General features: G+C 39.1%; 2 protein-coding genes across 4 annotated transcripts in view; one reads left to right on the top strand and one right to left on the bottom strand.

Annotated features, from left to right (window-relative positions):
• The window catches only part of LOC111559502 (serine/arginine repetitive matrix protein 1-like), an 11656-nt gene extending 1075 nt beyond the window's left edge, over window positions 1-10581 (top strand). The window contains exons 4-6 of the mRNA XM_045043128.1: window positions 121-226; window positions 1581-1670; window positions 9366-10581. Of these exons, the coding sequence (XP_044899063.1) occupies window positions 121-226; window positions 1581-1670; window positions 9366-9439 (270 nt within the window). The 3' untranslated portion in view covers window positions 9440-10581. The remainder of the gene's footprint in view (window positions 1-120; window positions 227-1580; window positions 1671-9365) is intronic.
• Window positions 10582-14574: 3993 nt separating this feature from the next.
• Window positions 14575-63971, bottom strand: NUP58 (nucleoporin 58). 3 transcript variants are annotated; one of them, XM_023250028.2, is made up of 15 exons: window positions 63672-63971; window positions 58833-58975; window positions 55044-55193; window positions 54221-54358; window positions 50572-50682; window positions 45199-45223; window positions 44035-44100; window positions 43543-43717; window positions 40380-40459; window positions 38223-38341; window positions 37726-37808; window positions 34701-34902; window positions 29211-29306; window positions 27527-27622; window positions 14575-14979 (listed from the first exon to the last, which is right to left on the bottom strand). In XM_023250028.2, the coding sequence occupies exons 1-15, from the start codon at window positions 63776-63778 to the stop codon at window positions 14897-14899; spliced, it is 1674 nt and encodes a 557-aa protein (XP_023105796.1). In that variant the 5' UTR covers window positions 63779-63971; the 3' UTR covers window positions 14575-14896. The 3 variants fall into 3 exon arrangements, with proteins under 3 accessions (XP_023105796.1, XP_023105795.1, XP_044898994.1); XM_023250027.2 differs by lacking the exon at window positions 14575-14979 and adding an exon at window positions 24132-26286 and having other exon boundaries at window positions 63672-63970; XM_045043059.1 differs by lacking the exons at window positions 14575-14979; window positions 29211-29306 and adding an exon at window positions 24132-26286.
• Between the last annotated feature and the right edge of the window lie 8118 nt (window positions 63972-72089).

The following is a 72089-nucleotide window of genomic DNA, read 5'->3' as shown; positions in this document are numbered from 1 at the left end:
GGGAACCAGGGGGAGGAAGGGGGGGAGAGGTCTGGGGCGGGGGTCGCGGCTGGCTGAGAGCCCAGAGCAGAAGCGCAGGGATCCTCAGGCCAACCTGGCCCCATGGCGTTCCCAACTCAGGCCAGCTCTCCTCGGTGCAGCGGGTGCAGCTTGGACGCAAGGGGCAAGCCTGCCGCCAGCCGGTCAATAGACAAGGCATTGGGAAACAGAACCAAACGTCCAGAAGGTAAGGAAATCGAGATTTGCAGTTTAGAAAAGATTACCTTGAGGGGCACCTGGCTGGCTCAGGTGATAGAGCATCGGCTCTTGATCTCAGGGTCGTGAGTTCAAGCCCCACGCTGGGTGTGGAGCCTACTTGAAAGAAAGAAACTTGAAAGAAAAATCAACTGTGCCTTGGAAAATACAGCCTGTGGCTTACTCTGCCACCAGGAAAGCCTAATAGATGTTTTAAATACTTGATTTTTTTTTAAAGTCTGCATACCTTTGCTCATTAGAAAGACTAACCATTGTCTCAGGTATTTATTGGTAGTGTTTTCATTTTGTGAATTGGCCCTTAATGTTCTTTATTTATTTATTCTTACTGTAAATATTTTCCCACTTTGTTACTTTTGTTTCAACTGGTTTAGAATGCTTTATGGGAGGAGTGGGGAGGAGCAAGGCAGGGATGCTCCCCCAACCCCCACCCCATCCAGCTCTCCATTTGCCAGAGTTGTCTGAGAGTAAGTCATAAACATTGGCTCTGGCTAACTTAAACAGAAATACAATGTTTTTAATGTTTATTTACTTATTTTGAAAGAGAGAAAGAGCGGGGGGAGGGGCAGAGAGAGAGGAGAGAAAGAATCCCAAGCAGGCTGCGCACTGCCAGGGTGGAGCCCAACTCGGGGCTAGAACCCGTGAACCGTGAGGTCATCACCTGAGGTGAGATCAAGAGTCGGTCGCTTAATGGACTGAGCAACCCAGGCGCCCCAAATAGGTACAGAATTCATGAAAGGACATGGGCCCTCACATAACCGCAGGCAACTGGGAGCATCAGAGCCTTGGGAAGGGCTCCGCTTTTGACCCCGTGGACCCCGGCTCCAGATTCACACTTCTCAGACAGAGTCTGAGTGGCCAAGGTGTGGTCAGCAGCCCAGCCTGCAGGGACTCTCCGTGAAAGGAGTGTGGATTGAAGCGGCTAGCCCGTGCAGGACAGTCGCAGGACCACTAGCATTCAAGGAGGGAAAGAATCATGGGGAGCGAGGTCAGCCAGCCCCGAGAAACGTAATGTCCAGGAAGGCAGCTTGCTTATCAGTTTTGCCCTTCAGCTTTCTGGATTTCGTGACATTTTTCAAAGGCATTCTTTATCTCCAGGTGACACTTTTTTTTAATGATCCATTCTGGTATTTTTTGTGTGTTCCCTTTTTCATATTTGACTCTTCATCCCATCTGGGGTTTATGTTGTTTTCCGGAACAAGGCAGGGGGTCCCGCTTTGTTGTCTTCTAAATGGCGAACAGGAATGCCCACACCATTTCTTCAATTAGCCATTTTTTTCACACTCATTGGAAATGCCACCTATGGTGTGGATCTTTATTCTATCTAGATTCCCGTAGAGAACTTACGTCTGTTTCTGAACGTTATCTTTTACACCCTGGACAAGGCTCTGCAGGCTGGAAGAAGCGACAGCCTCCAGGTGAGCATAGAATGGGACAGAGTCAAAGACAGAGCCTGTCTCCCCCACCCCCCCCAGTACCCGGGAAAGGTTCAGATCTCAGAGCCATGAGCATGAGGGAGGGCAGGTCGAAAGAACGCCTGCAAACAAACTTTGTGACGCCCCAAATAGTCTACACAAACATGCACACGCACAAAAATGTGTGCACACACACTCCCATGCGTGGGACACGTCCATACAAGGACACGTGCATACATGTACGTACACTCACAAGCACAGATACAAACTGTGACACAGACCCGAACACACACACAGACACATCTGCATATTTGGTGCACACAACACCCGGCAGCCAGGCATTTAGAGAAATAAGAGAGAAAGGATAGCTAATTAGAAAACTAATCTGATTAATAGAGGTTCCAGAAAAAGAACGCTGAGAAAATGAATAGATGGAAAATAGTTTTTAAATATTTTTAAAGAAATATTTCTAGAGCTACGTTCAACTGTTTTCTCGTTTAAAAGACCTGTAAAGGACTTCTGAGAAAGATGTCAGAGTAGGAGGACCCTAAGCTCACCTTGTCCCGTAGATACAACTAGATAATATCCCCATCGGTGTAAATAATCCAGAATATGACCCGAAGACTGGTAGAACAGACCCTCTACAGCTAAATTTAGACAAGAGGCCACATGGAAGAGGGTCGAAAGGGAAGAGACATGGTCCAGAGCTAAATGGACCCATGTGACCATCCCTGAGAGCAAGTGATGCCGGAGGCCTGGAGGGAGGAAAGGAACAGACCTTCAAACTAGGCACCCCGGGTGCAAGGAACCTGCATGGGGAAGACAAATCCTGAAAACCAGAGACATAATTTTTTGAGTTCTTACAACCAGCGGGGCTTAATACGTGGAATGTTAAAAATCAGTGGGCTTGGCTCTGGGGTTGCTGGGAGGACGAGGGGAAACTGAGTCCCCACCCTTAAAGAGACAACAGGGGCGCCTGGGTGGCTCAGTTGGTTGAGCGTCCGACTTCAGCTCAGGTCATGATCTCGCGGTCTGTGGGTTCGAGCCCCGCGTCGGGCTCTGTGCCCACAGCTCGGAGCCCTGAGCCTGCTTCGGAGTCTGTGTCTCCCTCTCTCTCTGCCCCTGCCCCGCTCATGCTCTGTCTCTCTCTCTCCTTCAAAAAAAAAAAAAAATTAAAAAAAAGAGAGAGACAACACAACAAACAGCCTCATGGAGATATAACACAGAAGCAGGATTTTGAAAAACACCCCGGGGGATATGGAAGGGACGTTCGTTTACTAATCTCAGGGTGCGTACTGGGGGCACGGGGATCATTGGCCCGCTTCTCCAAGAACAAAATTGCTGGCAGCTGCCATTTCCCTTCGCTGCCCCTCAGTCTAGGCACAGGGACACCTTCAGAAACTAGGACAGCACCCACACCCACCGCTTAACTTGCTGACGGTGTGCTCCACCCCCATGACCTTCAGACACCCCCCCCCCCCAGCCAGGCCTTGCCTCGAGGCCCTCTGCCACAGCAGACCTATCCAAACCTGGCTAGCGCCATTTTCTCTGCCCTTGCGTTCTCCTGTGGACTCACTACCTCCAGTCCTGCAGCTACAGCTTTAGGAAGTCTTCCCCAAGCTCCGCATCCTCTCCCACAGCAGACCTGCACAAACTTTGCTAACACCACTACCCACCCGCACCTTCTGCAGACCTGCCCCCTCCAGAAAGCCCTCGGCAAGAGCCCATCCAAAGCAATGCCGTAAGCCTGGCAGGCAGCCCCCGCAGTCACCAACACAACCTCAAAGTGACTCCTACCCGGGGAGAGGAAAAGATAACCACACGGGTCAGTCTGACAGCAGCCCCAGCAGGGGGTAGGGGCCATTCATCTGGTCTGAATGCAGGCCCAGCCCACCGACAAAAGCTTCCCAACACAGGGAAAGGGCTCTGCAGTTCAGTGCTGCCTTATCTCTAGCAAACGCCTGCTCTGACTCAACTCAAGCCCAGGATGGCCCCAGACTAGCCAACTCACAACACAGGGGCCAAACCCTGCCCGTACCAGACAAAGAGATCCATCGCACATGACTGGACTGAAGGCGAATGCAACTCGGTCACGACAGTAGGAGGAATGCAACACATAGAGAGGACACCCTCGAAACGGGAGGTTCTGGTGAGCAGGGAACATTGCACTGCAGGGCACTACAGGACCTTTTCATAAGGCCACTACTTTTAAGAACAAGAGACATAGCTGACTTTCCTAACACGTAGAAAGAGATACAGAGAGACAAAATGGGAGGCAAAGGCATACGTCCCAAATGAAAAAAACAGGACAAAATCACACAAGAGAGCTAACTAACAGAGCTAAGTAATATTCCTGATAGACACTTTAAGGCAATAGTCATAAAAATACAGGGGAAGACCTCAGTGAGACCCTTAACAAAGAGAAAACATAAGAAAGAACCAATCAGGGATGAAGAACTCAATAAAAAACATTTAAAATACACTAGATGGAATGAATAGTAGATTTGAGGAAGCAGAGGAATGGATCAGCACCTTGGAAAACAGAGTACTAGAAAGCAATCAGGCTGAACAGCAGCGAGAAGAAAACATTAAAAATGAAAATAGACTTAGGAAACACAGTAACACCAAAAAATGTACTAACATTAGCGTCATAGGGATCGCAGAAGGAGAAGAGAGAGAAAAGAGGGCAGAAAATTTATTTGAAGAAATAATCGCTAAGAACTTCCTGAATTTGGGGAAGGAAACAGAAAACCACACCCAGGAAGCACAGAGTGCCCGGAACCAAATCAACCCAAGGAGATCCAGACCGGCTGCCCTGATCGTGCACCTAGAGAGGAGGGGAGCCAGCCCCAGGCTCCATGGCTAGGTTTGGGGTGCGGTCCACAGTGGGAGAAAGTGATACCCTCCCTGGAGTGCTGTAAGAAGAGGGGTTCTATCTGCTCAAAAGACAAAGACTGCCTGCCAGCCAGAGACCATATATCGGGTGGCGTGGGGGCAGCACTCCCCCAGTACCAGGGCTCATGGAGCAGGAGTTTGAATCCCAGCCAAGCACCAGGGCATGGGAGTCGGGAGAGCAGGACAAATCACCTCACTTGTGCCCATGGCACAGTGAGGACGGCTTGAACAGAGTGATTTGGAACACCTGGTCCATAAAGGACAGACTGGGGGGTCGCCATTTTTCTGATCCCTCAATTACAGCAGCGCTTTCAACAATAGCCAAATTATGGAAAGAGCCTAAATGTCCATCAACTGATAAATAGATAAAGAAGATGGGGTTTATATATACAATGGAATACTACTTGGCAATAAGAAAGAATGAAATCATGCCATTTGCAGCAACGTGGATCAGAGAAGGACAGATATCATATGTTTTCACTCAAATGTGGATCTTGAGACCATGGGGGAAGGGAAGGGGGAGAAATACAAACAGAGATGGAGGGAGGCAAACCACAAGAGACTCTTAAATATAGAGAACAAACTAAGGATGGGGGGGGGGGGGCTGGGGGAGAGGGAAAATGAGTGATGGGCATTGAGGAGCACACTTGTTGGGATGAGCACTGGGTGTTGTATGGAAGCCAATTTGACAATAAATTGCATTTTAAAAAAGAAGAGGATGTGGTACTTATATACAGTGGAATATTCAACCATAAAAAAAGAATGAAATCTTGTGATTTGCAACAACATGGCTGGATCTACAGAGTATAATGATAAGCGAAATAAGTCAGAGAAAGACAAATACTATATGATTTCACTCATATGTGGAGTTTAAAAAACAAAAAAGACAAGCAAAGGAAAAAAAAAAAAAACAGGAGGAGAAAGTGGCAAATCAAGAAATAAGACTCTTGACTATAGAGTTCAGAGAGTTACCAGAGGGGAGGTCGGTGGGGGCATGGGAGAAACAGGGGATGGGAATTAAACGTACACTTATCAAGATTTAAAAAAAAAAAGTAACATAAACTTATCATGGTAAAAAAAATTAAGTAAAATAAAATTTAAAAAGAAAAGCAAATGGATGTGCCACTAAAAGGATATTTGTGTTATTTTTGGCTAGGCTACAAATGAAGCTGAAGGTTTAATTATGATTTTCCAATGAAACTGGGTGAGGTGACACTTTCCAAGTCCTGATGGGATTGATATATGAATTTTTTTGCCTCTGAAAATTTTACTGAATTTTTTTTGCCTCTGAAAGTTTTATGGAGAGATTTGATGAAACTTAACCAAATGTAGCATACCCAGTAAGTTAAAATCAGATAGGGGCTTGAGTGTGTGTGTCTGTGTGTTTCTTCCCCTTCAAAGAGTCCTGGCAGAACAAACATATTTTAAGAGGTCCTTCCAGTGAAAATTTAACAACTCTCAGTTTCGTGAAAGGGGAATTTTTTAATTACAAAATTCCTACAGAATAAAGATATTGAAAAGCACTAAGTATCTGAATCTATAAGATACACATATACCAATAAAAATGAAAATGAAAATTAATGATTAAGCTAACTGCTATTTATAAGAGACATGCCAAAAATATAAGGACACCAAAGGTTTGAAAGCAAAAGATGGAAAGGTTACATCATGCTGATATAGTCAGAAGGCAGGAGTGACCATGTTAATAAGAGACAAAACATAATAGTAATATTACTGGAGGTAAGAGGGTTCTGCCTAATGATAAAAGATTCAGTTTACCTAACATAATACCCCTAATGTGTATAATGAAAACTTGATAGAACTTCAGTGTGAAAATGACAGATACATCAGTAATATGGGATTTGAATACCAGAGTTATTGACACATAGTATAACAGTTAAGAGCATGCATTGTGCAACCAAAGTGTCAGGTATGATTCCTTATTCTGGTACTCATTAGCTGTGCGATCTTGGACAAATTACTTATTTACTTTCAATTTCCTCATAGGTAAAATGAAGGTAATGATAGTATTCACCTTAAAGGATGATTAAAATAATTCCCTAGGGGCGCCTGGGTGGCTCAGTCGGTTAAGCGTCTGACTTCAGCTCAGGTCACAATCTCGTGGTTCATGAGTTTGAGCCCCGCCTCGGGCTCTGGGCTGATGGCTCAGAGCCTGGAGCCTCCTTCCCATTCTGTGTCTCCCTCTCTCTCTGCCTCGCCCCCGTTCATGCTCTGTCTCTCTCTCTGTCTCAAAAATACATAAACGTTAAAAAATAATAATAATAAAATAAAATAAAATAATTCCCTAATAACTAATGCCAACAGCCCGAAACATCACCCAGTGTTTAGCAAGTGCTGTGTAACTGCTCATCATTTCATTGTCGATAGGTCAAGTGTACCGAAAGCAAACAAATAAATGTACAAAAACATAGAAGATATAAACGATGTAAATAAAACTTTTATTTTTAAATTTAAAAATTTGATTTTAATTTTAAAGAATAAATAACATTAATAATAATAAATAAATAAATAAATAAATAAATAATAAAATAAATAAAAATAAAATTTTCAAATTTTAGTTTTAAAGGATATGGTCGGAAATGTAGAGACAAAGAATGCATGCTGGACAAGAAATACTTAGGACTGAACATTAATAAAAATTATCAAAACTTGTGGGATAATCCCAAATTGACACAGGAAGAAAATTTAGAGACCTCATGTTTATGTTTAAAAAACAAGAAATGAAAAATAACCAAAAATGTAATTAGCTAAATGTCCATTTTTAGAAATTAGGAAAAGAGCAACAGAGTAAGCTCAAAGAAAAGAGAAGAGCCCAGAGATAAGAACAGAAATTAATGAAATAGGAAAAAAAAGACAGGATGCAAAGTATCAACAAAGTCAACAGTTTATGCCTTCAAAAGACTAATAAAATAGTGGGATGGGGAGAGTGGAGAGAAAGATACAGAGACAGACACACACATGTGCATGCACACACACGGAGGTACTTTATAAGAAAAGGTAATACACATTATGACCAAGTTTGGTTTATCCTGTGAACGCAAAGGTAGTTTAATAGAAAATAAATACATGAAATTTAGTGCATTAACATATTAAAGGAGAAAATCTTTCTCATCTCAATGGATGCGGAAAAAGGAAGAAATTCAATACCTATTGATTTTTTTTTTAATGTACACAAGGGAATTTGCTTACCTAGATAAAGAGAATCTTTAAAAAAAATCTTTGAATAATATCTTAAATAAAGATAAAGAGAATCTTAAAAAAAATAAAACTTTAATGGTGAAATACTGATCGGGAAAAAGACAAGAACACTATCATTCCCCCTCCTATTTAACATTATCCAGTGCACCCAGCCAGGAGGGTAAGAGAATAAAACCAGGTGAAAGATCAAAGGACTGCAGAGGAAGAAACAAAATGGATTATTTGCACAGGATATGACTGTCAAGGTAGAAATGTGTAACACATATACAATTAAATTATTAGAATAAGGGTTTAGCAAGTTTGCTGAATATAAATTCATTATACAAATAGAGAGAGTGCAAATCCTATTATGGGAAAAAGTTATAAAGCTTTATTAAAAGACATTAAAAAGTCCCCCAAAAATGGAACCTCATACCATGCTCATTGATGGAAAAATTCAGTGTTATATGATATAATTATGCATAAATTAATCCATAAAGTCAATGGAATTTAAAGCAAGTTTCCAACAGGAATTTCCATGAAACTTGAAAAGCAGATGTTCGTCTTCCTAGAAAAGGGCCAAGAATAAACAACATAGTCCAAAAGAAAGAACAAAATAGAATTAACCTACTAGATATATTATAAAGTTATAACAATTAAGTTTGTGATTTAGTTTCTATAACAAGTCAATACAGAATTGATACTGGGAGAGATAAATAGACCAGTGGAACAGAATAGTGAGAAAGAGGCACGCACGTATGTGAAACTTAACCTGTGCCGGGTTCCACTCTGGAAGCCTCTGGGAAAATAATAGATTATTCCATAAATGGTGCTGAATTTCCATATAAAAAAAATGAAATTGTTTCTCACACCACTCATGAGTCAGCTTCAGGTGGAAAGAACAAGTATTGTTATGACTTCTAAGTAGGGAAATTTTTTTTAAACACCCCCCCCAAAGATCCATAAAATCATAAAAGAAAATAATGAATACTTTTAACTACATTAAGAGTAAGAACTTCCACTCATCAAAAGACACTCTAGATGAAAAAGACAAGCCATGAACCGTAATTAAACATTTGTTACTTATTTAACCAACAAAGAATGAACAGTTAACAATTTATGAACTAATAAGAAAAAGGTAAACAACCCAATAGGAAAACAAATGGGCAAAAGATGTCACATATTTAACTGGAAAGAAAAATATGAATGGCCCATAAACATATGAAAATATTCTCAACCTTATTAGTCATTTAGTAAAGATTGAAACCATCACAGATACCGTTTAATACCAATTAGACCAGCAAAAATTAAGGAATCTCTCATTATCGTTTCTAGTGTGGATGCAGAAAAACAGAACCTCACAAACACTGACAGTAGGAAGGTAAATTTGGGAGCGCCTGGGTGGCTCCGTGGGTGAAGCGGTGAAGCGTCTGACTCTTGGTTTCGCTCAGGTCACCATCTCAAGGATCGTGGGATCCTGCCCCACATCGGGCTCTGCGCTGACAGCGTGGAGCCTACTTGGGATTCTCTCTCTCTCCCTCTCTTTCTGCCACTCCCCTGCCCACATGCTCTCACCAGGCTAACACACACACTCTCTCTTTCCAGTTCGTGGGCCTCCTTTACCTGAATCCTCTGGCCAGAAAGACTGGGACGTTTCTACTGGAGTTTTAGTCTCCTGAAATGCACTGAGAAGCTAGTAGAGCCTGCCCTGGGGGCAAAGCATTGAGAAAAAAGACGAAAATTAAAAGAAAAAGGAAACTGGCCCCTGTTCGACAGCTGCCTTCGGTTGCATATTTTTCAACATCCGCAAGTAGTGTTTTTGTGTTCTGTCCAGAGGTTATATTTGTACTAAGCAGGGAGGACGTGCTATCAGGGGAAGGCTGGGAATCTCCCCCCTCCCGGTGACCCCACTCCAGGCAGATCTTCCTCCCCGACGTTGCACCCAACCATGCTGCCAAAGGTGACTAGTGATTTCCTCTGCCTTCGATGTTACCTTCTTTCTCCTTCTAATTCACTGGACGGTTTTCCTAAGTCTCCTTGGCTGTCTCCTGCTCATCACTCTGACTTTTTTTTTGTTGGAAAGCCCCACGGCTTCTCCCTTTTCTAACTCCCTCTTTTGTTAATCACCTGGCCTAGTAAAACTCCAAAATTTAAATCTCCCCCTCAAGAATCTCTTTTCAGATGCCTCTTTTCATCTGCCTACTACGAGATGCCCACTGGTATGTCCGGAGGTGTCTCAAACTTACAATAGCTGACCGCACCTGTGATTCTGCCGCTCCTTCTCCCCCACCGGTCCCTCAACCTTGCCCTTCCAAGGAACGTCAACTCCGTTTTTCCCCAAATCCTTAAGTCACCTTTCATTCTTCTCTTAGTCTTCCCCTCATATTCCATCGGTCCACAAGTCCTGTCAACTCCAGCTTCAAAATATACACGGAATCATCAAGCTTCCTCATCACCCACAGTGCCCCAGCCTGATGCAAGTATCCCTCATTTCTTAGTCGGAGAGCAGGAATGGTGTCTCAGTTCACCTCCTGTGTCTTTGCACCAGTGTTTTCTAGCACAGCTTCTACTGACATATTGTATATTGGAAAATGTTGAGCATCCCTGGTCCCCAGTTATTGTGACAACTAATATCCCCTCACCCACGTGCATGCACACATAGGCATCTCTGAACATCTTGGCAAGAAGGAAGTCATAGAAAGATATAGCATGCTCATGAATTGGAAGAATTAATATTGTTAAAACGTCCGTATTTCCCAAAGCAATCTACAGATTCAGTGCAAGCTCTAGCAAAATCCCAATGGCATTTTTCACAGAAATAGGAAAAAACAATTCTAAAATTTGTATGGAACCACAGAGGACCCCAAATAGCCAAAGCTACCTTGAGAAACAAGAACAAAGCTGGAGGCATCATAATTCCTGATTTCAAACTGTATTACAAAGCCATAGTAATCAAAACAGTATAGCATTAGCATAAAACAGACACATAGTCCAACGGAACAGAAAAGAGAGCCCAGAAATAAACCTAGGCATACATGGTCAATTAATTTACGACAAAAAGAAAAAGCCAAAAATATATGATGGGGAAGGGGAAGTCTCTTCAATAAACGGTGTTGGGAAAACTGGACAACCACACACACAAAAAGTGGAACTGGACCACTATCTTATATCATACACAAAAAATTAAATCAAAGTGGATTACAGATCTGAATGTAAGACCTGAAACAATAAAACACCTAGAAGAAAACATAGGCAGTAGGCTCTTTGACATTGGTCTTGGTGATGAATTTTTTTGAATTTGACATTAAAAGCAAAGGCAACAAAAAGCAAAACAATAAACAGGTGAGACTACCTCAAACCAAAAAGCTTCTGCACAGCAAAGGAAACCATCAACAAAATGAAAAGGCAACCTATTGAATGAGAGAACATATTTGCAAATCATATATCTGATAAGGAATTCATATCTAAAACATATTTTAAAAAGCTCATACTACGGGGCACCTGTGTGGCTCAGTTGGTTAAGCGTCTGACTTTGGCTGGGTTATGATCTCACCATTCAGGTTCGTGAGTTCCAGCCCTGCTCTGCATTGACAGCACCTGCTTGGGATCCTCTGTCTCCCTCTTTCTTTATCCCTCCCCCACTCACATATGTGAAAGCACCCAAACAGGCGTGCATGCTCTCTCAAAAACAAACATTAAAAAAAAAAAAGCAACAAAAACCTCATTACTCAATAGCAAACAAAAAAATCAATTAGAAAATGGGCAGAGAATCTGAACAGACATTTTCAGTGAAGACATACACATGACCAAGAAGTACAAGAAAATGTGCTCAATGTCACTCAACATCAGGGAAATGAAAATCAAAACCACAAGGAGATATTGCCCTTATACCTGTTGGAACGGTATAACGAGAAAACAAAAACAAGAAACAACAAGTGTTGGTGAGGAGGTAGAGAAAAAGGAACTATTGTGCACTGTTGGTGGGAATGTGAATTAATGCAGCCACTGTGGAAAGCAGTATGCAGATTCCTCAAAAAATTAAAAACTCTCGTGAGTTCAAGCCCCGCGTCGGGCTCTGGGCTGATGGCTCAGAGCCTGGAGCCTGTTTCCGGTTCTGTGTTTCCCTCTCTCTCTGCCCCTCCCCCGTTCATGCTCTGTCTCTCTCTGTCCCAAAAATAAATAAACGTTGAAAAAAAAAATTAAAAATAGAACTACCAGATGCCCCAGAAATTCTACTTCTGGGTATTTGCCCAAAGGAAACAAAACGCTAATTTGAAAGGATATGTGGCAACCCCATGTTCATTGCAGCGTTATTTACAATAGCCAAGACATGAAAGAAACTTGTGTCCATCAGTGGATAAAGAAAACGTGATATATCTTTCTATATATATACATATATATATATATATATATATATATATATATATATACACATATTCCAAGCCTGGAATGTATATGTGCAGCATGGTGATTACAGTTCATTTGCAAGTTGCTAAGAGTAGCTCTTACAAGGTCTCATCACAAGAAAAAAGAATCGTAGCTATGTGTAGTGATGGATGCTAACCGGACTTACTGTGGTGATCAATTCACAACATATACCGATAGTGAATCATTATGTTGCACACCTGAAACTGACATGTCAATTATATCTCAATAAAAAACTATTGCTCCTTTAACTTACTAAAATTTTCTCATAAGTAAGGTCATAGCTCTCAGATCTATTTTCTTTCTGGAATTTGCTAAATGTTTTACATATTTCATGCTCTGTGATATGCAGCTATATCTCACGGCCAAACGTGATGCATTCCAAGCTTTATGTTCTTCATAAATATTTTAATTCAAATAAAATAAATTTCAGAGTGTCATATTTTCCCAAGGCCCAAAGTATAACTATGAGTCATTTGGTTTTATTAGTGTTCTCTAAATATTATAAAATTATTTAAAAAAAAAAGAGAGAGGTCAGATCGTGTTACTCCTTCATACAAATCCTCCAAAGACTTACTATCGCACCCAGACTGAAAGGCAAAGCCCACATAATGGCCTCCAAGGCCCTACACAATCCGATGGCTTTTTACCTCTGATCTTCCCATAGGTTCTTACTCTCCTCCCTCTCTTCATTCCTGCCATACATCTGATGCTCTTTGGGCCAATGAGTCCTCCTGCCTTGAGACGTTTGCACTGTTTCCACGGCCTGCTTTTGCCCATGACTCTGCTTGGCTCCCTGCATCATCACCTCTTACCTTTACTCAAATACCATCTTCTAGGGGAGGCGTCCTGTAGCTACTTCTTGTAGCACTGTAAGCCTCACCCCAGCAGTCTCTGTTCCTCTTTTCCACCTTGTTTCTTCCATACACTTATCGCCACCTAAAATTCTACGTATTGAATATATTACTTTTTATATAGCCCATGTCTTCCAATTAGAATATATGTGCCACGAGGGCTGGAATTTCTGTTTGATGTATTCACTTACCTATTCCAACACTTAGAAAGGTGTCTGGCCCATAATAGTTGCTCAGCAAACATTTGTTAATAGAATGAACACAGGAGCGGTATATGCTTCATAAGAATCAAGTGCATAATATCCAGATAGCCAATAAGCATAGAAAAGGACGGCCAACATTATCTGTCATTAGGGAAATTCAAACCACAATGAAATACTACTTCACGCCCACTAAGAGGGCTATAATTTTTTAAAAAGACAATAGCAAGATATGAAGAAATTGGAACCCTCACATATTGCTGGTAAGACTATGAAACGGTACAGCTACTCTGGAAAAATTCGACAGTTCCTCGAAATGTTAAATAGAGAGTCACCATGTGACCCAATAATTCCTTCCCTAGGTACACACCCATGAGAAGTGAAAACACGTGTCCACACGAAAACCTGTACATAAATGTTCATAGCAGCATTATGCATAATAACCAAAAAGCAGAAACACCCGAAATGTCCGTTGATGAGTGAATAAGCAAAACATGTTATATGCATGCAATAGAGTATTATTCAGCAATAAAAAGGAGTGAAGAACTGATACGTCCTGCACTATGGATGATCCTTGATAACATTATGCTAAAATGTTAAAGCTGCCAGTGACCCTTACATGAAATGTTCAAAACAGAAAGGAGATGAAAGTTTACCTAGGACTTGTGGTGGAAGTGCTGGTGAAGGGGATTGCTAATGTGTATGGAGTTTCCTTTCAAGGGGGAAAAATGTTCTCAAATTAGACTGTGAGGGGGTGGGGGGCGCCTGGGTGGCTCAGTCGGTTGAGCACCCACTTCAGCTCAGGTCGTGACCTGGCGGTCCGTGAGCTCGAGCCCTGCGTCGGGCTCTGTACTGACAGCTCAAAGCCTGGAGCCTGCTTCGGATTCTGTGTCTATTCTCTCTCTCTCTCTCTCTCTCTCTTAAAAAATAAACATTGGGGCGCCTGGGTGGCGCAGTCGGTTAAGCGTCTGACTTCAGCCAGGTCATGATCTCGCGGTCCGGGAGTGCGAGCCCCGCGTAGGGCTCTGGGCTGATGATGGCTCAGAGCCTGGAGCCTGTTTCCGATTCTGTGTCTCCCTCTCTCTCTGCCCCTCCCCCGTTCATGCTCTGTCTCTCTCTGTCCCAAAAATAAATAAACGTTGAAAAAAAATTTTTGAAAAAAAAAAAAAATAAACATTAAAAAAATTAAAAAAAAAAATAAAGTTAGACTGTAGTATTGCCTCACTTTGTGAACACACTAAAAACCAGTGAATGTATACTTCAAATAGGTGAATTATGGGACATATAAAGTATATCTCAGGAAAGCTGCTTTTTAAAAACGAATGAGTTGCATAATTACATCAACAAAGATTTAATTCACTGTACTTGGTCAATTCCATTTTGTATCACCTTTTCCTAGCCATCTGTAAATCTTCCACAATTCCTTATAGACACTGAATTAGTGGCCTACTTCCCAGTGGTGTTTTTAAACCCTCTCCGTCACCGGTTTATGATCCATTAGATCATCCTTAAACATCAAGGGCAAGTTTTCTTTCCTGAATTCAAAACACCTTGGCCAAACTCATTAAGCCTTATAGTTCTATTCTTAAATAGTGATGTTGGTAAAATGATAATCAGAAGTTCCTTCAAAGTCGGTATTTGTTGATTCAGTGACTGCTCAGAAATGGATTTTTCTTCCTATTTCATTGGTTTCTGTAACACTGGGTTTTCGAAATCCAGTTAAAACCTGTGATTTGTTGCCTGAGAGAAAAAGAAAAATAGTTTAGACCGTATGGTGACAATTCTAATATTTGTTGCATGTTTAGCTTGCCTGGACACCTGCTGAAGCACCTCATATGCGTGAACTCATTTTCAGCTTCACAGTCAACCTGTAGCATAGGTATTATCTCTATTCCACTAACGCGGCACTTAAATAACTTGGCCAAGTGGTGGAGGGCATGGTTCCAACCCCTCTGCAGAGTAAGGTCCACAGTGGGTCCCTGAATTAACCCCTTTCCCACTGTAGTAATCACTCAGTTCGTAATATTTATGGAGTCCAATCAAATGCTAAGTATTGAAGGTACAAAAACAAACCAAAATAATAACAAGACAGGGCTCTTGTTCTGGGATCACAGAATCGAATGTGGGAGACAAATACCTCCTCGAGTGACAAAAGTATATGTGGTAAGCCTGTGTCATAAGGTCCAAAGTCCTCCTGGAGCGCAGAGGTGTATGCTCACTTTGCCAGAGGAGATGGGGAGGACGAGGACAGAGGGCACTGAGAGGCTAACCTCTATTCCAGGCAAAGGAAGCAGAGGATGCAAATGCAGAGTGGCAGGAAAGAACTTAGTACCCTGGAATGGCCTCGGTGTGTGAGAGCCGCAGAAGAGCAGAAGAGGGCTTGGGAAAGTAGACGCCAGGCTTTGAGGGACCTTGCAGATTACGCTAAAGCGTTTGGAATAAAAAGTACCAGAGAGTATGGGCTTTACACAACCCTGTCTGCACTTCAAGGAGGTAACGAAGAATTCGGATGACTCACAGGGGTAGACACAATGAAAGGGATGCCAGGCTGTTGTAAGATTTGACACAGAGATTTTTTTAAAGAGAAACAAATTAAAAATTTGCGGTTTCTCTTTTAGAGAGAAATGGCCCCAGGAGCGTGGTTAGTAGTGTCTAAAGCAGCACCGTCCAACAAATATAATGCAAGTCTCATATGTAATTTAAAATGTAAATTAGATTAATTTAAATTAAAATTTAGGAGCCCCATTAAAACAAGACACATGAAATTAAGATTTTATTTAACCTGATACATTATCATCTCAACATGAAATCAAAATAAAAATATTAAATATTTTATTCTTTTTTCATGACAAGTCTTCAAACTCCAGTGTGGATTTTATACCTAAAAGCTTCTCAAATGCTAAATTTGCTTTGGAACTACTTGACCTGCAAGCAGATTTCATAAAATTTACAATCAAAAAGTGGAATCGCATATCTAGGTTGTTCCAAACACCCTCAACTGTTGCCCAATATGTAGTTGAACGTCCATTTTCGAATTTAAATTGATTCAAATGAAGATTTTAAATTCAGTTTCTCAATCACACTAGCCATATGTCAAGTGCTCGGTAGCCACGTATGGCAAATGGCTACCATTTTGGGCAGTGCAGATTGAAATACTAATTCTGAACCAAGGCATAATGACTTACCACACTCTCCTGCTTGGCTTATCATAGGTGTTCACTAAATACGTTTGCTATTATCAGAGAGCATAGACTTGAAAAATAGAGAATCACTACTTCTAAACCAACTGCAAATAAAAGTGTATCACATGGGAGGAGTTCTTTTTGAAACCAAAAGGAATAAATGCTCAGCGCATTATTGTTTCGGGCTAAGTTATTTAAAAGACCGTTTTTCTTTAGACCAATCCCTTGTTCAGCTACTGTAGAAAATGCACACTATGATTGGAAAGAATTATTATTTGTTATTAACACACCTACCAAATAGTAAAACACAAACAAATGAGTCCCATTATAGAACTTTAAGCCATGAAACAACAGGTCAGGAAACAGACACTGTGCAAGAAATTGACTAGCCCTCTGGCAGGAGGGAACTCATCTCCCCTGCCCCCTGCTGTCAGCTTCCCGGCACTGCAGAGCTCCCCTTGTGGAGTCATTGCTTTCAAAGCGATGGTGGAAGGTCAGAAGCTTTCCGCAGCACTGAGAAACTTGCCAGATGATGAAGATGTTTTCCTTCCTAGTGATCATTTGAGTGGACTAGCCATCGTCACTCTCACATCTCTGTGAATGAGGAAGGCTGGGAGCCTGGCTCTCTGTGCGTTGCTTTCCCCATCACGGCCCTAGCGGAGGAGAGACCCGTATGATAGTTAAAGGAGAGAAAGGTAAGGGACCAAGCCTGTGGGCCACAGAGCAAATGATGAAACTGGTGCAGCAGGTAATTCAACAAGCGAGGTAAATGTAAGAGAAGGCAGGGAGCAGTGGGGACGGGGGTTAATTGGAGGGTCAATGACACCTCTGAAAGGGGAAGTTGCCTGGGGGGGGGGGGTGCAATCGCTGCTGCCAGATCTGTCTGCTTGTGTTTGTTCACAAGAGATTGGGGATTTCGTGTAAAATCTGATTTTTAAAAATCAGCACACATTCTGTGGACCAAACAGATCAAGGGACAGCTCCCTAGTTGGTGTGCAACCTCTGAACCTAAAGTTACACGAAGGTCAAAATCAAGAGCAGCATCCAAAAGAGAGTTCAAGTGAAAGCTAGTGAAGGACAGTTATTTTGAAGAAAGGGTAATGCAAACTACATCATAGACCAAAGAGAATACAAGTCACTGCTGGGATAAATCCAATCTAGGTCAGTTTATATCCGTATCAGGAATAAGACCGATTCAATACAATATGTACTCAAAACAATTAAGGTCAGGCCCTCTCTTTGGAACTGAACAGCCACATCAACCCTGGACTGCTATTGGGCCATCACAGGAAAGAGAAATAAACCATCTTGTTCAAGCCACTGTATTTTCAGGTCTCTTACTAAAGCAGCTTTGCCTGTATCTGAAGTAATATGAGCCATGCAAACTAAGGAGATGTCCCTGCAAACAGAAACCCCCTGTGTTAATAGCAAAGAAATGTTAGGAGCTGGAATGGAAGAGTAACTGACTAGCAGATCAAGAGAGCTGACTTTCACCATGGTGGGGAAAGCTGAGAAGGAAGCTGCTGATTACTGCAGGAAGAGGTGAAAGTGGGACTGAAAACAGAACTGGCCAAAAGCTTTAAGGGGTGAAAAAGGTCACTTCCAAACAGAGAGAAGGGAAACTGCTTTTTTAACAAGGCTTATGGAAACATGACTCTTTTAACTGTGTCGTGTGATTTTGATAAAAAATAAGAATTAAACATGAAAATAATAAATTCTGCTATATTCTCTTTTTTAGTATTTATTTTTTAATGTTTTATTATTTATTTTTGAGAGTGAGAGAAAGCAGAGCACGAGTAGGGGAGGGGTAGAGAGAGAGGGAGACAGGATCTGAAGCAGGCTGTGAGCCGTCAGCACAGAGCCCGATGTGGGGCTCAGACCTGAACTGAAGTTGGATGCTCAATCCACAAGCCCCCCAGGTGCCCCTAATGTTTATTTACTTTTGAGAAAGAGCATGAGAACGAGCCGGGGGGGGGGGGGGGGGAGGGAAACAGAAGGTCCAAAGCAGGCTCTGTGCTGAGCACAGAGCTCAAATTCACAAACTGTGCGATCATCATCTGTTGGACGCTCAACCAGCTGAGCCACCCAGGCGCCCCTCTGCTACTTTCAACAGTAAGAAATTCACTAAAACTAATAACTAAGTCAGGTAGAAGGGGATAATGATACACCAAAATATATAAAAATATATCTTTAAATGTTTACATATCATCAAGAATAGGAATGACTTTCAATGATACATTTTCAATTTTCTTTATATACAAATAATTTGAATTATATCTGTGTATATATACAGACACACACAGATACACACACTTCACGCACAATTACAGTTTTAGGGGAAAAAATACAAATAAGACCACGTAGGATCAACACTGTGTAAGGAATCTAAAGTGGTAGTTTTTAGAAACTTCTTAGTAGATTACTTAAAAAATAAGATAAAATGATTACATCAAACAAGGGCGCAATCTAGAAGATACAGTTAAAAGATAGTTTTAGTTTTCACAGTGGCACCTATACAGTTCACCAAGATAAGAATAAGAACTTGTCACTCATGTTGTTTATCTAAGAGTTGGTGTCCTTGAATCAAGTTCTCCCGTCTATCTAGGAGAAAAATTTTTAAAAAGAAAAAAAAAATGCATTGGCCACAGAGATTTAACTTTTCTTCTGCCTTCTGAATATATGACAATACAGAATGCATTAAATTTGGAAATGACAGTGAGTTGAACATGCCATCATTTGAAAATCAAGTTCTAAAAGACTTCACTTGAATGACACCAGGGATATCAGAGTTTGAGTCTTAGCATCCTCACTTAGGACTTGCAGGACTTTGGGCAAATTAGCTGCTTCTCTCATCTCTAAAAGAGAAATGATCTTATCACCTATCTTAATGTCACTGCCATATTTAAAATGTCATGACTGTCAAAGCACGCTAAAAAGTAGTAGGCGTGAAGTCTCTCTTCAAGTTCTGCCATTCTCCAATTACAGGCTGACACCAGCCACCTAGCTGAATCTTCTAAAGACAACTTCATACAATTATGAAGTTTTAATGGTAAACAAATAAGAAAGACTACAAATTGTAAAACTTTAAATGTATTAGGGGCACCTGGATGGCTTAGTTGGTTGAGGGTCCAAATCTTGACTTTGGCTCACATCATGATCCCAGGGTCATGAGATCAAGCCTCGCGTCAGGCTCCATGTTGAACAGAGACCCTACTTAAGATTCTCTCTCTCCCCTCTCCCCAGCTCACATTCTCTTAAAAAACGAACAAAACAAAACAAAATAAAACAAAACTTAAACTGTCTTAATTCTTTTTTCCCTCTCATTGACTTCTCTCACTCTTTCCCAGAAGTCATTAAAAAAAAGACCAATCAACTTGGGCAATTTTAAAACTTAAAATTTCTACTCAGCACAAAAATAAACCATAAATAGGTGAAATGATTAACTGCAAAACATCTGCAATACATAAGAAATTATTTTTAAATGCCATAATTTTCATTAAAAAGTTACATGGCTCCAAGAGTAAAGGTTTAAAATTGTTAATTTTTCCAAACATCTCTACAGATAGGGAGGGATTACATCCAAAGAGCTCTTACAAATAATTTTTAAAAGCTGGTTACTACCTACACAAAAATGTTGAAACTCATAAAGAAAATAAATCAATAAAACTGGATACCATTTTCACTGATCCTACCAAAATTATTTCCAATAGCTAAAAATATATAAACAGTCGAAATATTCACCAAAAGAAACTGGTTATTAAACAGTGTGGACATACATGCTATGCAGTTATGAAGAAAAACAGTAACAGAAGAAGAGAAATTTAACAGAAACTTCCTCTGGAAAGTGAGGTATTTGTTGCTTTTTATTTTCTCCCTTTATCTTGTTCAAATGTAAAATTACCTTTAATTAAATAAATCTGTGGTTCTTCAAATTCAAATTGTTAATACTTCATTAAAAACAGGGGCTCCTGGGACTTAGGTGGCTCGGTTGGTTAAGCATCGGACTTCGGTTCGGTTCGGGTCATGATCTCAACTGTTCGTGAGTTCCAGCCCTGCCTCAGGCTCTGTGCTGAGAGCTGAGCCTGGAGCCTGCTCCAGATTCTGGGTCTCTTTCTCTCCCCCTGCTCCTCCCCCAATTGTGCTCTGTCTCTCCGAAAATAAATAAACGTTAAAAAACAAAACAAAACAAAACACTAAAACAAAAAAAAAAAACCCAGGGGAGCCAGGGGGTGTGACTCAGTAGGTTAAGCGTCTTTGGCTCAGGTCGTGATCTCACCGTTAGTGGGTGGGAGCCCTACCTCAGGCTCTGTGCTCACAGCTCAGAGCCTGGAGCCTGCTTGTCTCCCTTCCTTTCTGCCCCTCCACGGTTCGTGCTCTCTCTCAAAAATACACACTTTAAAAAAAAAAAAAAATCCTATTCATTCATTGCTCAAAGCCACCTATTATCATTTTCTTGGGAGTTTCCCCAGGCCAAGTTAATTTCTCCTCTGTGCACTCGGTAATTTTCTTTGTATCTTTATCCTATCACTTAATAAAAAGCTCACATTAGAGTATACTTACTTATAACCCTCAACTCTAGAAAAACAGCCTGGTCTTGAATTCTGGCCCATTCACTTACTAGTGACTTGTGCCTAATTTCTCATTTGTAAAAAAGAAATGATAGTACCTACCTCATAGGACTAAGGAGTAAACGAGTTCATGTATGGAAAGCTCTTAAGAGCAGGCCCTTGCCTCCGCTTAGCACTGATGTTAGCTAACATTACTGAGCACAGAAAATACCCCATTGCTATTTATATTCCTCTAAATTCCCAGCACTGACTTGCACACAGCAAATACTAACAAATGTTTTACTGAATTTAACTGACTTGCTACCAGGGGACTCAAAGGGTTGAGGACAACAAAAACAAGGTCTCTGCAAATTAAATTTACAGCCCAGTCTTCAGGACTGCGACCTGTGTGAGCCTGGTAGGTTTTTTGTTGCTCTTAATTGACAGATTAGGTAGAAGAGAAAGAGTGCATTAGACTAAGTAAAGTAGGAAGAGGCAAAAAAAAAAAAAAAAAAAAAAAAAAACCACCACATTTGGCCCAGGACCAACTTGTCCAGTAACCCCTCCTCTTTCCTCAATCTGCTGCCATCCCTCAGCACCCGAACTTCTTGCCCATTTCCACGGTCTCCTTGTGCCAGGTAAGGCTCCTCTCTCTGTAAGGCAAGAAAAGGATCGAGTCTCACCCGTTCTGAGCATGTGGTGCTCTTGGGTTACAGGAGTCAGGCAAGCCTTCCTGGAAAAGCTTTCTTGCTAAACTGCTTACCTTCCGAAGATTCAGATAGTCCAAACTGCTCCTCCTTACCCTAAGGTGGGCAGACCACCCCTCACGCTTCTCTAGGAGCTTCTTCATAGGGAGGCAGTGGGAAAGGTGGCTCCAGAAGTCCCGCACCTGCTACCTCCTCACCCAACACCCTCCCTAGGATGCCTCCCTCAAGTGCCAGAGCCCCTTGTACTTACCTTGCTTTGATCTATAGTTTACTGTATACCTGGAATTTTCCATATAAATCATGTAATGACATTACCTTGGGAGACTTTGAGGGCTTAGGCATGAAAATCAGCGTGCCATTCCTGTCATCCCTGTCATCGCAGAAAACCGCAGCTCCATGACTTGACAGACATGTGACCTCCAGTAAATTGCATAAAGTAAGCCTCAGTTTCTTCATCTAGTAATTGGGAGTTTTCTGCTTTATAGGGTAATATTGAGATTAAACAGGGTAGAGTGTATAAAGTTGCGAGTGTGGAGCCCAGAACAGACATGTTACACACTCAATAAATGGGAGACACCTATAGGTAAAGGTGACTTTGTGAAGATTGAAATTAGGCCCTCCAGCTGAGATTTTCCAGGACATTGACCCCCTGTTACCAAGTCCCAGGGTTGTATCCCCTAAATAATTTCGTGGTGTGTGTTCCAAAAAGTACAGTGCAGCCAGGATTATGCATGGCGAGACCAGGGCAAGGCACGGAGGAAGGGGATGTCAAAGCAAATGTGATAAATCATTCAAACCTAAGCATTTCACACATAAAAATCCCATTACGGTATTTCTAAAAGCACTATTCAAATTCCCACAATATTTGAGATTAGTAAGACATTAACTCGGGTTTACTGTATCATCACAAAAGAACAGTTAATCTGCTTCTGTAATAACGTGAATGACCTTGTACCAAGTGCAGGATAAAAATCCACACTCAGAAATAAAACCAAGATGCAGTTAGTAAAAGCTTAAAGAGGTATCTGATAAACACTGTAAAACCTTGCAGAAAGAATAAGAGTCCTAATATATGCACATATCATGCTATACATATTAAGATGTCAACTCTCCCCAGATCATAATGTATTTCATTTGTATAAACCCAATCAAAATCCCAGTAAGATCTCTGAAAGAAAAATATAGGTACTCAAGCTTATCTTAAAGAGTAAGTGTCCGAAAATAGCCACCCCACACAAAAACAAAAACAAAAACAAAAACAAAAACAAGATGGGGCAGCTCCCCCATCAGGTACCAAAACAAAGCATCCAAGGACACTGATTACAGCAGTGGGGTACTGGTGCAAGAACAGTGAAACTTGCAAAGTATCAGGGGTTCATGCCATCCAAGTGCTTTCTAAAAGATTCTATTATTAATACAGCTACCCATCTTTATTATCCCCACTTTTCACATGATAAAGCTTAAGCTCTAGAAAAGTGAATTAACTTCCCCAAGATCACACAGGTTCAAGGCAAGTGTCTGAACCCAGCTGACTCCAAGAGTCCAAACTACCTCGTAAGAGAAACATTAACGTACATTATCTACAGAGAGCATTAAAAAAAAAAACAAAAAAAACCCTACTAAATAAAAATGGACAAAGGATACCAACATGCAATTACATTAACATGCAAATGGCTAACATATATATTAAAAAGTTCAACTCACAAGTAGTTATTATGAGGATTGATAATATCTAGGGTTGCAAAGAATACTAGGAAATGGGTACTCATGCATGCTGTAGAAGTGTATTATTTATACAGCAGTTTGGGGAGGCAATCTGGCATTAAAAAATACAATTTATATGCATTTTCAGCAATTCCTCTTCAAGGATCAATCCCAAAGAAACATTAAACATAAGAGCCACATACAGCTTTTTCTGTAAAACAGAAATACTGGAAAGAACCTAATTGCCCAACCACAGAAAATACTTTAAACAATTCATTGTACATCCATGCCACGGGATGGTACATAAAAAGTAAATTACATGCACTGATATGGAAAAATGTTGATGATCTATGGTTAAAGGAGAAAGAAGACAAATCAGAAAGTACACAGATTTCTTTTAACCCGTTTGTTACAAAAAGAAGGACCTAAGAGAATGATAAATGTGAGAAAACTAGAGAGAGGAAACATTTATATGCATATGTTGAAAAAGGCCATTTTTTAAAGGGTTCGAAAGAATACACACCGAAATATGAAGAAAAGATACTCAGGGGAAGAAAGTGGGATCAGGCCCTGGAAGCTGAAGGGGACTTTCACATTTTACCCAATATCCTTCTATCTTGTGTTCACTCTACAATTTTTCTAAAAAGCAAGATATATAAATTGGTAAAAACAAAACACTAAAAACCAATCACAGAGAATAAAAGAGCAATAATAAGAAAATTACATAGTTAGAACAACTACTGACACCTATAAAGATTCAAAGCAACTGACACAATAAATTTTATTGTTTACATAATGATACGCTCAGGACAGAGTGAAGACATTGGAGACAATGACAACACATTAAACTCCTATCACAAATTGATCTGTTACAAATTTCCAGTGGCTCAACATATTAAAATGTATAAGATATAAAGAACAAAATTAAGAAATATAAATATTCAGATTTTTGCAGCACAATGCAATGTCCTTAAAAAAAAAAAAAAAAAACTTGCTATATTTGGGTATTTAATTCTGACAGTAATTCAAAACACAAAAATCCCACGTTTTCCTACCCTTCCCCAAAATCTGGATCTGGGGATTGCAGTTTTAGAGAAGAATGCAAAAATAAAAACTTCAGTGTTCCAAAACAAAGCATTTTCCTTATTTTAATGCATCAAGGCGCAAAAGTTTCAATTCCAAAAAGCCAATCACTGCTGTATGCGGATAAATAAAACAGATTTAACAACACTTTAGTAATCAAACCCAACTAACATTATACTAAAAATATGTGTGTGTGTGTGTGTGTGTGTGTGTGTGTGTGTGTGTGTGTGTGTGTGTAATACCTATTTTAGAAAAAAAGGTGCCTTGGTGAAAATGATTCTGAAAATATTCACTTGATGCACGTTATGTACAAAACCTTCTATATAAAAAATTATACTATTTTCAATGAAATTCCATGTTCACATCCCATTTGAAAACTGTACTTGAAAGATAAAGTAGGTCTACTTAATGGTTTCTGTGTGAAATCATAGCTAAGGCAGTTCTCTTTCCAAGGGCCTTCTTTTTCACCCACTCGATGTCACTAATACTAATATAGACAAATATTACACAGATGCAATCTGACATGCCTTATGTGTTTTTACCTGGAGCTCTGTTCACTGTTAAAATGGGGTAGTTTATAGTTGCTACAAAGAATACTTTTTTCTTAAAATATATTGTTTCTCTATTCCAAATTAAGCACTTACTTAAGACATTAAGAGGCTGATAAACCACTCCATTTGGTGTCAATATCAATAGCCCTATAAGAAAGAACTCTGTACTGGAATCGCTACAAAAGTTTCCACTAAAGTAATAGTGCATCCTTCACCTGCATAGAATCAATTTGGCTTAATAGCTCTGTGCCCCCAGACATCAGTCTGGAGTTCAAATATGCTCTTGAAGGTTCATCTCAGATGTGAGAAAACATCTCATACAGGCAAATGTGAGGGTGTACGGGATAATAAAAGTTGTTAAAATCTGTTAGATGATTCTTACAGCACTCCTCATTCAGAGCAGCTGCTATGGAAAAGACTGGGGGGTCAAATATTTACACCAGTAACCATTTCATTAAGTCTGTAAGTAAATTAAACAACTGCAATGACCTGGTACCTCTAGCTCATCACTCTACAAGCACTGAGGCTTTGAAGCTTAAAAGGTGAAAAATAGAATACCCTTAGAAAAGGGGAACAAGTCTGAGGCAAAAGTTGTAGGTCTGTAAATATATATTTTATGTGAACACACAACTGTGTGTATTATTCTGTATATATTTACATACATATTCACAAGATGCCCTGCAGTGTAGTTCAAAAGGCCTTTATCAAGGAACAAACTGATTCTAGTATAGGACTTAAGAGTTCATACCATCTGTATAAGAAACAAATGTGCATATATTCACATCATGTAAACCTTATCAACAAAAACATTGCTATGACACTAGGTTAAATAGGCTTTACTTATCAGTGATGTAATCAGAACATTGCTTACACTGACCATCAAAAAATAATGAAAAATACACAACTGGGTTTCAAATTCACAAGAAAAAAAGATGTTTACCATGGCAAACAAGAACACAGTTCAGATTCCAGAGTAGGGAAAAATATCAAAACTTTATAAATCTCCTGGGATGCAATTTAATTACTGCATCAATTTTAGAAAAATAGACTCATAGAATGAACGATGCTGCTATGAATTCTCTCAACCACATCAACCCATATGTTTATCTTTTTCCTCTTTTGTTTCCAGCTGGAGGTTTCTTCAACTGAAGGAGTTGTCCTCCTGTTCCAAAACCTGCAGAGGCAGGATTGGACACCCCAAATGTCAAACCAGCTGATGCCGTGATGCCAGGATTGCTGAAGTTAAACCCAGATGTACTTGAGCTGCCAAAGCCTTATGTTTAGGGAAGAAAATATTCACATCAGAAGTTAAAGCACAAAAACAAATATAAAGAATGGGGACAAGAGGTGAATTTCTAGCTAAAAGAATATATATTTATGAAAATAGCCAATATATTAGAACACTAAATTTGTAACATGGAATTTTATAGGAAAATAATTTAGCTAACAACTAAGAGGCACCTTTAGAGACCTAAGTTTAGTGACCCAAGCCAAGAGAAACCTTAGCACAAATAACTGAACTCTAGAAAACTTCAAGCTGCCGGATACTTCCCTGTTAATTAGATATGCCATGCTGCCTTCCTTCTCAGCCGCTCCAGAAACATATTGTCAACATGTAGAAGATGGACCCACTCCTGTAATCCTAAGTCCTCCAAGAAGGCCTCAACCCATGATTTTCAGGACAATGAACACCCCAAAGAGTAGTACCCACTGTCCTGATTTTATAGGAACCCTTGCGTAACTAAGATCAAATGCTATCACTGCCTACTTTATTAATAGTACCATATTTAGATTATAATCCCCGTATCACTGAATTCTATTATCTTACTCTTTGGGAACTGTTGATTTTAAATACCACTTAATATTAAATGAAGTTGCCTTAAAATTCCCTCAATTTAAACACAGTAAGTATTGTGTCATTATTTTAGACATGCTACTTATCCCTAAACATTATAAATGAAGCCATTATTTACAAATATAGAGAAAATGGAGAAGAAATTTGGGATTTTCTACTAGAGGAGTCAAAAGATTACATATCTATTTCAAAAATGAACAAAGAACCCAATTAATCATCCATTATAAGAGTGGGACTTTTAAAACCAAAGGGACTTGCAACTAAAGAACATCTCTTTGGGAGAGAAATCATTCTCCTAAACAAACAAACACTGGGTCAAAGCTTTCACAACAATGGGACCATTTTTGTAATAATGAAGAGACTTGTTTAACCATAAAACTAGTCTTTGGGTTCAAAAGAATCTCTACTTAGTTAAAAGAGGATATAATTACTTATTATCTCAAACTAATAAGTCTTGTTAGAGATATTTCACAAACCTGACTTTTAGTTTCCAAGAGATAAAACTGTATGATTAGTTAGGCTTACATGCTTCATTGTGGGGGGTAGAAACTGAATCAGGGATTGCTTCTGGCTACTGGAAATAACAATCATTATACTTTTAAATTACATAATTTGCATCTTTAAATTTGCCTGAAATTCAGGCCAAAAACACACAAACCTGCACTAAGACTTCCTGAGGGTTTATTTGTTGTTCCAAATCCAAATGTGGAGGCCCCTGTGGTGCTGCATCCAAAACCAGAGCTAGCTCCAAATCCTAGTGAAAGGGTAATAGAGAAATATACAATGGTACGTAAAACAGAGATTAAAGGTTACTGACAAGTAAAACCTAAAATTATCAGAGGTCTAATAAACACAGTGCTATTACACAAACCTGCTATTTACTCTTGTGCATCAGACTTCTGAAGAATCAGATTAATTCTGAAATGAACATTTTGATCTATTGAGACTAAGTTTAAGACCCATCAGTAATTTTTATACAGAACAAGCTATAAAGAACAAGATCGTATTAGTATTTTCTCTCCCAGATTGACTAGAAATTTTAGTGACCACTGAAATATGGTGTTAGGTCAAACAGATATAAACACATCTACTTAGGGATATTTCATTTTGGGAAAACAAAAAAAAACTAAATTCATAAGTAAGCGTGACATGCACAAGAATTTAAACACCAAGTACCATAAGACAACTTTTACTCTGCTTTTTACCAAAACCTTTTCACTTAAGAACCTTCACAATTGAATAACTGCATAATTACAAAACAGTTAATCACATTAAATCTACTCAGCAACACAGGCTCCTGCCACATACCAGCCGATTTGACAATTGAGAAATTTCGAGTGGGAGATCATTTTTCTTTCTTAATAGTACTAGTCATGATTTAAATAAAAAAATATTTTTCGTCATATGAAGTTCAAGAAGAGATTCTGCTAAGTACTTAAAGACTTGTTTCCATTCTCCTCAAAGTCAAGTGATCTAAAAATAAAATTCAAATTCTTCTTAGGCTACTCTGCAATAGTCCATCTAAAATAAGGAGTCTGAGACAGTATTATAGCCTATGACGCTAAGAAATATGATGGCAAACTGAATTATAGATTATAGGAAATATGCTGTCTACTATAATTCTAGTAATTCCAATAGAGTTTAGTATATTAAGTAACCTTGATTGCTCACAGACTTCCACTCTTACGATGATATATTTTAGTGGAAATAATATATTCATTATATGACAATATGCTTGTCAAAATACATTCTACTGTCAAATACCCATACCACAGAACTGTGAATACATTTATATGTAGCATGATGATTGGCAGAAGACTTACCTTACTAGAGTTAACTTATAAAACTATTGTTATGTATACAAGTATGCATAAAGGCAGCTATGCCAAAAAAGCTTAGCAAAAGACAGAAGCTGAACTGTCCAATTTATAATAAAATTATTTTCTCATCTAAAGTGTTCATTTACAGAAAAAGAAGATAATGATTAGATGTCCAGAAGCAGTTTGGACTCTAAAATGATGTGATTAAGACCACTGGTTTTTTAAGTTAAATTTATTAAAACTAAGTAACTTGCAAGTTCATATTTTAGCATATTGCTTTGAAAATATGAACATCCCTACCAATTAATTTTACTATTCTGTTTTTATTTACTATTCACTGAAGATGAAATGATTTAAGTTCTAATTCTAATACTAAAAAGCACTGATTATGTTTGGAGAGCTGTTTTTGTCAGATGGAACCTTAACTACCAAAATAGCAGACCCTCTTAGAAATTTTTTACAGACTAGTATCGATTCAAATGTATAATAGTCCAAGGCAATATTAGAAAAGTTAAAGTGTACCTCCAAGGTTTGAAGAACCTAAGCCACTTGACTGCAAGCCAGTGCCAATACCTGAGCCGAATGGTCCAAAACTAACTCCCAGAGATGGCTGTGGCCCTGGTATAAAAAAAAAAAAAAAAAAAAAAAAAAAAAAAATGGGGGGGAAAAAAAACAAATTTGCCTTACTCTTTCAAGATTAAAATTTCTTTATGAAATTATTTTTAAAATAAACAGTGATTAATTTTAACAAATTCTATTTGCTAAAAGCCAGTTTTCAGGTATATCCCCAGCCTGATTTACCTAACCAAAAAAAAAGTTTTTAAGTAACTTGTTCACACTAGACAATTAAAAGAGGCTTAGCACATCGAAAGATGTTATTTTAACCTACTAAATAATTTGAAATCTTTAATGTATTGTAAATTATAGTTCTTTTGGTTTTCTTTCTAAAATGATTTTAGATCTCCCCACTTGTTTTCTGATAAAATTAGTTGGTGTAATCAGTAAAAGGTTTTTACTTTTTTTTTTTAAAACAAGCTCCTCATCGTTAGAGTCAAGTCTCAACTGATCAGAGACTGACGCTAACGTGGCAAAACTATCATGTTACTTCATAAGAGTAAGTACGCAAAAAACTAGGCATTTTTTATATGAAATATAAATGATATATACAATAAGTAGATAAAAAACAAGACAATGTTTTATTTCATTAAATTTATTGTTCATTTTAAAGCAAATCAATTACACAGTAACATGACAATTCCAACTTGTTCACAAAAAGTGATAATTGAGTCTATTATTAAGCTCTGCTACATTACACCACTTATCACCTGATTAAATAAGATAATGAACATTTACAAAGGCACCGCTGTGTACCTTGACAGATTCAATACATTCAAGATTTCAATTCAGAAGTTTCTTTCCAACATTTTGGAAAATGTACTCAGATGCAGAACAATTATTAGTCATCCTTTTCCCATTCATTAAAGATTTTGTCTGAGTCTGTTTGGCAAGAATAGCATCAAACTTACTAGCCTCTCTTTTTTTAACTACTTTTTCTTTAACTAAGCAGAATACAAAAATCTAAAAATCTCTCAATTGATAAATAATTTATGAAAATTATTCAATAAATCTCATAGTACAATCTTCAGTCTTGTCTTTTTCAAGCACAGTGATCAGTGCATCTCAAAGTTGAGGGAACTGCCAAAGTAATATACAGATTGAAATTTAAACTCTTCAAAAAAAATCAAAGCCTTCAAGTTGTTCAATGAAGAATGAGGTTTGTATATTCAAAAGGTAGTGTACAATTACAAAGCATTAAAAAAAAAGAAAAAGAAAAAGAAAACCGAGGAACTATATTTTGCTACCCTAGGACAGAAACTGGACTTTTCAAATAGCTTCTACCCAGAAAATAAAAAGTAAGAACTAATAGCAGCCAGAGTTCTTATACTACTATTAAAAAATAAATTAAAAAAGGATTTAAATTTTTACATCCAGTTTGAGATCAATTTGAGAATAAAATACCTGCCTAGCAGCTCTTTTGTAAAATGTTACTATAGGAAAAAGAAACTAAGCATATTACTTTCTTATTTCTAACAAAAATAATACGTAGAAAACACATGTCCAGTTTCTTTAACACTGAGAGACTTAAGTGTCACATGTTTATAGGAGGCACTGCTGGTGGAAGGCCCTAAAGAACAACGCACACCACAGCCCTCAACCCTACAAGTCGTTAAGAGTTACTCAAATAACATGCTTTTTGTTGTGTGTGGGTCTGTTTTTAAGAGTAACCCTAATCATCAATATTCAGAATATAGGTAATCAAGAACTCTGACAACGACAAGACTTTCCATTGCACAACAGGTACATGATACTTTGAGTTTTGTACCTTCACACAAATTCTGAAGGCAACATCATTTATAAAACTAGTAGGCAAATGTATAACATTTTTTAATATTAAAAACATGATAAATATCTCCCACGCCAAAGTATTAGCATATATTACACTCTGGCCACCATATAAATTAGTTTCACTATTAGAAAGCAGAATCTAAATCCTTCAGGCAAAAGTCACGTAAACAATTCAAGAAATCTGTTTCAAAATCTGAATAGTCATTCAATGAGAGGCTTAGTTCCATAAATAAAACCAAGTTAGTAGTAATATATCCCAATAATTGCCCAAAGTGAAATCTTCACGTAGAGTAACATTTTACAAAAGTTACCGGATAACATATTCACACACAACAAAATCAAGTTCAGCACTGTAATTCATATTTTCCAGAATAAATTCTACTTTCTTAAAAGTAAAACTGCATTCACAGGAAAAGGACTAAAGTGCTAAAATTTTTTAATAATTTTCAATAATTACTCAAAATATCTAATGTAATTAGTATGATTATTCCTAGGTCATATTTTAAAAATATTTTTTCTGAAAAACAAAAAATGCCTTTTCCCCCAATTTGAAAAATTTTACTTACTGATTTAACGGGGAATGTTCCTTTGGTTGTTAAACACAACAAAACCAGAAAACTACAAGAAACTAAAATGAAATACTTAACGTTTCCTATTTAACACTACATCTTAAATGTCCAAACCTACACTAAAAGCTAGAAATTAGGAACTCTAACAAAATGTCTCAGCTCTCCTTAAAAATAGCAGCTAAGTCACATGAGAATAGTCTTCTTATGTAAACATCAAGAACTTTTTTAAAAGTGTCAAAACACAACAGCAAAACTTAATCCCAGTACGTTAGCTTAGAACAATCTATGCTAGGTTAAAATTATATTGGTAATCCTAATGTAAAATGTCTTAAGCTTTTTAAGAGGCTTCAAAAGCACTGATGGACAAGTGTACTCAAGATCTACTTATGTGTAGTTTATCCATGTACTGATGCTTATTTCACACATAATTAGCCCGCTGGTTTTCGTCAGTTTTCTTCAGCCTTCAGAAACAATAACCATAAATCACGCAGGCCTAAGACCTATTATATTTTTTTCACTTAAAAACACCAAAGTTAAGAAGTCACTTAAACCCATACCTCCACCTCCAAGAGAAACCACCTTCAGAAGGTGGCAGCCTAAGAAAGCTGTCTGCATTTTTTATATTAATGAAGAATCCATACGCAACTAAAAGCAAAACCCCTGACAATTCAAATCTTGCACACATCAACAGTGATATATAAAAACAGCACACAAGCCTTACCTAACTGAATCTAGACGGTCTTTAAAATTATTTGCACTTAAAAAGCAAAAGATATCCTCAAAGTCACAGGACATAGAGATTAAGTCACCGAGTGAATACAAAGCACAATATTTCTCAACAGGCTGTAACTCATCAAATCGGTCTGTATCTAGGAGACCTCATCCATCTCGCTGCAGTGGTGACAGGACTGAAATAACGAACATCCTGACTACAAGACGCATAAAGGAATGCACTATATGGAGCTGGGAAGGCCTTCAAGAAACAGAAGACATAAAGCAAAATTTTTATTACTACTGTTTTAAACTTCTCAGTTCTAAAAATCACACAACTCAAAATGTAAACGGGGAAGCCCTCATACAGGCTTCACAAATGCAGGGGGCCGCAGCTGCCCTGAAGCCTGACAAAAGTCACAGAGGAAATTAAATGAGCAAAGGCTCCGCAAGATGATTACTCTAAATTAAGCCAACATTCTCCATCACCACGGAGAGCAAACATCATACTCAGCTCATTGTTTACCTTTGTACCCTCGGAGCCTAGCACATAGTAGGCACTCATATTTGTAGAATGAACATACATCTTCATATGTCCATGAGCATAAAATGTATGAGTGAAAACCTACAAACCTCTCAAGACTGTCTACATAAAGGAATTAAAAAACAAAAACAAAAACCAAAAAAAACCCAAAACATAAAATGTAACAACCCTGATAAGTGGTTTTGCTTCAAATTTAGCTGTATACCACAGAATATAAAATTCACTTATCCCATGACATTTTAAATAACTGACTTTTTTATTTTATTTATTAAAATGGAAATCCCTTATGTTTTAAAGGACACTTAACCAAAACCCATGCTTATCTGATCTTTTTTAGGATTAATATTGGCTCTGAAAGGTAAGTTGGTACTATGTTGGCTTGATTAGCTGGTTAAATAATCATGAGACTGATAATCATAATTATGGGACTGATTCCTATACTGAATCAGTATGACTATCAAGTCAGTATGGGAATCAGTTCCATAACAACTTTTTTCCTCCATAACTCGAGAATGGAATCCTACACTCCAGCCAGCTAGAGAACTAATAGATAGCGCCATTATGAGCCACTATTCACATGGGTCCAGCCACGGAATGTGGAGGATTTGGCATAAACCAATCACCAGCCATTCACTGATGGTAAGTCGATTCTGTCATCTCCAAATGTGAAGAACAATTTTTAAACCGCCAATAGTGAAAACCAGAGAATGTTTCCCTAGTAGAGGCAGCCTGAATGCAATCTAGATATGTCTGTTTTTTTCGTTTTTTTTTTTTTTTTTTTTTTTTTTTTTACTTTTTGTAATTTACTCTTGGACTATATGGAACTCTCAGAAAGTCACATGCTATAGGATAATAATAAGCATTACTCAAAAATTTCTGAATGAATAAAAAAAAATCAATATCCATTAAGACTGTATTTTCTCTGTCATACTTCAAGCCTGACAAAAAGGAGACTGTAGGAGTAAAGATAACAATCTCCCAAAGACACAGGACCAAACTCCACACTGCAGAACTAGACCACAAAAAATGTTTCTTTTGTCAGAAGTGGAATTAAACTAAGGACTCAAATTATCTGCTTTCTAGTATCTCACCAATTATTTTCATCATCTGCCCAGCTTTCCCAGTTCATACTTCTTAATGTGCAATCCAGAGCATCTCAAAACACCTTTTTCCTGCTCCTGCTACTGTTCTGTTCATTCTGAAAAGGTACAAATAATTCTAGCATGTACTTTCGTCCAAATTTGGTTAAAAGAACCTGTACTGTTTGTAGTCATTATACATAAAAACAACCAACTGATCTTCAACACACCTTCAGTCATAAAAATGTACTTCATCCTAAATGTGGGTACTCTGTAATCACTACGCATGAGGAAACAAGAATGCACCATCTATCAGTATCATATATGAGAAATGCTATAATGGCTGAATTAGCTTTGACTTTAAAACAATAAATGATACAATCACGATTTTAGAACGTGTTATTCTTAAATGTAATTCGGTAGTGAAACACCATGTTCTAAAGGGTATTTATAGCAATACAGCAAATAACATTAAGTAATTCACAATATTCAGTATCTAACTGATGAGTAATTATTGCTAAGACTACCCTGCATTTTTTATCAGGTATATGTTTATAATTGTGTCCATCATAATTTTTAGATTATACTGGAATAGCTACTCATAGAAATTTTTCAGTGCTAACACAAAAGGAAGACTTATAAAAATGCACATAAATGTTCTGCATTTTAACAGTAAGAAGCTATAACTTGAATGCATTCAGACCTGTAGCAGGCTGTTGCTGCTGTGTAAGAGTTGCAGCCATGGCAACGGCTGCCGCGTTTGGCATGTTGCTGAAAGGGGTGGGTCCAGTAGTAACTCTGGGTGCGTTCTGCCACTTCTTGGCTTCTGCCCGCCTGGCTTCGAACACATCTACAGCATCTCCCAAGAACATTTTCCTGTAGCCAAGGTACTGTTCTTTTAGCACCTAAGGGAAAGAAAAAAGAAAAGGTTAATCAATCAAGTTCTGTGTGGAATCTGGTAATACAGGAATAATCTAAGTAGGAAATAAGAAGATCAAAGACATTGCCAATGCTATACATTCCCCCTAAAGGGCAAATCAAAGTGCTATTAATGCATGGAATGTGAAGTGATGCATGCAAGCTCTAACGCTCTCTTGAGTATTTTCTTCCCTAATTTTGTCATGTCTTTACAATAAACTGCCTAAAACATTCTGGCTCCATGAGGCCTCTTTAAAACGAGTTAGCTAGTAACATCTAAAATTCCATTTTCAATATTCTAGTTTTTCACGATTGCTGCCCCCTCCAACATCCAACCTCTTGATAACTTTTAGATGCAAAAAGCTGAAAACATGTACTACATATGTATGGGCTAAATGCCTTCTTTAAAAGGCCTGGGTGACACGTGTTAAAATAAGTGACTTCAGCAGAGACAGCTTGGAGGGTTTAAAAAGGGTTTTCACTTTATCAATATTGTTTGACTATTTTACCATGAGAATGACTCATGTTGAGCTTGCATAACCAAACGAGGAGGGGGAGTGAGTTTATAATTTCAGAGTAAGAAAGAAAAATTACCACGTTCATCAAGTGGGCTCGTTCACCCAATGCAGCATCTGCCTTAAGGCCATTAACTCACATCAGAATTATGAGATACTTTCATTAAGGGTTTAATCAAATTTTGATCAGTTTTAAACAACTTTTTAAAAAGATATAGGATTTTCAGATTTTCTACCATTCTCAGCAGTAATGTCTTTTTGGTCTTAACAGGTAGAACACTTAGCAATCTTACTGCTATTTATAGTATTTAAAAGTTATCATCCCCTTTTGTGTGGATGTCAGTATTTGATGTTCTGGTTCCAGACTTTCCTACCTCTTTAATGTACTGAAGCAGGCCTGCCAAGAACTGAAAACTGGGGAAAATGCAGTCAGAAGTAGAGTATGTGATGTCAGAAGAATGAGTTTTATTAGAAGTGATCTCCCCCTAATCCATCCTCTTCTCTCTGTGTAATTATATGAATATAGCCATACAATGTTTGGCATTAGTAGTCCATCAATTTGTTCTGCTTCAGATACTGGAAAATAATCACCTGCCTTAGAGACTTGAAAGACAATTGGTTTAAGGAGAGAAAAGAAAAAAAGAACAGCTCTCAGCCTTGATTTATATAGTTAATTGATAAAATGTCCAGTTTTGTTAATGTCCTTGGGGCCTGGCTGGCTCAGGTAGTTTAAACCTGCTTCAGCAGATTATCTCATGAAAAACAATACAAAAGGAACAAAAATTAAAAAACGACCTCCTGTGAGATTTCTGTAAGTAAATGAAGCTAGAAATTATACTTTGGTCACTAAATGCAACTGAAAATAAATGGCAAATCTGATCATGGAACATTCTTTGGTTCCTGGGAATGTATATTACAATGTACATTACTAAAAAACAAAAGAAAGAAAAAAAGAGAGAGAGAGAGAGAGAGAGAGAGAGAGAGAGAGAAAGAAAGAAAGAAAGAAAGAAAGAAAGAAAGAAAGAAAGAAAGAAAGAAAGAAAGAAAGAAAGAAAGAAAGAAAGAAAGAAAGAAAGAAAGAAAGAAAGAAAGAAAGAAAGAAAGAAAGAAAGAAAGAAAGAAAGAAAAGAAAGAAAGAAAAAGAAATAAGAATACCAGACAGGAGAAACTGCCATTGAAAAAGCATGTATACTTACAAATGACATGTCTGGAATTTGCTTTAAAATGTTCCAGGGGGAAAAAGCATCCCTGGGTGGGAAACTGACAAAGCAAGGCAGGATCCTGATAATGGGTGAAGCGGAGAGTGGGTACCTGGCATTCATTACAACAGTGCCCTTCTTTTTGTGTGTCTATTTGAAAACTTTCATAATAAAAATTAAGGAAAAAAAACTGTACAACACAGACTTCAAAGTACCAACAGAGAATCATCTTTAGTACTTTAATAAACTAATTTCAAGAAAATTCGATAAAAATTCCTCCTTTAAAACTATTTTAAAAATCTGGTTTAGAATTTTAAATATATTCAAGCAAAAGCTCCAAAGCATGCTCATTTCAAAACTGGTATAATTTATGGGGCGCCTGGGTAGCTCAGTTGGTTAAGCATCCAACTTTGGCTCAGGTCATGATCTTGCAGTTCGTGGGTTTGAGCCCCACATTGGGCTCTGTGCTGACAGCTCGGAGCCTGGAGCCTGTTTCAGATTCTTTGTCTCCCTCTTTCTCAGCCCTTCCCCCTGCTAACACTGTCTCTGTTTCTCTCTCTCTCTCTCTCTCAAATAAACATTAAAAATAAAATTAAAAAAAAATAAGACCTATGTAAAATTAAAGCAGCACAAAATACTTTTGCTACTAAGAATGTTTCTTTTCTGTAGTGCTGCTCCTAGTTTAAAGACATGGAAACAACCTAACTGTCCAACAAACAGGATGCGTTAAGGAAACTACGCATATATATATATATGCGTATATATATTTCACACACTGAAATCCTATGTAACTACTAAAAATGATATTGAAGATATTGAAGAAATATGTATATCAACGCAGAAAATTGTTTACAATATACTACTGGAAAAAGTTAAGATAGCTGATTGCATAGAACACTTGGATCTTTTTGAAAAAACAACAGATATTATCTGTGATTGTATCTGAGCATGAATGTGCATTGTTTCAGTTTTAGTCTTCTTCACTTATATGTAATTTTAGCTATTCCTATAATTAGCATGAATGCTTCTGCTCCGCAAATGAATACTTCACTTGGGTCTAGATATACAGATACATGAACTGGTAATGAAAACTTACCTTTACATTTTCATGAATAGACTGAAGTTGTGCAGCTAAAGCTACAAATGTTTGATAAATTTTCTGCATAGCCATTGACAAATCTATAAAAGAAAGTTATATTATCACACAAATATACATGTAACATAATCAGTATTATTTTTCTATGACTTGAGTGCAGTTTTTGGTACTAAAAGTGTAGGAGGCACAAGACCACATCAATATTTCCATGACTGAGAAAAGAGAGCACAGCGAGTTGACTGAGAGCAGGGTGTCTGAATCAGTCATCAGGGGGAGGGGAGAAGGCCCTGAAACTTCTGCCTTGGTCAGCATAATAACAGTTCATAATAAAGCATTTTCTATTTATGGAGAATAAATATCTAATAGCAAGGAAATCGTATAGCAGCTCAAGACAACTACTAGCAGTTATGTAGAATATTATGTGACAACACCTTAACCTCTCTTACTAAAAAACAGTGCTATCAAAAAAAAAAAAATCACCACAGAAAGCATGTTACCTTGAGGGGTTATATGTGAGTTATTTGCTTGTGTGGCAAGATGGTTTTCTAGCTCTTCAATCTGCTGTCTGTACTGCTGAAGCTGTACCTCAAACTGCTGAACCAAGATTCTGAAGTAGCTATACAAAAACATTTACAAAGTCAGATCAAAGTTTTAAAAATGCTATTTTCTTTGCATTAAAATAACCAGTAAATAAATATATGCCCCCATTTAAGTAGGGCCTTTGACTTAGTCTGAGGACATAAGGATATGGCATAGAAATTACTGAAACCAGAACCAAAACTTGTGAGTTATCAAGGTATCAAAAATAGATCATGAAATTACTCCAATCATGATTGGAGTAATAGATTACTCCATCATAGATTACTCCAATCATGAAATATCCCAATTAAGAGACAATCTACAAAATAACTTTCTATGCTTTAAAAGTATCAACGTTATGAAAGACAAAGACTGAATAACTGTCACAGACTGGGAGAGATGAAGGAGAAAGGAATGAATGAGAAGTGAATGGGAACCTGGAATAGAAAAAGTACATTAGTGAAAAACAGGATACTGGAGGAAAAAAATGCACATTAGTGGAAAAGTCAGTAAAATTCAAATAAGTTCTGTTGCTTGATTAGTAACACCACACCTATGTTAATTTCCTGTTCTCGATAATTATACTGCGGTTACACAGTATTTTAACATGAAGGGAAGAAAGGTAAGGGATATAAGGAAATTCTCTGTACTATCATTTTTGGAAATTTTCTGTAAGTCTAAATAAGTTCAAAAAAGTTTTTTAAAAAGTGCAACTGTCAACCAGATTTTACAAGTACTTACAGTTCTTATATTTATAATCTGAAAACACTACAGTGTCTACGGAAAGCATGTAATTACTGCTACTATGCTGCTAAATTTAACCAGAGAATGCCAGATAAATAAAAGGGACCTTGAATAGTATACAAAGCGTGCTGTATGTAATTCTGTAAGACATGGGCAACTACGAAAGCTTTTTGCAATGGAAAATGATACAATTCACCCCATTTCAAACCAGCTCTGATGGCAGCATGAAGAATAAGAAGGATAAACTACTAGAAGTCCAGTGAGGAGCACAGCCCATGCTAATCTGAATAAGATAATCAGAGTATCACTGTCCTTGTTAACATGTCCTGATTTTGATCACTGAACTGTGGTTATGTAACAGAATGTTCTTACGTTTAAGCAATACACACTGAAGTACTTTAGCATAATGGGCATCTGTCTGCAAAGAACTCGAACTGTTCAGGGGGAAAATATGTATATATATTAGAGAGAGCGGGGAACAAAACAAACATAGTAAAAATATTAACATATAAGGAATCTTGATAAAAGACACATGGGAATTCTTTGTTTCCTTCTTGAATTCTTCTCTAAGTCTGAAATTATGTCACCATCAAAAGTTAAAAGAAAAAAGGGGTGAGAAACTAGGAGTCAGACCTCCACCACTCCTCATGCCTCGGGCCCCTCATCTCGAAGACTGGGATAGTGACAGCTGTAGAGGTTTTGTGGAAAATGAGATAAAGTATGTCAAGTGCTAAGTGCACTGCTTGGCCTATGGTAAGCATCTGATAAATATTACCTATCATTAGCTCTAGCAACATGAAAGAATATAAAGAGACAAGATAGATATCACTCGGCAACTAGACAGACACACCTCCTGGGTGAGAAGATTGCAGGTGGATGTTTTTTATTTTAACTTATCTACATTTTCTAACTGCTCTTTCTGATGATTTATTATCTGTGTGAATAAAGCTATGCAAACAAGTAAAAGGGTTAAACTACTTCTAGAATGCCCTGTTTAAGGAAGGGATTATCATAAAATTATTTTTAAATTAAAAAGTCCTTGTTGGTAAAAATATCTACTACCTGCAATATTTAATACAGTGGAAAAGGCCATAACATACAAATAAAGTATAACTGCATAACACTGGTTAAAAGCTCAGATCTTAGCCATCACTTACCCTTCGATAAAATGAAGATAATGAACTGCCTTCTTAGGGTTATTGTGAGAATTAAAAGGAGAAATCCATGTCAAGTGCTTATTAACCCAGGCTTGCTACATAGTAAACTACAAATTCTTGGCCTATATATTGTACTGTTTTGCTTCCCTAAAGTGAGAAAATCCAGTAACTTACTCGGCGGGAGCTGTGTTTTCATGTTGGAGTCCAGGTGGTGTTTTCTGGGTTCTTAAAGCTATTTCAGCATTCTTTAACTCCTAATAGATCAGAGGGACAGAAAGAAAGAAAGACAGGAAGACAGAAAGAAAGATTAACCAGTTAAAAGCCAGGTTAAAAATACCAATGATCTCTGGACTGAAACTTCAAACAATGCCATTCTCATGCTCCGAAAACACGTCACGTTTAACCTGTTTTACAAGTTGCCAAAACCTCTTTCCAAAGTATACTTTTAATGAAGGTTATGATAAATTTATAATGAGCTGCTATGTATTTTAAGAACTATGGACTTCTATACAATCTGTGAAGTTAATTCATCCACAGCAAAAGACTCTGCTATTACTTAAAAATCTTTAAGGGACACCCAGGTGGCTCAGTCTGTTAAACATCCAACTCTTGATTTTGGCTCAGGTCATGATCTCATGAACCATGAGATCAAGCCTCACATCCAGCTCTGGGCTGACCGTGCAGAACCTGCTTGGGATTCTCTCTTTCTGCCCCTCCCCTCCTTGTGCAAACATGCACACTCTTTCTCTCAAAATAAATAAACATTTTTTAAAAAGTGCCCTCTTGAGGCCTTTTTGTGCCTCAGTCATACCTTGTACCTAGAACATAGTACCGAACTGACTTAATTCACTCTCGCTAGTATATCATATGTATTTTGATCCCAATACTTCTGCTGAAGTGGTAAAACAGATCCTCAAAGGGGCGCCTGGGTGGCGCAGTCGGTTAAGCGTCCGACTTCAGCCAGGTCACGATCTCGCGGCCCGGGAGTTCGAGCCCCGCGTCAGGCTCTGGGCTGATGGCTCGGAGCCTGGAGCCTGTTTCCGATTCTGTGTCTCCTTCTCTCTCTGCCCCTCCCCCGTTCATGCTCTGTCTCTCTCTGTCCCAAAAATAAATAAAAACATTGAAAAAAAAATTAAAAAAAAAAACAACAGATCCTTAAAAATGTTCACTGACTCCACGGACTCAATGATATAACCGCAACAAAGCATTTGGCACCTACCCTACCCAAAAAGAAGTTTAACTACACTTCTTGTTTAAACTCTTGAGTTATGTACCCCCCAAAATGAAGTATTTAAAAGACTGCTTCCACAAGGTTCTGGTGTTTCCAACCACAACGCTGCTCCTCACCTCAGAATTGCTTTTATTTCCCCAAAAAGCTTTCTTTGAAGAAAAGGGTTTGGGGTTAAAGATTGAGAACAACTTCACTAAGGGAATCAGAATATTTTTTCAATAGATAATTCACTGAAGTGTGGGTAGAGCACTAACTGCCGTAAATTAGAAATAAAATAAGTTTAGATCAAATTTCTTTGATATCACCTACAAAATTTTCTAAACCCAACTTAGAGGACTTTAGCCCTAAGGAAGCTTTCTTTGATTCATCCTCTTCTTCATTTGCCACCTTTATATTCTACCCAAACTTTCATTATTTCATTTGCTCTTTTAGTCTTTTAGTGCCTTTCGGGTTGTGTTTTTATCTCTGAAAGACTATTAGCAAGTCTAGTACATAAAAAGTATTCCAAATATTTATGAATAGAATCATCTGGTACTAAAGTCACAACGGATCCCATTATAGCATTCACCTCTTTCTGAGTTGCCTCCTCTATTACTGTGTTAATGAAATTTTCCATAGAATTTATACAATTTCATACATTTCACATGAAATTTGTGACTTCATGTAATGTTTAATCAGAGTCTAATCATTCTCCACCAGAAGCATAACATTTTCTTTCTCCTAGATATGACATATACATACATATATATGTGTATACACACACACACACACACACACACACAGACACACACACACGAGGAATAAGAGAAAAAGAAACATGGGAGAATATTTTATTTGTATTTAACCAATGTGTGTAGGCAACCAGGAAATCTGAAAGCAGACAACAAAGGCTTTGAATTCCTTTTAAATCATAGTTTAGAATAGCTACTTTAGTAACACATTTTCATTAAAAATATCACGAAAGTATTCTCCAATAGTTGACTTAAAGACTTAAAGGTAAGCACACACAAATTTCTAATTTTAAAATAAATAAGACCGGGGAATGTAATGTACAGCATGGTGACTACAGTTAATAATAATGTATTCTATATCTGCAAGTTGCTAAGAGAGTGGATCTTAAAAATTCTCATCTCAAGGGGGAAAGGTTTTTAGCTAAGCACGGTGGTAGATGTTAACTAGATTTGTTATGGCCATTTTGCAATAAAAATAAATACTGAATCATTATGTTGCACAGCTGAAACTAATGTAGTGTTATAGGTCGATCATATTTCAAACAAAAAAGACATATAAGCAACTTTAATATTTTTACTTAAAATATAAATCATCTACCATCATTCTTCCCCACCAAAATAGATAAGAACAATATATATATATATATATATATATATATATATACACACACACACACAAAGTATGTATTTTTGTATATATTTAATATTTACAAAGCATGATATAGTTTTTATTTAATCACTGACAGACTTTTAAAAAACATTTTTCTGTCTAGCTTGTATAATGCAGCAACTTAGCCAGTGGTCACTCTTAGAAAGCAAGCTAGTCAGGAGCATCAACTCTAGAGTTGGATTACCGGGGTCAGAAACCAAGCTCTTCCATTTATTAACAAAGCTCTCTGCCCACTGTCTTATTTATATCAGGAAGATAAGAGTGCCTACCTCACAGAGCTGTCATGAAAACTAAACCGGACTAATAAATTGCTTAAAAAACCGCCTCATATGGGGCACCTGGGTGGCTCCGTTGGTTAAGTATCTGACTTTGGCTCAGATCATGATCTCATGGTTCATGGGTTCAAGCCCCGCATCGGGCTCCACACTGTGTAGAGCCTGCTAGGGATTCTCTCGCTCCCTCTCTCTCTGCTGCTCCCCTCCTTGTGCTCTCTCTCTCTCTCTCAATAATAAAAACTAAAAAACAAAACAACACTGCCTCATACACAGTAAGCACTCAATACAAACTAGCAACTATTATTATTACAGCAATTTAAAACTGTACAAGCTATATGTAGTAAATCCTGATTTTATAAAAGACTGATTTCATTTGAAAAAAACGTGGCAAAACAAAACCCTCCGGTAAAACGACGGTAAGTTCACTTACCTGAGCAGTTTCTATTTTCAACTTGTCAATATTGAGAGTGTTTCTCTGTACGCCACTGGCAGCTAGTGACAGAAGCTGCTTCAGAGCTTTAATGTCTTCTTGTACTTTAAGCATTGCTTTTGAAGACATTCTACTGATTTCTTCTTGTACCTGTTTCTGTTCCTTCACAAATTTCCTAAAAAGATACATAAAACTAAATTGAAAAAAAAAATACACCTTTGGTTTCTTATAGAAAAAAAAGTACCCTTACAACAGGCTGGCCAGAGTCCTAGTGTTTTAAGAAGGAAATATTAAAAAATCAACTACAGTTCACATTCTTTTTTGAGAATGACAGTTAACAAAAATGTAAGTCCTGTTCTGCTTTCTCTGTAGTTTCTAAAAACATTAAAATTTTTACCCAAGTTAAAACGTTTAAGAGAAAGAGATGTTCCCCCTAAAATATATGCTAGCATTCTTCAAAATGACTTATCGAATTATGTTTGACACACTTACTGGAGATTTTCAACATCCTGGCAGATGACAGGAGGTAGATTTTCATCCTTCAGTGCTTTACTATCCCTAAGAAAAATGCCACAGATGTATTAAAGCCATTGAGGTAATAAAAAGCTGACGGCTGAGTTCCACTAGAGTATGTTAAGAGAGAAGCAAATAAAGCAAATATTCCCCATTTATACATTTCATGAATGATTTCAAAGCTCTTTATAAACAACTATAAATTTATTGACCTTTAAAATAACTTTAACAATTCACCTGACATAGAGAGATCTTTTCTAAAAAGACTGGCACCTATTATAAGTAAACATAAATGCACTTGACTAAATGTTTAAGAAAAAAATTTAGAAAATACAACAGATTAAATACTGAACTAAGTTCCCCGGCTCAAAAATTCTACGACTGTCATTTCATTCAGTTAAAAAATATTAAAAAATTCTTTAAAGTCTACAAAACTTCTCATAATGAGATGCTCCAAATATTTTACTTTATTTTATAATTTCAATTTGTTTTTCAATAAAATAAGACCTAGGAATAGCTTAAGGAAATCATACATGTGTAATGAGGATAGGAATAAGTGAAATTTGGCATGCCATAATATAATTACCAGTTAAATTTCAGTCACAGATTTGCTACTAACTCCTTGCTATAACCTCTAGGCAAATCTCAGTCTCTTTCAGCTTCCTATTTATGTAATAGGGCTAAAATATACACAAGATGTTTTAGAGGCATGAACTTGATCATTTATTTACAAATGTTTTATTTAATGTAAAAAGGAGGTAAAAACATACAAGTGGTAGTAAAAATAATGATCTTCGAACATATGATGTATATGCAGGCTCTTCTCCCTCTTCATCATCATAAAATAAATGGTACTGGTGTAGTAACTTACATATAAAAGGTATGTTTAGATATAAAATTGGGCACAAAGTGTTCTAGAAAGAATTGGTTATAAGTTTTCCAAATGATTAAAACTTGAAGATTTGACCATCCCATAATCTTTCCAGAGCATAGGTTTATTATTTATTTTTGACAAAAACTGATTCAAAGAATTTTTCTTCTAAATGCCTATATGGTTTCATTTATTTCCAACCATACCATTTGCCTACTATTTAATAAATAAAACTCAATTAAAATATTTTAAAAGTTAGACTGTAAACTTACTCTGGTCTTGTTCCTGTTTTATCACCTAGAAAATTCAAGAAGCTTCATGTAAAAACAGGTCATTCAACAATGTCTTCCAAATAGAAGTTTCAATTTAATGCAAGCTAAGGTATATACAGAAACTGTTCAGCATTTCTTAGACTGCCTCTTAAACAGCATGTGAGGCCATGACGTGTCACCAACTTGAAACAGAGCACGTTATGGAGACATGTTTGTGTACATATAAACAGTTATATAGCTGATTTGTATCTATCTCTTTCAAGGGTCGAATCTTCCTCTTTCAACTGTCTTCCATGAAAAATATTCTGGCCTAGCAGTTTAACTACTGAAAGTTTTACTTGACACTTTTTTAGATTAGAATATTAAAATATATCAGATGACCTGATCATCTCTAAATATTTTACAAAAGCAGCAAATTTTTTTAAAAATGAAGTCTTTAATGTGTGCAGATATAGCAACAACTTTCTCACCAATTACACCTACTTAGTAGTTATCATTAATAGCATGTATCTATATAAGCAGAAAAGTAAAAAAAGCTCCTTCAGCAAAATGCAGTGACTTACTTTCTGCTCTTCCAAAATTTGTCACTATAAAGACCCACTTATTAAATTTTTTTTAAGGTTTATTATTGAGAGACAGAGACAGAGGGTGAGCAGGGGAGAGGCAGAGAGAGAGGGAGACAGAATCTGAAGCAGGCTCCAGGCTCCAAGCTATCAGCACAGGGCCCGACACAGGGTTTGAACTCACAAACCACGAGATCATGACCTCAGCCGAAGATGGACGCCCAATCGACTGAGCCACCCAGGCGCCCCAAGACCCGCTTGCTTGCTTGCTTGCTTGCTTGCTTGCTTGCTTATTTATTTATTTATTTATTTAGTTAGTTAGTTAGTTAGTTATTTATTTATTTATTTATTTATTTATTTATTTATTTATTTATTTATTTATTTTCAACGTTTATTTATTTTTTGGGACAGAGAGAGAGCATGAATGGGGGAGGGGCAGAGAGAGAGGGAGACACAGAATCGGAAACAGGCTCCAGGCTCTGAGCCATCAGCCCAGAGCCTGACGCGGGGCTCGAACTCACGGACCACGAGATCGTGACCTGGCTGAAGTCGGACGCTTAACTGACTGTGCCTCCCAGGCACCCCAAGACCCACTTATTTAAAAAAATATATAGGAATACACAAAACTGAATCCCACCAAAGAACCTCAGTGGTTCGTCTTCCAGGCTTTTTCTGTACTTTACACATTTTTAAAAGCAGTCAGGATTACTAGAAGTAATATTTCAACACATTTTTTCAGCATAAGTTTTCCATGTCACTTAACGTGACTTTAAATGACCATAGGATATGATGATGTAGCTGTATCAGAACCTTTATGCCCAACCCTCTTCTTAACACATGAGCACTCACTACATAAACAATGCTGCTACAGTCGATATAGTTATCCATAAATACTTGTTCACTACTTTATTTGTATTCCAAAAAAGAAGAATTTATAGGTCAAAGATTATTTCAGGGAAGGCCTCTGACATATTATCAAACTGATCCTTTAACACAGTTGTTCCAATTTATCCTCCCAACTACTATGAATAAGAGTAGCTTTTCCAAGGTGCCTGGGTGGCTCAGTCAGTTAAGAGTCTGACTCTTGATTTTGGCTCAGGTCATGATCTCATGGATTGTGAAATCGAGCCCCACGTCAGGCTCTGCGCTGACAGAGCACAGCCTGCTTGGGATTCTCTCTCTCTCCCCCTCTGCCCCTACCCTGCTCGTGCTCTCTCAAAATAAATAAAAAATAAACATTAAAAAAAAAAAGTACTTTTCCCATCACACTCTCAACAATGAACTTATGGTTTAAAAAAATCACTGCTAGTATTCAAGTGGAAAATGCCACTTCATTATAATCCAAATTCCTACTTCTGACAGTACTAAGTAAAATATTTCAAATGTTAGTTAAACAAGTATATTTCTCCTTTTGTGAACAGTCTGTTCAGGTTACTTGGGTATCTCTGAGGTATTTTTCTTATTGCTTCTAAGAGCTATTTCAACATTAAGTATATAATTCTTTGTCTCATGTATTTCATGTGTCTATTTCTAAAATTAGATCCTACTTTTAAGATATATCTCAGTTTCAGATGTTAAAATGTGAAAATATAAGCATCTAGAAATGAAGCATTTTAGTCCCAATTTGTCATTTACCTTCTTCCTTTGTCCATGGGGTTTCTTTTGTTTACCTCTTTAATCCAACTTAGTTTATTTTTCCATATGTTGTATTGCACAGATGCTAAGACTTCTCTCCTTCACAGTTTAACATTTCTGAACCTGGTACCCACGTTCTCCAGATGGGTGTCTCCAATTTGATGAGACACGGCATTATAAAGTAGGGATTTAATTTTTTTCTGGATAGTTCAACTTCTTTATTGACTCAAGTACTGTTTTGCTCTCTGACATTCCATTTTTATTATATCTACAAAAGTTTACACACAGACAAACCTGTGTATATAAAACTTAGGCCTGCTTTTAGCTCACTCTGGGCGCGCGGACTAGTGCGCGTAGCTTTGCCTCTCTTAACACCCGCGGGCTGCTTTAAGAGCGTCCTACTAGAGCTCCGCGTCTGCTCTTGCCTTCCTGCACGCCATCTCCCACGTGGCTCTCCTAACCGTCTTCTTCAAACACGTATCTCAGGTCACATCACCCACATCACAGCCCCGCGAGGTCTCAGCCGTCCTCAGTGTAATCCAAAGCTCCTTAACGTGGCACACAAGGCCCTTGGTGACCTCTGGAATCTCATCGTCCTGTTCTGTAGCTGGTCTTCCAGCAGTTCCTCAGAAAAGGGCTAAGATCATCCTCATCCCCAGGCCCAGCTCCATACCGCGCCTCCTCACACAACTTTGCTTCCTACCACTCTTGATCCGATTAAATCCAGTAACGCAGGTCCAGGCTAACTGATATAGCCACTACAAAGACAGAAAGCCTCGGGTTAAAAAAGAACCCCTTGACCCGTAGTAGCAAATGACAGGGAACCAGAGGTGGCACATGAAGTCACGTGCGCTTATTCCAGTATTCTTTTGGTTCAACTCTCACCAAGGTTGTGAGCGGAAGACAATGGAGGGAGGGCCCAGGAAAAAGAGGGGAGATTAACTCCTTACATTTCTCTTCCTCCTTTGCCTCACTCAGCCCTTTCACACGGAGCCTAAAAGCAATTACAATAAAGAGAGAAGCAGTTTCATGAATGAAAGTAGCTGGAGGGTACCAAGCTGCTCTAGCTGAGTAAAAAAATAAGCTGCTAAAATATCTAAGGTTTTTTCTAAGTATGGAGTCGCTACACAGAAAACTAAAAATGAGAGATACACCCCTATGTTTAGAAATTAGTCAACTTTCGGGGCACCCGGGGGGCTCAGTCAGTTGAGTGTCCAACTTTGGCTCAGGTCATGATCTCACGGTTTGTGAGTTCGAGCCCCCCGTCGGGCTCTGTGCTGACAGCTCAGGGCCTGAGCCTGCTTCGGATTCTGTGTCTCCCTCCCTCTCTCTGCCCCATCCCCACTCATGCTCTGTCTCTGTCTTAAAAATAAATAAAACATTAAAACAAAAAAAAAAGAAATTAGTCAATTTTCATTCAAAGAAAAACAATCCTAAATATTCTAAGTTTAAAAGGATTTTGCCAGGGGTGCCTGGGTGGCTCAATTGGTTAAGCATTCAGCTCTTGATTTCGGCTCAGGTCATGATTTCACAGTTTGTGAGACCAAGCGCAAGCCTGCTTGGGATCCTCTCCCTCTGCCCTGCCTCAGCTCGTGCACATGCATGCTCTCTCACTCTCAAAATAAAAATAAACTTTAAAAAAAAAAAAAGGATTTTGCCAACTTTTAGGATAGTACTTCACCCTAGCGTAGTATCTCTTCACAATAAAAACCATGTCCAAAACAAAAAATTCTCACATATGGACACAGCACATTTTACACCTTCATCTACTGCCTCATTTTTAATTCTGCATGGGGTTTTAATGCAATGTGCATGCATATGCCCTAGTGAACATGTTTTCATCAGAGGCAGAAGAGACATTGCAAAACAAAACAAACAATCACACACATGGAACCAGCAACACTAAAAAACTTTTGAAAATGAATCTGGATTGACAATTTTTAAAAAGAATACCCAGCATGGCAGGAGCAGAGCGAGAAGGGCATTTTCATACTGGCTGGTGGGAAATAAATTGGTAAAACCTTTCTGGAAAGTAGTTTCACAATATACACTAAGAGTGTCCAAAATTGTTTCTCTCTCCAAACCAATGATTCAGTTTCTAGGTTATCTGTCCTAAAAAATTGACTGAAAATATGAATGAAAAGTTATACTAAAGCAAACACCTAGACAGCATTTACTGTTTGCCTGGCTCTGCTGAAGTTTTATGAATAGTAATCCTCAGACCAACACCATGAAGTAGGTACTGTTATGTTGGGCCCACTTTACAGATAAAGAAACTAAAGCCCAGAGGCATAAACAACTTGAGTAAGGTCACAGAGCTTGTAAACAGTTGAGCAGATCTGAACCCAGGCAATTTCAGCCCGAGTGTACATCTTTAAAGTACAATACTATGATGCCTTTCCCTATAAAGATGCCCGATACAGTGATACTTCCCAGAAGACCTAAAAACAAATATTAATAATAGAATGATGGCTAATGACACATCCATTCATAAAACTGATATTAAGCTACATTAAAATATTTCTAAAGAATTACTGAGTTGGCAAATACTTCTGATAGAACACATGAGAAAGAACAGGTTATAAATAAAGGAATATAGTTGACCTTTGAACAACACAGGGATTAAGGGGTGCCAACCTCACAGGCAGGTGAAAATCCACATATAACTTTTGACTCCCCAAAACTTAACTACTAATAACCTACTTCTGACCCAAAGCTTTACCAATAACATAAACAATCAATGAACACACACTACGTATGTCATGTATATTATACACTGTATTCTTACAATCAGATAAGCTAGTGAAAAGAAAACACTGTTAAGAAAACTATAAGGAAGAGAAAACACACTTCCGGTGCTGTTACTTATTGGAAAAATCCAGAGGTGGACTTGCACAGTTCAAAGCGTGTTGTTCAAGTGTCAACTATGGTATGTGCTCATGATCCCAACTTAAGAATATATATTAATACACATGTGAAGATAGCTACGTAAGGCATATGCACATACAAATCTCAGTTTTCTACAAAAAGAAAATCTTACACACCACATGCGTCATTTGGGAAATACAATCAAATTTAAAAGTCAAAACTTTACTACTTAATATGTAACTAACATCTTCTAGACACAGGAGTTTAAGTTACTATAAGAACATAAAATTATAGTAACGTTACTTACTCTTTTTATCTGATGAGCTACTAAAATCTATACCACCAAGGCCTTCACTGCCAGCAGTTGAAGTAGCTGCCGTGGTTCCCAAAGTCAAGCCTAAAGCATTCTGCCCAAGTCCTACAAATAAACCAAATATTATTTATAAGCCCAGAGGGATAAACATCCACTGCCTCATTTTTCACTGAAAGTCTTCATAATTTCACCTTAATGACCAAAGCATTCAAATTGCTTTTAAGTTGGATCCTGGATTTTCTTCATACTTGATTTAAGCAAATAACAAGAACAAGTCTAGAGTATGCTTTGGACAAAGACTGATAGTCTTGCTGGGATTCGATGGTATAAGGAGTTTGGATGATGTAACTTTGATTTCTTTACTTTTTAGGTAATCTTTTTAGGTGTAGCTGACACACAACATCACATTAGTGTCAGGTGTACAATGGTGACCTGACAAGTCGACACATCACGCTATGTTCACAAGTGTAGCTACCCCCTGTGTCACCACACAACCTTATTACAATACCACTGACCATATTCCCTGGGCTGTATCGCTCATCCCCGAGATTTGCGCAGTCCACAACTGGAAGCCTGCACCACCTACTCACCTTTGCCCATTTTGCCCATCCTCCTACCCCACCCACTCTGACAACCATCACTTTGTTCTCTGTATTTACGGATCCGTATCAATTTTTCTTTACCAGAAGGATCAGAGAGTGTAGGTTAATTCAATACATGTGAACAATCCATTTTATTTGTTGCTTTTTAAACCCTCTCTACAAAAGCAGTTTTAGCTTGTACACTTTCAGGTGAACGTCTTCCAATCAGGCTTTGGAATCGTATACTTTTAAAATTACCTAGTACTGGATGTGTGAATTAACTTGACAGAATCCCTTTACAATGTATATGTATGTATCAAATCACCATGCTCTACACTTTAAATATCTTACAATTTTATTTCTCAATTATACCTCAGTAAAGGTGGGGATGGACAGATAAATAAAACAGTAATGATTTGTAAGGTTTCAGTATTAATATAAAGCAAATAGTTTTACTATTAATGAAATTTAAAGAGCTGACAGTTGGAAGCCTTACAGTTCAAACATCATCAAAACTGCATACTCCCAAGTTCTTTTTATAAACCTTAAAAAAGAAAGAAAAGAAAATTCATTTATTTAAATCCCACCTGACTGACAAAAGGAATTGAAGGGGCTAGACTGTTAATCTTAAATTATTAATGTATGCTTGTGAATCAAGTAGCAAAATTTTAGAGACCTTGCATTGGTAAATCACAGAAGACCATGCATTCCCAAGCTGACAATACGGACAGTATGCTATTTAGAGAAACAGTAGGATGTACTGGATCTGAGCACAGGATGACTGAAAGCTGGATTCAAACACTGGCAATGTGTGAAAAAAACAATGCTAAACATACGTTAATTTTTTAAAGTCAATGGCATCTTTAGGTTAGCATAACCATAAATTAAGCACTGATGTGTGTCTAGAGCCTAAGAAAAATTAGAACGGACCTAAAAACTCATCAGCAGACGCAAAAACAATCCTCAACCTCCCCTATTATTTTTGTGTTTTGCTCTCACAGGAACCTTTAGGAAAGATGTTTAAATATTTATCCTGCAAGGAAATGTACGTTATAGTCATCCACTGATTTGTTTATTTGAAGACATTTTGAGTACCTAAAAGGTTAGACAATAGTGACAAAGATAAGTGTTTGAAAGATCAAAGCAAACTTGAACACTACAAATTTCTACAGGTTATCCTGACGAACTCAAACTCCTTTTTCCCTTTTCCACTGACCCAGAGTTTCTTCATTGAATTTAGTATCTGAATAGAGGACACAAAAGAACCATAACTAATAGAAAACATCAGATCATACTCCATCTCTCCCACATACCAATTATTAGACACATATTAGGTGTTCAGCAAAACTTCTGAAAATCAAATAGCCATTATAAATGAACATATGTATTGGAAATTCTGTGATTTCAACACGTTATCAACTTTGTTTTTTTTATTAAAAAATTTTTTTTTTCTTTTAGTGTTTATTTACTTTTGAGACAGGGAGAGACAGAGCACAAGCAGGGGAGGGGCCGAGACAGAGTGGGAGACACGGAATCCAAGGCAGGCTCCAGGCTCTGAGCTGTCAGCGCAGAGCCCGACGCGGGGTTCGAACCCACGAACCTGTGAGATCAAGACCTGAGCTGAAGTCGGATGCTTAACCGACTGAGCCACCCAGGCGCCCCAACACGTTATCAACTTTTCCTAACTCATAAATTAGGTTAGGAAACAGAAACTCTTTTTTTGAGAGAGAGAGAGAATACAAGCAGGGGAGGGGCAGAGAGAGAGAGAGGGAGAGGGAGAAAGAATCCCAAAGAAGCTCCATGCTCGGCACAGAGCCGGAGACGGGGCTCAATCCCACAGCCGTGAGATCAAGACCTAAGCCAATGTCAAGTCAGATGCTTAACCCACCGAGCCACCCAGGCACCCCAAACAGAAATTCTTGATTCTGTATTGCTATGTGAGATAATTATACAATGTCTTCAAATCAGAGGAAAGCTTTTCTCACTTCCACATAGCCCCAATGGCTGTCCTGCATTAGATTACTGTGTTACATTATATACAGTATCATGTTTCCTCTATGATACATTCCTAATATTCAAAACATGTTAAGGTAGAATCCTTAAAACATGAGGCCAATTTCAAAATAAGCATGAAATGAAAACTCAATCTAAGATAGAACACATTAAGTATTCTCTGCCAAGTGAATGATACTTTAGTATTTTGTCTGACTATAATAAATTTAGTACTTGTGTTTTAAAACTTTGCTTTCAAAACATGCTAATACCTTTTCCTGATGTCTTTAATGGAAAGCCATTCTTACAACCAGAGCTTAAAAGGTCAAGTTGTCTTACAATGAATTTAGATACTAAATGGTTCAAGTTAAGCAACTGTCTTTTATTAAAAAGACAAGTTTCTCTAGAATAGTTTACTCCTGAGGCGCCTGGGTGGCTCAGTCAGTTAAGCAACCAGCTTCAGCTCAGGTCATGATCTCACAGTTCATGAGTTTGAGCCCCACGTCAGAGCTGGTGACAGCTCAGAGCCTGGAGCCTGCTTCGGATTCTGTGTCTCCCTCTCTCTCTGCTGCTCCCCCGCTCACACTCTGTCTTGCTTTCCTTCAAAAATAAATAAACATTAAAAAAAAAATTTTAGAATAGTTTACTCCTCCTTAAACAGGCCCCTCTTTGCTTCCTTATCTAGTCAGTCAATACTGAGGGGCCCCTGGGTGGCTCAAACGGTTAAGTGCCCAACTCTTGATATCAGCTTAGGTCATTCTTGCAGTCATGAGATTAAGCTCCACGTCAGGCTCTGCGCTGAGCACGGAGTGAGATTCTCTCTCCCTCTCTGCCCCTCCCCTGCTCATGTGCTCTAAATAAATAAATAAAAATATTGAGCAGAAAAATTTATTTCTACATAGCTGTCTAATTATGTATGAAAAACATTATTTTTTAATTCAGTGTTCATACTGAACAAAAAATCTATAGGTTAAAGAGATAAAATGATCTGTTCAAAAGGCTGAAATAGAGATAAAGTAAATTTAAAAATAAATAGTTACTATTTCTGGAATGTAAATACCATCAATTACCTGATGTTGCTGTGTTCGAACTCTGGAAAAGCGAACCTCCCAAACCAGCTAAGGCTCCCCCTAGAGAGAGGCTTGTTGATGCAGTAGTAGTCGTGGCTGTTGTTCCACCCAAGTTATTTAGAGTAAATCCTGTAGATGCTGTAAAAAATGAAATTGTAAGGCTTCATAAGGAAACATCATTTCTGAGAACACCAGAGAAAATAAAAACACTTCCCAAGAAATGCAAAAAGCAAAAAAACAAAAACACAACAAACAACCCTTCAAGTCCATGATAAAATTCACTTAGGAAAACCTACTCATTAAAGATGAAATTATATATATATACCTAAGAATAAAGAGAAATCGTACCTTCAGAGCAAAACCTAGTGACAGAAATAAGAGTTCTGGGTAATACTACAATGGTATCAGGTAACTGCTTCCAGACAGTAATAAGGAGTTTTTCCACCCAGGACACCAACTTCGCCTTCGAAATGGAATGAATCCTAAGCCAGGCAATATTTATGCAAACTCTTTACCCTTCCCTGTCACCAAAATGCTCCCTGAAAACAAAGTGGATATTAATAATTTTACATTTTGCCTCTCACTCTGTCCCTGCTTTGCTCTGTAAATAGAGACTGACTTCCAAGATGGTCCCTCCTGCTTTAAGGACCAGTGATGGCCTTCTTCACAAATCAGTAGTTTACTAGGTCAAAACTGCCTCATGGTTGAAAAAAACTTTCCAAAACCAAAGTTCTCTTTAATAATAAAGGTGGATACCTACGTTCACCGACAGCAAAACTAGTGAATTCAACTGTAAGAGGTGGCTTCTCCCATTGTGCCTCACCTGCAGGAGTTGACGTCAGAGCAGACGAAAGAGTAAGACCACTAGCTGAGGTAGAAGTAATGGGCAGAGCAAATGGTGTGGCAGACGCAGCAGGTTTAGCGAATCCTAAACTGAAACCCGTCGTAGATGCGGCTGTTGTGGCTGGCGTTCCTGCGCAAACAGACAAACAGATCCTATTTTACCGTAAGTGTGTATCATATCAGTTTCAATCAGGATCCCTAAAAGATGGAGTCTGTCTACTTTTGCAGCTAGAACAAGGATCCATGTACTTGTATGTGCACGAAAAAGTGACATATAAAAGGTGGGACGAAATCAGGGTGCATACTTAAAAAAGATGGCCCTGTGATTTAAGAACAGCAAAAAAAGTCCAGTCACTGTGGTAATGTTGAAATCCATTTTCAGCTCTACCCCTGAATGTACCTAAAAGAGCATTTACCCTTCCTTTATACTCAGCAGAAAAGTCTCCCTCCCCTCCAAGGCTCTTTAAACCAGCATTCTCTACTGCCTAGTGTTCTGGGTTTCCGTCAGCTCCCGCTACTCCTTTCAGTCTCCTTCCGTCCATCTCCTTCCTCTGTTCACTTCTTAAATGAGGCTGCCTATGGTACCAGGCCTGCTTCCTTACTTCCCAACCGCAGAATTTCAACCACAGAAACATGGTCTTGATTTACGCCCCCTGGAGTCTCCCCTGGCTAGCTCTGCCTGGATGTCCCTCTGCACCTCTGCATCCCCCTAGACAAAAGCACTCCTAAATCCCCTGCCGTGGTCCTCTCAGCTGCTCGTGCCAGAAGCCACGACCCTCCCTGATGCCCCTTCTCTCTCCTACATTCCACTAGCCACAAACCCTGTCAATGCTCCTGCAGAAATATCCCTGGATTACAAGCATCTTCAAAAACCTTAGCTCAGGCCATCTCCCTCTCAAGAACTATTATCACAACCTCTTGATTTGTTTCTGTGCTGTCAGTCCTTCTAACCTCTAATCTATTCTTTGAATCAGTTAGTTACTTTAAAAACAAGCGAGAATACCAACAAAAAATAATACCCTGCTGATTCTCCCGGACTGAAGGCTCCCATTAGCTCTCTACTATCTCTACGCTACAGCCTAAAGGGCTGGCACACAACCACCTTTCCTATCTTGTCCCAACTTGCTCCTCAAATCCCCTCTCCGTACCATTCCCACCTCTGAATCCAAAACTCTAAGAACCGAGTATTTTTCCTACTTCCCCGGTCCTTTTAGAACTGGGCCTTTGCACTTTCCATTCCTGCATCAGGAATAATGTCTCCTGCCCCCCAAATAAACTTCTACCCTTTTCTTTCTCTTCCTTCCTTGGTGCCTTTCATACATCTGTTACGGCCTTTATCAGATCACACAAGAACATATTACTACACCTGCCTGTCCCCTTCACCTCGGAACACACCGAATGCCCTGCTCACACACTCTGCAGTTCTTGACGTCATCCGCACCGCCCTCACCACCAGTACCATCACCACACCAACAGCTAATACTGAATGTTCAAACCGTCATGCACACCTAAGGCCACACGGTTAGGAAGCAGCAGCTGCTCAAAACTACTAAATGAAGACATGTATAACAACCTGCATTTTGGCTTCTCCCGAGAGCACGAAGAAGCCAGAAACTAAGCTTCTGGATTGTCCTTACCACAACCAGAAGTTCCTGCCAGAGTACAGTGCTTTGAAATCCTGCACGGGTTTGACAATCTCAGAAAATGAAAGAATCCAACTGCTTGTCCTTGAAGCCAGTCCTGTCCAAACAGCTGGTAGTAAACAGATGTGCTATGCTTTCTCCCGATGCCAGGTGAGTAGCATCCAAATGAAAAAAGTCCACCAATCTTGAATTTATTTCAACTTTTGGTTTAACTTTAATTAATAAATTTAATTTTAATTGAGGCTCCTCACTGTCCTCTCATTCATTCCTTTCCTTTGACATTATTAATCGCCATTCTAGTTACTCACATTCCGTTTGGCATCTCACTGCAGAGAACGAGGGTTTTTTGAGCCAGAAGGAAGTCAAAAACTTTTTAGTCTAATACTTTCACTTTATAGGTAACTAAAAGCTGCCAGATATTACATGACTATCTAAGACCTCACAACGACTTGGAGGTATAAGCCGGGTTTAATTCCAAGACTTCTGAGCTATGTAGTGTGGTGCTTTTTTCACTACAAGGACTCAAATAACTGCAAACTGTAATGTGAAATTTCCACAGAAAAACTTCTGTATTTAAGGCTTTTTTTCTGAATTAAAAAGTCACTGACTTTTTAAAACACGCCAGTACTAAAAGGTTCTGTGATGAGTGTCTGTGATCTCTGTTAGGTTCCTTACATGCTTCCTTCTATACCCCAGCTCTGTGAGATATTACGAGAAGAGTAGAAAACCACAGATCTGGGAATCTTTCCTCAAAAATTCTTACACAGAGTTAATCCTGTAGTTATAGTTGTTGCTATTCCTGGGGACAAAAAGAGAAATAAAATTTAATTCATCAGTGGAAGATGGCATTTTGGGGGTTTATCACAAGGGGAGACTTGGAATCATCTTCAAGGTGGGATAACACTACTCAGACGACCAGTATCTTCCACCATAACCGCTAACACAAACGTTCTTCCTATAGCACTGGTTTTCATATTGCAAGCTGTATATAATTTTGATTAATTAGGAAATAAAATTTATAAAATGCAAACAACTACTGCTTATAACAAAATTAGGAAGGAGAAAAAAAAGCTACTCTAAGCAAAACACTGGCACGCAGAGCTATTTCAAGAAGCTCCCTGGTTGGTGTCACATCTACTCCTGCAGTTCTTACATTTTCTATGTGTGGCTGTGAAATGTTGCAATCAAAGCTGGAAGGTCAATGCAAAAGGTGGTAACAGAGACCAAGAGGCCCTGAGGGTAGAGAATAAAAAGTCAATAAGGAAGTAAACTGTTTAAATGGTAGTACCAGTGAATCATATTTTTAACTTAATAATAAAATACCCAGAAGTATTAAAAAAACAAACAACTTTTTATTATTGAAATGTCTACCTTTTCCCAGTGAGACAGTTGTTTTAATAATACAAAATCTTAAAACATCTCTTAGGAAGGCAAATTATAATTTTACAGTAAAATAGATGCTAACTGTCCCACATATGCTCAATTAAGTCCAAATTGGTAAACTCATCTTGACTAAGGTAAAACGCTGCATTATATAATTTAATATAAAAATTGTTACTTTATTCATCGTATTTAAGGAGGTATACCATCTTTGTGTCAAGTTACAAAAAATTTTTTTTCTTATGAGAGATCTTATTTAATTCTTTAAATGTGTGTGTTTTCCTTCTTTACACAAAAATAGATTATAACTGGGGCGCCTGGGTGGCTCAGTCAGTTAAGCATCCAACTTCGGCTCAGGTCATGATCTCGCAGTTCATGAGTTTGAGACCCACATCGGGCTCTGGGCTGACAGCTCAGGGCCTGAAGACTAGTTCAGATTCTGTGTCTCCCTCTCTCTGCCCCCCCCCCCCCCCCGTATTCATGCTCTGTCTGTCTCTTTCTCAGAAATAAACATTAAAAAAACATTCTTTTAAATAGATTATAACCAACATGGGCCTATCACTGGTCCTTAACTGCACATCCCAATATATTTTTTCATCTTAGTATTTACCATTTTCTCGGCCTGTCACCAATGACAATCCTTGTAAAGAAAAGGGATAGAGGACAGAACTAAAGAGAAGGGATAGAGAACAGAACTTGAAGAATAGCCCACAACTACTCCCTGCAAATGTGACAATCCTCCTTACCTGTATTTGTTCCTCCCAGAGTGAACCCAGTGGTAGATTTCGGTCCAAAGAGGCCAGTTCCAAAACCACCTGAGGAAGCGGATGTAGTTGCAGGAGTTGCAGTGCTTCCAAGAGTTCCAAAATTGAGCCCCACCGAAGGGTTGCTTGTTACAAAAAAAAACAAAATAGAGTCTATTAGAGCCAGGATTTAAGAAAAATAAAAGTTCAAGGTTAATTACCTTCTTTCATTTAACATATTCAATATGCCTCCAGAGGATACAAAAGGAACTAACATTTTTAACCAACCAAACTCAAATATTTTCCTGTTCTCTTTAAAAATAAGTCACATATAAAAGTAGCCTTAAAAAATACAATTGGGGGGGGCTGGGTGGCTCAGTCACTTAAGCATCCAACTTTGGCTCAGATCATGATCTCGCGGTCTATGAGTTTGAGACCGTGTCAGGCTCTGTGCTGTCAGCTCAGAGTCTGGAGCCTGCTTGGAGTTCTGTCTCCCTCTCTCTCTGCCCCGCCCTTGCTCATGCTGTTTCTCTCCCTCTCAAAAAAAAAAAAAAAAAAAAAAAAATGCTAGCATACTTTTAAATGGCCATAGGGAAATGCTATGAATGTGGATCATTTTCTTCTTGAATGACTCATGTACAGTCCACATTTCCAGAAGCATTTGTTCTTCCCCAACTAATAATAACATAAAGAAAAATAACATACCCAGAAATAGAAAAGTTATTCTAAGTGGTCGTCACTACCTCTCGATTGCTATATTACCACATTCATAGAGTTGGGGGGGGGGGGGGGAAGAGGACACAGGTATCTTGCCACCAAAACAGCAGTAAGAACTGGGGGCGGGGGTGAGAAGATGAGAAGGACTCAAGGTAACCTGGCAAGAGTAAAATGCAAAGCAAAATTACCCTCGATCCAGAGTTTTTGAAAGCTTAAAAAGAACTGCTGATAATAACAAGTGATATGAACAGAGTTCACAACTTTCAACTGTTCTTATCAAAACTCGGGGGCTCAAATTTGCTATCTATGGGTGGGAGAGCAAATTATGAAAATAAACAAGAAATCCTGACAATTTGCCACTTCAAAAATTGTGTAGGAGAGTTAGGAGAGAATATATCAACATGTAACATAATGGGAGATCCCATTCATCCTGTATACGTACCTTTATTACTTCTCCCTCACCTTCCATACAGACATAATCACCATAAGAGAAGCCAAGGTCAGTTTTAAAAAGTTTAAAAGTCTGGGATGTTTCAATTTAAGAAGGCAGTGGGGTTATGGCTGGGTTCCAGTACCAGCACCCCAGTGTCCTGGTACCTGTGTGACATTACTTAGTGTTTATGATTCTCTATTTCCTCATCTGCAAAATGGGAGTAACAGTGCCCACTTAACAGATTTTTTGAAAGATTAAGAGATTAAATGTTACTACTGTCATCATAAGGAACACATAAATTCAATTAAACACATTATGTACAAGGTATTATGCCAGCTAATCACTGTAAGGGGAATAGAGAGGAGCTTACTAAGAAGGTAGAACTTGAAATCAGTCATCAACACTGAGTAGGGAAGAAAAAAAAAAGACTACACCCTCTGTCTTAGTTTATCACTGATTTTAAAATGATTTCTATGAGCACAGGTGTATGTGTGTCCCAGGTGTGAAGTACAGAGGGCTGGCAGAACAGGGTTGCAAAGTTTCACCAACAAAGCACAAATCCTAAACACTTAATCAACTGCATTAAAATGGTATTCTAGGGGGGCACCTGGGTGGCTCAGTCGGTTAAGTGTCCGACTCTTAATTTCGGCTCAGGTCGTGATGTTGTGATTTGGGAGTTCGAGCCAGGTGTCAGGCTTCCTGATAGCACGGAGCCTGCTTGGGATTCTCCCTCCCTGCCCCTTCTCACCCCAGTGCATGCACCTGCTCTCTTTCAAAAATAAACATTAAAAAAAAAAAAAAAGATATTTAAATAAACACGATTGGCAAATTTTGCAAACATCAAATTAAAAAAATGGTTATTATGCTCCGCTGTCTCCCAAATAAATCAGTGATCCCATTTGGTTTTACTGCCATTCCATAAAGACACAAAAGAAGTACAGCCAAGGTATGTCTAAAAAGACAATTAAAATATTTAAAATGTCTTGATAACTGAAGACACAATGAAGTGTTTCATACCTAAATTTGAAAACATTACCAAAGAAATATATCAAAGTGGTATCTTCTTACTCAGAAAAGCAAGAGAAATTTCTCTGTGGCAGAGAAATTTACTTAATGAAAACCAAAAGCCACCCCAGACATGACCGATTTTTGCCTCAACCTGGTATTATCTGCTAGTGACTCTTTAAGACGTGCTACAGAAAAGCCAAGTTGACTCCAGCAGATCAGGAATATTCTTTTAACTTCTCCAGCATGCCCTAATGTGGACTCAGGAGGTAACACTTACTGAGCACCTACCAAGTGCCAGGTGTGATGCTAAATACTTTCCATGCTTTATCCGATTCAACAACTCTGTGAGGTAAATAGATGATACCCCTTTTCCAGACGTGGGAACTGTTGGACAGTAACGTTGCTGAAACGATTTACCTAAAGAGACCAAATGGCTAGATGGCTCTAGGGGTAGTTAGGCCTTCAAACCAGTACTCCACGAGACAGACGTCAGATGGTCTCTCCTTTCATTCATTTATCTAAGCCCTTCTGAAGATTGTGTACATGTTTCCAGCTCACGACTCAGAATTCCTTTACTCAGTCATTCAACAAGGATCTATGAAAGCCCTTGTCATGTGCCAGGAACTGTCACAGGGACTGAGGACAGAGTGGTAAGACTCAGATCCTGACTTCAGGAAGTTTCCAGTCAGTGGAGAGAATGAATCAATCACTCATTCACTCAAAAAATATGCACTGAGCTTCACTGTGTCTACCCAAAAAAATGACATGAAACGGTCTTTGCCCTCATGGAGCTTTCGTTCCGTTGCTGGGATCAGAATATAAACAAGTCAACAAAAAATATAATGAATTGGGGTGCCTGGGTGGCTCAGTCGGTTGACCGTCCGACTTCGGCTCAGGTCATGATCTCGTGGTCCGTGAGTTCGAGCCCCACGTCGGGCTCTGTGCTGACAGCTAGGAGCCTGGAGCCTGTTTCAGATTCTGTGTCTCCCTCTCTCTGACCCTCACGTGTTCATGCTCTGTCTCAAGAATAAACATTAAAAAAAAAATTTAATAAAAAAATATATATATATAATGAATTGACTACAACCGTGGTAAGTGCTATGTTACAGGGTGCTATGAGGATGGAAACCTCGTCTACACTGGCAGAGCTGCAAAGACCTCTCTGGATAGGTAAGCATTGGAGTCCCAACAGTAGACACTAGCCTGGCACTCAAGGAGGTGGCGGGGGGATTCCAATCAGCGGGAACTGACCCAAGGGGAAGGGGTTGGGCCAAGCCCACCTGAGGAACTAAGAAAATGCCCAAGTTGCTACAGCAGTGTTTTTCAACCTAAGATTAGGACCCATCAGAAGTAGAACATCAATTTAGCAGATCACAACCAGTATTTTAAAACAACAAAATGGAGGGGCACCTGGGTGGCTCAGTCGGTTGAGCGTCCGACTTCGGCTCAGGTCATGATCTCACAGTCTATGAGTTCAAGCCCCGCGTTGGGCTCTGTGCTCACAGCCCAGAGAGAGCCTGGAGCCTGCTTGAGATTCTGTGTCTCCCTCTCTCTCTGCCCTTCCCCAGCTCGTGCTCGGTCTCTCTCTGTCTCTCAAAATAGATATTTTAGAAAAATTTTAAATTAGCAGGCCTTGCTGATTATGTGTGCAGAGTGAAAGAAAAGGAGGTATTAAAGGAGAAAGACTCCCAGATTTTATATTTGACTATGTAGTCTGTGCCCAACCCCCCCCTTTTTTTTTTAACACAAGGAAGATTCTTTTTTTGCCCTTTTAATCTACAACCACATTCCTCAAACTTCACAAGATGCCGTGTAACGCGTTCTACGCGCTCCTCTGGATTTAAGGAACTCCTCCACTTTTACCTTAAAAAGACTGAATTCTAAAGATTCCATGTCTCATCATGACAATGATCTTTAACGATTTTAATGGTCTCTGGACCTCTGCTAGCTTTACTTCGCCATTTGCGCTGGTGGTTCAGCAGGCGGCACAAAAACGAGAGATATGCTACATTTTTCAGTGTAAGTCATTACAACACACCACTCGCTCATGTACACTCATCTGCACATCACGTTCAAAATCATCACCAATAAATGCTGTAACAAGTGTTTAAAACAAGAAACAACAAAGGAGAGGGTCCCATGAGGTACAAAGACCTGAGCTCCTTTAAAATCCCACAACATCATTAAGCCCTGGAAAGTCCCACACCGTGTCTCCTGCAATGAAACCTGAATTCTCGGGGAGAAACTCTGACTTGTGCTCCTTAAAATCTGCTTTTTCTAAAACCCCAGAGTAAGCCCCAGTGCCGTTCATTCGTTCACCATTCGTTCCGTGCCTCGGGCTGCCGCACCGCTGGGGCTCGGCGTGACATGCCAGGCCCTTCCACGCAGCCGGACCCCCTCCGTGGGAACAATGTGTGAGTATGAACCATCGTAAATTCTGGGGGACCTCACAGCCCCGAGACCATCCGCCCTCCTGCCGACCAGGCCGCCGGGGGGGGGGGGGGGGCGGCAGGGCGCTGAAATAAGGCAGGGCTTCGAAGCTGGCCCTGGGCAAGTATTTTTCTACCATACCAGGCCCACCGGGAAGGAAACCCGGGGGGCGGGGGGAAGAGGGAGGGACGGGCCCATCCACCGGAGGCTCGAGGGGAGGACCCGGGCCGGGGAAAGCGAGGAGGTGCGGTTACCTAGACGCCCCAGTCCCGAAGGAGAAACCGCCGCCTGCGCCGGTCCCGCCGGCGGCTACGGTGGTGGAGCCCAGCGTGCTGGTCCCGAAGGAAAACCCCGTGGACATGGCTGCCGGGGCTCGGAGGCGTCAGCAAGCTGCAAGGGGCCGGGGACGCTCCTCTCTCCTCAGAGTCCAGGCGGGCCGCGCAGCATCGCTCTCACCCAGCCGCGACCTGGCGGGAACTTCAAGTCCCAGCGGCTGAGAAGGCCGAGGTGGGTGGGGCCACCACGCGAGAGCACGTTCCGGCGCCCGCCGCGCGCACGTAGCCCACCGGGAGCGAGGCCGCCGCGCAAGGCGCCCTGGGACGGGGGGGGGCGGGGGGGGGGGGGGGGTCGGCGCGCCGCGCAAGGCACCCTGGGAAGGGGTGGGGTGGGCGTGGCGCCGGCTCTCTTACGGAGGTGGTGTCCGGCGTAAAAGGCAAGGCGGACCGTTTTGTTTTAGTTCTGTATTGGGATACGTGTTGACGTAATCTGTACTTTATGGTTGTTCAATCTCAATTATTGCTTATGTCCTTCCCTACTGGTAAAAGGGATGCGCGGAGTCCCAGAGTGAGGAAGACCCTATGGAGCATTCCAGGCGCCTTTATAGTAAAGGAGGCGACCTCAGTTTTTGGTTGGCTACCGCCCCTTCCCGGGGAAGTGCCGGGAGCGTGTCTGCTCCCTGACGTTTCGGTAATCGATCGATGATAATTCATCCGCTCCGCGGCGTTTCAGAGAGAGTCCGCTGCGGGGGTGTGGGGGTGGGGGCGCTGTGGCTGACCCTGTTGGTGCTGCGCAAACTCCCTGGCGATCAAAGGCTGTGGTCAAGTCCAAGTGTTGCGGCGTGTCCTGCTGGGTAGGAGTTTGTGCAGAGTGCTAGTGCAGAGGAGCAGATGGTATGGATCCTTTCGATCCTGTGTGTGGTGCCTAACGGGCTTTGTACTCAGTTTCTGCTGCTGCTACCAACAAGACAACTGTTCCCAGAATTCCTTGTGCCCGTTCAAACGCATAGTACCTTCAAGTAGTGGTATGGGGGATCCCCAACAAAATGCTTACCTCTTCGTTCTGCATGAGGCTCGTCAAATGTCAAACGCTCCTACAAAGATTGTTTCTAAGTAACATTTTATTGAAAGGATGGTCAAAGATCATCAGATTCTAGAGAACAGGTCTGACGCGAAAGTCAGAAACCAAAACAAAACTAGAAGGAATGGAGAGAATTTGGGAAGCAAAAATAAACAAGTAACTTTATTTTTATCTTATCTTATACCTAGAGAAACGAGATCCACAGAATCAGAACAGAGTGCTACAAAAAATTTTTAGAAAAAGGAAAAAGGGAAATGTAGGTGACCAAATGAACTCTTAGCCTGGGAGGAACAGCATTCCAGTAGCGGTCGGCACAGCTAGTGCCCAGATCTTGGATTCTAGTATCATTCTCCAATTAAAGGGACTGGACCTCCTTGAGAAATTATTAATTCCAGGAGTTGGGATGGAAAAGTTGCAAGATGAGCCTGGAGCATATTGTAGTGCCAGAAAGTAAGGAAGTGCTCAAAAAACCAGAAACCAAAAAAGCCCTGCCTATATTGATGAGGTATGTCAAAGGACATATAGGAGCCAAGTGAAAAATTTACTGATGGCCAAAGCTGGAACAAGAAACTAAGGAACTATCAGATTATAACCTAAAGTTTAAAATGAACATCGGTAAATCCACACTGATGTAAGCGAATGAATAAATAATAAATGGGGAAGAATAGAAAAATATCTTGTGCAGAAGCATTCCAAATCATTTATATAGAAACACTGCCCCACAAGAGGGGGAGAACAACTCCTACTCCATAAGGGTGGTATTATAAAGTCGTAAGAATTTCCCAGAAAATATATTAGGAAGACAAAGGGGGCGACTGGGTGGCTCAGTCAGTTAAGCGTCTGACTGTTGGCTTCCGCTCAGGTTGTCATCTCACAGTTCTTGAGATTGAGCCCTGCATCAGGCTCTGCACTGACAGAGCGGACAGGCTCTTTTTCTCCCTCTCTCTCTGCCCCCCTTGCTCACTCGCGCTCTCTCTCTTTCTCTCTCAAAATAAAAATAAACATTAAAAAAAAAAAGACAAAGGCCTAGAAAATAGGAATAAAAGAATAATAAATTAGAGTCAGACCAGGACTTTTCACATCTGATAGAAGAAAGAAAGGAGAGAGGCGCTTGGGTGGCTCAGTCAGTTGAGTGTCTGACTTCAGCTCAGGTCGAGCCCCGCATCAGGCTCTGTGCTGACTGCTCAGAGCCTGGAGCCTGCTTCTGATTCTGTGTCTCCCTCTCTCTCTATCCCTCCCCTGGCTCATACTCTGTCTCTCTCTCCCTCTCAAAAATAAGTAAACATTTAAAAAAATGTTTTTTGAAAAAGAAAGGAGAAAGGGAGGGAAATGGGAAGAACAACAGAAGGAAGGGAGAAAAAAAGAAAAAAATAATAAAAAGAAAGAAACAGTAATTATCTCAGAAATAATATAAGAAAATTTCCCATAATTAATGAAAATGTGTTTTTAGATTGAAAGAGTTCATCATGGGGGCACCTGGGCCCAACTTCAGCTCAGGTCATGATACCACGGTTCGTGAGTTCGAGCCCCACGTCGGGCTCTGTGCTGACAGCTCACAGCCTAGAGCCTGCTTCAGATTTTGTGTCTCCCTCTCTTTCTGCCCTCTTCTGCTCATGCTCTATCTCTCTCAAGAATAAAAAACATTAAAAAAAATATTCAAAGAGTTCATCATGTTCTCAAAACACTGGATGGAAATAGAGGAGAAAACCAAGTTTCTTGTTTTAAAATTTCAGATCATGGGGGTGAAGAGATCCAAAAAGCTTCCTGAGAAAATAAAGTGGGGACCTCCAAAGGGAAACCAGGAAGTCATCAGGTTTCTGAACAGGTACTGTGGAAGTTAGGATGTGTTTCTGGGAGCTCTCAAAATCCTAAGAGAAAAAATTTTTCCCAGCACGGGATTCTAGACCCAGCCAAACTATCCATCAAAGATTTGTCTTTTGCCTTATTTCAGGAAGTCATTAAAGAATATACTCCACCAGGGGCGCCTGGGTGGCTCAGTCGGTTAAGCGCCCGACCTCAACTCAGGTCATGATTTCACGGTCTGTGAGTTCGAGCCCCACATCAGGCTCTGTGCCAACAGCTCAGAGCCTGGAGCCTGTTTCAGATTCTGTGTCTCCCTCTCTCTCTGACCCTCCCCTGTTCATGCTGTGTCGCTCTCTGTCTCAAAAATAAATAAACATTAAAAAAAAATTAAAAAAAAAAAAAGAATATACTCCACCAAAACAGAACAGAACCAAGTAAGCAAATCAAGAAGAATACAACATAAGATCTAGGAATTCAACACAAAAGACTAATCAAGACATTTCCCTGGCTTCACCATATACTGGTGAAGGGGAGTCCCAAGATAATTCAGTAGGCCTAGAGAACAACTGGAACAACCTGGAATAAGAAGGGAAGAGACTCTTAGATATCTAGGGACCTCTGGACAGATGTCTCGAGGAAAAACAATGGAACTGAGAGATTATCTGTCGGACTTAACCATGAAGGAATACTGGATCTAGTGTGAGAATACTTAACATGAGAGAGAAAGAAAACTAGGCAAATTACTCAAAGAGGCAATTGAAAAAAAAAAATTCAATTATATAAGAAAGGAAATGTAAGTGGAGTACTTAATTTGGAATCACAGTGAAGAGTCTATAAGAATAATAATGAAAACATGAGTGTGAATTCAACTTTTTAAAGGTGTTAAAACTCTAATAGCACAAGAGGAAGGGGAAATGCAAATCTGGGAGCAGGGGATTTTCTACAAGAGCTAAATTCTGACCTTAAGTGAAGGAAGAAACTGAAAAAAATTACCTAAAACTGAAAAAAAAAGTCAAGAAAGAGTCCTAAAACTATGTTACTCAGACATACGAAAGTAAAAACAAGAAAAAGACAAAAATCAGAATGAGTGCTTTGGGGAAGTAAGAATAGTGATGAAGCAGGGGATAACCAAATTTTGTTATAAGCTTTATGCTACTCTTGAATATTTGTTTGTTTATTTTTTTGTTTGTTTATTTTAAAGTAGGATCCATGCCCAGTGTTAGAGCCCAATGTGAGGCTTGAACTCACAACCCTGAGATCTAGACCTGAGCTGAGATAAAAAATCAGACGCTTGGCCAACTGAGCCACCCAGATGCCCCTCCCTTGGACTTTGAAAGAAAAACAACAGTATATATTACTTTGAAAAGAAGTTAAAATGTCCTACTTCATAGACTTTTCCCAGTTACGAAAATATCATACTTGCAGAAGAATGCAGAAAGTATACAAGTTCTGTTTATAAACTAAACATCCACATCATGAAACACCCATATTGTGACCACCACCCACATCAAGAAACTGGATGCTGCAAGCAACTTAGAAGTTCTTTTTATGCCCTTCTTCAGTCACACTCCAATTTTCCTTATAGTTTTAGCACCTCTGTGTTCACCCCTAAACATAGTTGAGTTTTGTCTATTTTTGAACTATAACATAAATGGAATCATAGCATATGGTTGTTTTGTGTCTTGCATTTTTTGTTCAACCTTACATTTATGATTTTCATCTTTGCTGTTATATGTAACTGAATATTCATTAACATTGCTGCATATTATTCTATTTTATGACTGTATCACCATTTATCTATCCACCTATTTTATTCCTGCTGTTGTTTATAGTTTTGGGCTATTACAGATGGGGTACTAAAAACATATACATAATATTCTATAATATACTATTGCATATACATAATATACATAACATACTATTGCATATGCTTAAGATTCTCTAGAGTCCACATTTTTTTTTTCAACATTTATTTATTTTCGGGACAGAGAGAGACAGAGCATGAACGGGGGAGGGGCAGAGAGAGAGGGAGACACAGAATCGGAAACAGGCTCCAGGCTCTGAGCCATCAGCCCAGAGCCCGACGCGGGGCTCGAACTCCGGGACCGCGAGATCGTGACCTGGCTGAAGTCGGACGCTTAACCGACTGTGCCACCCAGGCGCCCCATGCATCTGAGTCTTTAATCAACATGGGAATGCATAGTGTGGGGTAAGGATCAAATTTCATCTTTTTACCCATATAGAAACCAAAGTTTCTCAGGCCTATTTACTGAAAAGAGGGTTTCCCCACACTGATCTCCAGTATCACATTTTTCATAAATCCAATATCTCTATATGTGGGTTTATTTCTGGACTTTCATTCTGTTCCACAAGCCTATCCGCCCTATTCTTGCAACACACTACCTAAGTCACTGTAAATTTATAATGTCTCCAAAATCCCATGGGGCGCCTGGGTGGTGCAGTCGGTTAAGCGTCCGACTTCAGCCAGGTCACGATCTCGCGGCCCGTGAGTTCGAGCCCCACGTCGGGCTCTGGGCTGACGGCTGGGAGCCTGGAGCCTGTTTCCGATTCTGTGTCTCCCTCTCTCTCTGCCCCTCCCCCGTTCATGCTCTGTCTCTCTCTGTCCCAAAAATAAATAAACGTTGAAAAAAAAAATTTAAAAAAAATCCCTTTGGGAAAATCTTGCTTTATTGTTCTTCCTCAAACTTCTTTTTAGCCCTTTACATTCCCATATATATTGTAAAATCAGCTTATCACACATATGTACTGACAACTCCCCACCACACCCAAAATACATACGCACACCAAGACTGTTAGGATAGTGATTGGGCATACACTGAATCTGTAGATAGAGTAGTTTGGGAAGAATTGATATATTTTAAAAATGAGTTTTCTATTCCATGAACATAGTGTACCCTCCCATTTATTTTTTTTTTAATTTTTTTTTTAACGTTTATTTATTTTTGAGACAGAGACAAAGCATGAATGGGGGAGGGTCAGAGAGAGGGAGACACAGAATCTGAAACAGGCTCCAGGCTCTGAGCTGTTAGCACAGAGCCGGACGCCGGGCTCAAACTCACGGACCACGAGATCATGACCTGGGCCGAAGTCGGCCGCTTAACCGACTGAGCCACCCAGGCGCCCCAGCCCTCCCATTTATTTAGGCGTGTGTGTGTGTGTGTGTGTGTGTGTGTGTGTGTGTGTGTGTGTGTGTGGAGAGAGGGAGAAGATTGAGATTGCATATCTGTATACCTATTATCCATCCATTTATGGAGTTTTGTAACATGCTCTATAAATACCTTACACATATTTTGTTAAATTTGTTGACATCTAATACTCTTTTTTGCTGTGGCAAATATATCTTTTTAAAATTCCATTTTCACCTTCTACTACATTGGAACTTATATGCTGTTTCTATTATTTTAGCAGTTACTCTAGCAAATAAAACATATAAACACAACTTTTTAAGGCTAAAGTTAACCCAGCACTCCCACTCTTTTCCAAGGTAATGCAAGGATACTAGGATACTTTATCTCACTCCTAACTCATGTATTTGAATTATTGTTCAACTTAGCAAAACTTTATTATTGTTTTAGGCAGTTTGTGTTTATTTACATTTACTCATTTCTGTGTTTGAAATTTTTTTTAACATTTATTTTTGAGAGACAGAGACAAAGCATGAGTTTGTGGGGGAGGCGGGCAGAAAGATGGGGAGAGAGACACAGAATCTGAAGCAGGCTCCAGCCTCTGAACTGTCAGCGCAGGGCCGGATGCGGGGCTCCACTCACGAAACTATGCGATCATGATCTGAGCCAAACACAGAAGCTTAACTGGCTGAGCCACTCAGGCGCCTCTCATTTCTTTATGTTAAAAAGAATCTTTGGGGCACCTGGGTGGCTCAGTCGGTTAAGCGTCCCGACTTCGGCTTAGGTCATGATCTTGCAGTCCGTGGGTTCGAGCCCCACGACGGGCTCTGTGCTGACAGCTCGGAGCCTGGAGCCTGTTTCAGATTCTGTGTCTCCCTCTTTCTCTGACCCTCCCCTGTTCATGCTCTCTCTCTGTCTCAAAAATAAATAAATGTAAAAAAAAAAGAATCTTCATTTCTTTTGTATCTTAGATCTCCCATCTGTGATCATTTTCCCTATTCTGAAATACAATTTAGAATTTGCTGTAATATGGATCATGGCAAACTCAGTCTTTCTGTTTTTGTCTTTTGGAAGATGTCTGAGTTTTTTTCCCCCTACTTTCATTTTTTGAAAGATATGTTTTCCTGGAAAAAGTATTTTATTTTTTAAGTGATTTATTTCCCATTAAAAAATTTTTTTAAGTTTATTTATTTATTTTGAGAGAGAGAGAGAGTGGGAGAGGGACGGGGGGCTGGGGGGGAGAGAATCCCAAGTAGGCTCTGCACTGTCAGCATGGAACCCCAGGTGGGGCAGGAACTCATGAACCATGAGATCATGACCTGAGCCGAAATCAAGACTTGGACGTTTAACTGACTGAGCCACCCAGGCTTCCCTATTTTATTTGATTTTTTAAAGATTTATTATTAAGTAATCTCTACACTGAACATGGGGCTCAAACTTACAACCCTGAGATCACGAGTCACATTACCAATTGAGCCAGCCAGGCACCCCTGCAAAAAGTATTTTAGATTATTGGTTGTTTCTTCCAGTATATGGCAGATACCATTGCAATGTTACATGCCTTCTATCTATTGCTGATAAGAAGTCAACTGTAAATGTAATTACGGATCTACTGGAGGTAATTTGTACTTTTTCTCTGGATGCTTTTAAGATCTCCATTTTTGTCTTTGGTGTTGCCATAACCAAGTCACCATAGGGAATCTGTAGTTCGCTATCATGTATCTAGACATGGATGTCTTTTTATCAAACTTGGAATTTGTAGGCTTCTTTATTCTGTGGATCGGTGTCTTCCATGCATTCTAAAAAAAAAAAAAAAAAAATCAGGCATTATCTCATCAAATGTTATTTTTGCCCAGTCTCTCTTCTTCTCTCTCTTATTCTTGTGAAACTGTGATTAGGTTTATGTTAGATCTTTGCACTCTTTCCTTCATTTTTCCTGAATCTTTTGTCATATTTATAATCTTTTTGTCTCTCTGTACTCCTTTCCTTTGTGGGTAATTTTTTTAGTAACTTCTGGTTTTCTAATTATTTCTTCTAATTTGTTTAATCTGTTAAACCCATCCGATGAGCTTTCCATTCCAATTTTTGTATTTAATTTATAGAAGTTATATTTGGTTCTTCATATTTGCTATATCATTCAGAAATTATTTTCCCCCGGGGCGCTTGGGTGGCTCAGACAGTTAAGCAACCGACTTCGGCCCAGGTCATGATTTCACAGTTCCTGGGCTCAAGCCTCGCGTTGGGCTCTGTGCTGACAGCTCAGAGCCTGGAGCCTGCTTCGGATTCAGTGTCTCCCTCTCTCTCTACCCTTCCCCTGCTCTTGCTCTGTCTCTGTCTCTGTCTCTCTCTCAAAACTAAGTAAACAAA

Source organism: Felis catus, chromosome A1 (assembly GCF_018350175.1).
Source record: "Felis catus isolate Fca126 chromosome A1, F.catus_Fca126_mat1.0, whole genome shotgun sequence".
Taxonomy (NCBI): Eukaryota; Metazoa; Chordata; class Mammalia; order Carnivora; family Felidae; genus Felis; species Felis catus.
This window is presented reverse-complemented; position numbering and strand designations above follow the sequence as displayed.

Bases quoted from the DNA above. Each gene is read 5' to 3' on its own strand.
- NUP58 (XM_023250027.2), bottom strand. From the start codon at position 63,778: ATGTCCACGGGGTTTTCCTTCGGGACCAGCACGCTGGGCTCCACCACC. The intron at 50,683-54,220 runs GTAATTGATGGT...GTTTATTTGTAG, and splicing joins TTCGAACACAGCAACATCAG to GACTTGGGCAGAATGCTTTA. The intron at 29,307-34,700 runs GTCTGAATGCAT...TTTTTATACCAG, and splicing joins GCAGCAACAGCCTGCTACAG to GGCCACAGCCATCTCTGGGA.